Here is a 72089-nt window from a genome sequence, read left to right as displayed (position 1 = left end):
TCTCCAGCATGCTTCAACAGGGCCAACATATCGTCCTTCAATATAATCTTGAATTTTGTCGTGTTCGATTATCCCATTTGGATTTTCATTCTGTATGTTAATAGCAGCTGCATCATGACCTTTATATAAGTATTTGAACAAATATTTCATGGCTTGAATACTGGCAACTATTTCTACATTTATATGACAATCCAACATCTCTAACAGTTCTTTGTTGTAAGGCACTACGTGTCGATTATCTACTGAATAATTATTTGATTTAGAATACAATTTACCTGTATTTTTCCTTTGATAAGAAGGATAACCATTTTCATCCATTTTTGTTTTTTCAAGATAGGGTTTCGGATACTTTTTTGAACATCTATTATCTACCAAACACCAATCACCGCAAGGTCCATGTATCATGTTTTTCATTACAATTGTGTGTAATCTTGGATTCTCTTCTGGATTTGGTATTTCAGCTGAAACATACCTATTTACTCGTTCAGGGGTGTTAATTTTAGAATTACGATCCAATGTTATTAACAAATGTACATGTGGTAAACCACGCTTTTGGTATTCTATTACATACACGTAAGCTAATACTTTGCCAAAATGATTTTGCTTAACTATTATATCCATCAAGTGTTTAACCTTTAAATAAAATACCCTAGCTACGAGATTCGGTCAATCCGCAGCTGTTTGTCCCGGAAACAAATTTTCAGTTATTTCTCGCCACTGAGGATTGCATGTCATGGTTACAAACAAATCAGGTGTTCCATGAACCCGAACGATGTTCATGGCATTTTGATAATGTTGAACCATATTTCTTGGAGACCCAATAAAAGTAGACGGCAATATTATTATTTTACCTACTTTGCCATTTGTGTTAGCAGCGTTCGAATGTAAATGATCAATTAATCCTTGATATGATTCAGCTCTTAATTCTTTTTGATGATCTCGGTTCCAATTAATTCTGTCTTTTTCTATTTTTACGTAGCTATCTACTACCCATTGTTGAAAAAATCTCCTACCAAATAAAAAAACATTGAAATTATTGCGTATAGCCATGCGAAATTTGATGTTGGCATTTCGAGACACTCTCTTGTTTATTTTGTTCACGCAGGTAAGATTTCGATCCTAACCTCGAGTTCCATAAGGATAAAAAAATGGATAAATCCATGGTTCTACATTAGGGTCCATATTGCTAACATATGCTAATTGTTTTGTAGTTCTATTTCTAATCGTTACATATGATTCTGGAATTTGTCCATCAGCAGTGGTTGAAAAAATCGCTGCTACTTCGTTAACTCTTTGAAAATTGTACCGGCCTCGATCCATACCTTTCTTCAATTGAAATAATAATTGTAATTCAGGTTCTGAATCGTTGTTTCTGGATTTCTCTGTATTTATTTCGTCTTTCATCATTTCATAAGAATGTACGAATATGTTATGTTCTCTTATGATTGATTCGATGCTACTAACAACGTCGATATCTAATTTATTGTTTTGATCACACCTATATTGTGATGCTTCAGCAGCGTCGATTATAAATAATTGTCCATTTGTAGGACGGTCACCCGATTCAGGATATAGAGATTCATTAATTTGATAGTATACCTGTCCTTGAATTTTGAAACAAAACGGACCGGAACAGTTGTTACTAAACTTCACTAAGTTTGCCTTAAACGACGCAAACGAAAATGAACTATTATAGTACCGTATTCTATCGAAGAAATGATGGGATTTTTCGTGGGATCCATCAAAGAGATTTTTCAATACTGATGGAGTTTGCGGTAAATCGGCAAGTGCCACTTCACCATGACTGCAACAATCATTGAACGAATCTTTTTTGTTAGCCACTTGTTCTTTAGAAAAATGATGTGCACCACAATGACGACATATGGAATTCATAGGACCTAGATAATGCTCGTTGATGACATTTTCTTTTACAATTCATTCACGATTATAGGCACCGTCATCGATGGCAGCAATATACAAATGAATATCTACATTTTCATAAGATGTGGAGGGGTTATTTTCGATATCTGAAGCATCGAGTGTAATGGTTTCACAGCTATCCAAATCCATCATGCGAGTAGGATTTTGTTTTTTACAGTTATGTCTATTTAACCATCGAGTAGCTTTCTTTTATTGAGTTTAGTTCTATTAAATGCTTCTTCTTCAACAGGATCACGAATGATTTTTCTTTTCGGCATTTTTATATAGTAGTAGTAGTAGTAGTAGTAGTAGTAGTAGTAGTAGTAGTAGTAGTAGTATAATAATAATAATAATAATAATAATAATAATAATAATAATAATAATAATAATAATAAGGTTATCAATATGAATCGGAGCATGCACCCCAATTCATCAGTCGCCAGATTATACCTCTCCCGGTCCATCGGTGGGAGAGGTCTGCAGAGTTTGGAGCGGCTGCATGATCGTTTGGTCCTGGGCTTAACATTCGAGGTTGTCAATTTCACTGCAGACGAGGATGAATTCCTTATGCAAATCGTACATAAACATGAAAATGCGCATAAGGGGTCGTTCTTGTATAAGGCAGCTATATATGCAGCAAGAACCCTTGGTCTTGGAGAGATAAACGCTCTTATGGAACTCCGAAAGGAAGAATTTAAGAGCGTCATCAGGAACGCCGAGGAAAAACAACTCCTAGGCGAACTGATGGACAAGTCCATGCACAACGTGTACTTCAAACACGTGCGTGATCATGGCTTGTCCACCCAGCTGACCTTTTCCTTCTTAAAGTCAGCTGGCCTGATGTCCGAGACTGAAGGGTTCATATTTGCCTGCCAAGATGGTGTCATTAACACTCTAGAATACCGTAGCAAGGTGCTCCAGGTGCAGCTTCTGGACACGTCATGTAGGATGTGTAAACAACACCCGGAGACGCTCATACACCTTTTGTCGGCATGTCCTGTGCTGGCGAGAGGTACATATATCCAGCGTCACAACGCTGCTCTGAGAGTACTGTACTACTATCTTCGTCATTACTACGGTATTGATATGACACCAGTGCTGCCTTATCTACCAGGAGATATTCCCCAGGTTGTTGAGAATGACAGTTGCAAAATTTACTGGAACATGCCATTTGCAACAACCCGGCGGATCGAGTTGAGACAACGCATCGCACAACTTGGCGACAAAATTGACAGATCCCGGAAACATATCTCTCGCATTCAATGTGTGATTGAGTTCGAAACAACTCAACGAGCATACACGCCCCGAGTACGTCGCATTGCTGCTGAACTTCGGTGGCGTCATCACACATTGAATAAAAGTACCCTTCTTGTCATCAAGGAAGAGTCGCTTAATAAATTGCGAGCTCTAGTGACTGCCAAAAAGTCACTAGAGAAAAGGCTGAAACGGCTGGTCGACAATTCGTTGTTTCGATCTAGCCCTTCACGCTTTCTGACACCAAAGACTGTTGTTACCGAGAATTATCCAGCACCTGAGCGGGTGGAAGCCTTTTGGACTGAGTTGTACGGAGATCAACCAAACGTAAACGCCAACACTCCAGCTCTGCATGACTTCAAAGCATTCTGTCAGAAACACCGTCGACAGAATGCTGATGAAGAGAGCCCTGCAGTCAGTGTAAATGAAGTTCGTTTAGCTCTAGATGGCAGCAGAAATTGGGCTGCCCCGGGACCAGATGGCATTAATGTCTTCTGGTGGAAGAAGTTTACTTCTACCCACCTCCATTTGGCCCGTATATTAACATCCTACATTAGAGCTGACGAACCGATTCCAGACTGGCTCGTAGAAGGGCGATCCGTACTGATGCCCAAAAAAGGTGACTTGTCTGACCCAAAGAATTACAGGCCTATCACCTGCCTGAATGCGGTTTATAAAATTTTTACAAAAATTTTGAATAACCGTATCTTGCAGGAGATAGGACCTATATGGCAACAGATATATGAACAGCGTGGCAACAAAAGAGGCCTGTCAGGTTGCAAAGAGAACCTGATAGTTGATCGATGTGTCATACAAGATGCGATCTACTATCAACGCAACCTGTCAATGGCCTGAATTGACTATCGCAAGGCATTTGACTCAACTCCTCATGAGTTGATTTTATACCTCCTCAAGTGCCTGGGGGTCAATCCCGAAACAGTGGAATGCATTAGGCGTACAATGCAGCTCTGGAAAACGCGTTTCCATATAGGAAATGGAAACGCATTGCACGTAACCGGAGTTGTAGAGTACAAACGAGGGGTCTTCCAAGGCGATTCCTTGAGCCCTCTGTTGTTTTGCATCTCACTGCTGCCTATTTCTGTTGCTCTCCGTAAAACCCATGGGTACTCTGTGGGGCCTCCTGGTGATCGAAAATACTCGATCACCCATCTGCTTTACATGGATGATCTAAAGCTATATAGTGCTAATGAAGATCATCTACAGGCAGCCCTGAACATCGTAGCAGAGTACTCACGAGATGTCGAAATGTCTTTTGGGTTGGACAAGTGTGCGGTCATACATCTGGCGAGGGGTAAGTGCTCTGATACGGGTGATGATGTCGAGTTAGTAGATGGGAGCATCTTAAGACAATTAGGCGCCGGAGAGTTGTATAGATACCTAGGAATGGAAGAGCACCGCATGCATGCGGTCTCTAAAGTCCGAGCAACTCTCCGTAGTGAGTATGTTAGAAGACTCCGGAAAATTTGGTCCTCCGAACTTTCCGGCAAAAATAAAGTCTCCGCCACTAACATGCTCGCTGCCCCAGTCTTACTATACTCTTTCGGTGTCCTGAAATGGGCCCGAAAGGATTTACGAGATCTCGACATCAAAACCCGTAAGGTTATGAATATGAATCGGAGCATGCACCCCAATTCATCAGTCGCAAGATTATACCTCTCCCGGTCCATCGGTGGGAGAGGTCTGCAGAGATTGGAGCGGCTGCATGATCGTTTGGTCCTGGGCTTAACATTCGAGGTTGTCAATTTCACTGCAGACGAGGATGACTTCCTTATGCAAATCGTACATAAACATGAAAATGCGCATAAGGGGTCGTTCTTGTATAAGGCAGCTATATATGCAGCAAGAACCCTTGGTCTTGGAGAGATAAACGCTCTTATGGAACTCCGAAAGGAAGAATTTAAGAGCGTCATCAGGAACGCCGAGGAAAAACAACTCCTAGGCGAACTGATGGACAAGTCCATGCACAGCGTGTACTTCAAACACGTGCGTGATCATGGCTTGTCCACCCAGCTGACCTTTTCCTTCTTAAAGTCAGCTGGCCTGATGTCCGAGACTGAAGGGTTCATATTTACCTGCCAAGATGGTGTCATTAACACTCTAGAATACCGTAGTAAGGTGCTCCAGGTGCAGCTTCTGGACACGTCATGTAGGATGTGTAAACAACACCCGGAGACGCTCATGCACCTTTTGTCGGCATGTCCTGTGCTGGCGAGAGGTACATATATCCAGCGTCACAACGCTGCCCTGAGAGTACTGTACTACTATCTTTGTCATTACTACGGTATTGATATGACACCAGTGCTGCCTTATCTACCAGGAGATATTCCCCAGGTTGTTGAGAATGACAGTTGCAAAATTTACTGGAACATGCCATTTGCAACAACCCGGCGGATCGATCACAACAAACCTGATATTGTGCTCTTCGACAAAGCCACTCGTGACATTTATGTCATTGAGTTCTCGGCCCCGGCTGAACACAACATCTCAGCCAAAGAAGAGCACAAAAGAAAAATATATCAGGATCTCCTATTTAAAATTGGCAAACTTTACCCAGGTTACCGTGTCAAACTAGTCGTCCTAATCGTTGGCGTCCTTGGAGGGATGAAACAGTCTTTTGTATCCTCACTTGCCAAAGTTCCAGCTTGCACGTTAAAATCTGAGTTCTTGGCTGTCAGGATGCAGAAGGCTGTAATATTAGGTTCCCTCCGTCTACTTAGGGAAATGACTTTAGCCTGCTGTGGCCGCTAACCGCCTTGTTGTGCGGAGTGGTCCAGCAGTAATGGATGGAGCTCAGGCTGGGCCCTCGGAGAGTCGGACTTCGGGGACAACCCCCCTGAGCATTTAATAACATAATAATAATAATAATAATAATTATTATTATTATTATTATTATTATAATAATAATAATAATAATAATAATCAATAGTAATGATAATAAAAAAAAAGTAATTATGATCTCGGAAGAAATTTTCTTGTCACTAATTTATATTTCTTATTTTATTTCTGATGTCTTTCTTGTTCTTTATATTTAAAACCATAAATATATGTTATCTTTTTATAAATATCAGTAAATTTGTTTGTTGGGTAGGTTCTTATAGACTTATTATGTATTTATTTATTGGTATGTCTGAATAATGTCTCATGTATTTTTGATTAGTATTGCATTTATTTGTGCAATACGTTATAATAGTTTCTTAGGTATCTCGTTCTAGTTTCTGTAGATAATTCTATATTATAGATAATAAAATTAACTCAATTTTCTATTTTTCAAAAAAATTATTTATTTTACTAATCATATATCCTATGCAATGTTGATACAGTTAGATTATTACAGATTTTACTAATTATTATGATTCTTACGTCTAAGTTCTATTACTTAATTTCTCAATTAGTAATCTTTTTTTTTTTTTTTATTAATCCTTATTATAAATATCCGTTCTTTTTTTGTATTCTATGTCCTTCCTCCTCTCTGATCACCGAAAGGGAATTTGATGGACCTGGAAGAAATAAGACAAAATGATTAGGACGTTACATTATGGAAATCCATACACAACTAAATAAAAAAGTAAAGAGCAATTATCGAAAGAATGGCATCAAAATTTTATATATACCTATTGATTATTATTATTATTTCAAAAGAAAAATAATATTTGTATATATATATATATATATATATATATATATATATATATGCCAAATGAATTTATTCCATGATCCCATCGATCAAATAAGAATTTGTAATTTGAAATAATATTCATGACATTAAAGTTCACCGACATCAAAATTTTTTTAATTTATTTCATTGAAAAAATTATTACAAAAATTTTTTTATTCAATTTCATTTGTAAAAAAATTCATAAAACTGTAAGTGCAAATAGAAAAAATATTATTTAGGTTTAATGTTATAAATTAATAAAATAACAAAAAAAATGTCGATTAACCCAATTATTTATTATCGAACAATATTTGTCGATTGATAATAAAGTAAAATATCAACAGAATTAGAATATGAAACATTCATGATTTCGGAATTTATACATTTGTGTAACATAACTATTGATGTCATTATGTCTTCATAAAAAATGTATCACAATTCTTTGTGAAAAAAGTATATTATTAATAAGTTGAATAAAAAATGTTTTTTAACTCCAAAAGAAATGAACGTATACTTACATAGCACGAATAAAGTTATTATTTTCTAAATATATTGTTCAAATAACTGAACGTAATTCTAAGCGAATCAAGACTATAGTATAAATGTTTGTGCACTGCAGTATTATATTTGCAACAAAAATTAATTCACAAATAGATGACGATAACGAACTTCATCAGACACACGTGTTAAAAATCTTAGGTTATACATATATTTATTTTGCTCAATATTATATTATTAATAAATCATATGTATGACAACGCGTCGTATGAATCACCAATTATGGATAAAATCCATAAATATCACTAAGACGACACTGAGTAGAAGTGCAAACTTCTGTTAGTTTGATAAATCTCGGTTTATGATGATTTTTATGTCAGCTGTTATAGCATTCGAAACCAAGTATAGAGCCGTGACTTTAGCGTCACCGGCTTCAAATATTATCTGAAAGAATATGTTACTTGCAGTCAATAACCAACCCTGCAATCATAGGAATACAACAGTTATTGCTTGGCGCGTTATTCAAATTTCTATTTTTGATGTAAATAATGGAACGATTTCTGAAAGGATAACAAATTGGTAAAGTGAAGTTCAACATTGATTGGATTCTAAATATTAAAAAACCAACTACAAAAATAAACAATATAATTTAGCACACATTCAACATTATTTTATTAATGTCTCAAGTTAAATAATAAGCTTTACATAACAATAACATCCAAAATGGCATTCTATAACATAACATCGAACACATATGTTTGATTGTTTTAGTCTTTACAACATTCAATTGGTAATACTAATACTTATGAATAACGTTGCATATATTTTTTATATTTATATTATTTACTGTAGTCTTAATCTATTTATTTATTCCAATCGTATACAACTTAATTTAAATATCACTGTGATTAGATATAATCAACTAACTTATAAATTTAATAACATGTACGATTTATCTAGATAGCTATCAAATAATTATATTATGGTAAATGTAAGATTACAATCATAATTCCATAGTTTTTAATAATACTTTAAAATTATTATCAATAAATAATTGACATAATGTAGACATGGAATTATGACGGAGACAGTCTTAAGCATTCGCACTTGTTATTCCAACAACGGCAAGTTACTACATTATTATTATCTAGATATAAAATTTAAATCACATTCGGTTTCCCGAGAAAATAATATAAAATGATTATCGTAATTTTAAAGTACAATTGAAAGATATTTAGTGTAATGATTGCGAAAACTAAAAGCTATGTTCATTTTGAATTGTAATAAAATTGCGAATTATCAACTTTAAAAGTCGATATAAGCAGCTAGCAACTTCAATTGTTATGTAATATATCAAACGGAAATAAACGAAAATCTGTGAATAAAAATATAGTAGAATTAAATATCGTGAATATTGAAAATCAAACTCAAAAGAATATTAATTTAAGAATAATTAAGTATGTTGTTTAATGAGTAATAAATCCGATGAAATACCTTAACTATTATAATTGAACTTGAGAATGTAAAAGTGTCTATTTAATTTAAACTTTCGATTGTCCATAATTAGGTAGAAAAAATAATAAAAAATTTATACGTTCAAGTTAAATGCAACAAAAACTTACCATATTATGTATATGTATCATGCTCTTGAAAAAACAATTATATCAAAAATCAGCAACAAAAAGTATGTCATGTTTTAGAAAAATATATGAATAATAATGGATATTTTAATTAAGGTACTTCATCTGCGATTAAAAAATACTTAAATGTTATTAATAGTAAAAAAGCGATTTTAAAAACTCGCCTATAGATAAAATATTAAAAGAAGATACTTTAAAACGCAATAATTAACCTTCAAAAAACTGCCTAATCGATGCAAATAAAGTATGATATCGCAAAACGTTGAAACGTCATATTACGCAGCTTTAAAGGGCATCCATGTTATTTTGGTCGGTAGTTTTACCGTCCATCTCCTTTGTCTTGGGTGGTTCAATGCGAATCCTTTTGGGAGACGGATTAACCGGGGTTCGGAATCCCTTTCTGACATCAGCCGTACTCATCACTTTGTCATCGACGATTTTTACATCGGACATCGAGTTACATTGCACGTACGGAAATGCACCTGAAAAAAAATTTTAAAAGGCTATTTAATCAGATTTAATTAAAAAACATACCAGCAATTATAAACTATTTCATAAAAATAACCGTCGTAGGAAAAAAAATTTTTTTTTTCACGATACTCACTTGTTTTATCTCTATTGACTTGTCCTTTCACTTCAACATGTACGCCAAGTGTATATTTTTTTAATAAATCACGAACTCCCGAGAATGAGCGCACTTGGACTTTTATTCGATATTCACCGTCAGTGATTGATCCAGCACCGTATACGTTGTTGTTGAATGTAATATCTTCGAACAGGTCTCTTATGAATCCTTGGACGCCTTCGAAAAAAAAAAAAAAAAATTTATAAATTTCAGTAGAAAATAAAATTCAAAGATTTAAAATGAACAGATATCAACAATTACGATAAATACAAATTTTTTGAAACTTACATACAATACCGAATTCGTCATAAACTCTTGGAATGCTGATCGGCTCATAGACACGTGGTCCTTGAGACGCGTTCTCGTCAAAGTCCTTAATTGTACTTTCGGTAATCGTTAATTCTATCGGAGCAACGTCTTCGGTGGCTTGCGCGAAATTTGGATCAGCATCGAGACACTTCAAGCGTTCGAACTTTATCACCTAAAGAGAAATAGAAATCATTAATTATTTGATTTAATTTAATTTAAAATACGATAATTTTATTAATTAATTATCTATTTTATTTTAATAATTTTGCCAAATCAAATATCATGAATTGATAAATAAATTTAAGAAATTTTAATTTAAATATAAAAAATGTATACCGATTTTTCATGAAGTTTGCTCTGATATTCAGAAATTAACGGATCCCAAACCAAGATTCGGATTCTGCGACCGGTTCCATTTGTCATAACGAAAGATCCTCTTTTTGCTTTTCAACGATTTCAGGTCGTCGATCCATGCTACCGAGCCTGTGAAATGACTGTAACGTAAAAAAAAATTTGGTTGATTGGAAATAAATTAGCTGATTAATTATAAATTAGTATTTTAATCGTCAGAATGATATACTGATAATAAAACAAATAATTAATTGAAAATTACTTACACCATGGTATCCCGTGGGTGAACGAATCGACTTCTTCGTTTGTCGTAGGAGTAAAATCAATTTTGGTTTGGGTCATTTTGAGAATTATGTTTAACGAAATTATTTTTTATTAATAAGCAATTATGTAAATTTATTTAATATAAATAATATTACGCGTTCCAGCCAATCACGAGGTAAAAACTAATCACAAAATGTGGTATTTTTTGCGTGTAACTAAAGCACGACCGTCGCCTGTCGAAGTCACAGCGAAAAGAGTTTTCTCCTTCGTGTTTCACGCGTCGTCTTGCAACCGGAAACACCAAAATGTCAAGTACGCAATTAAAATAATATATGCTTGATTAAAAATTAAATATTATAATAAAAACAAATGGTAAAGATTCCATATTTGTATATCTTCAGTTTTCTATTTAATAATAATAATAATTAAATTAAAAAAATTATTCGATGTTATAATAATGATGTTTTTAATAAAACGAAACCGTATGATATATTCCAGAACTTTCTTACTATCGTTCATCTATTTAATCAATAAAGCCAACTTTCTGTACTGAAAACTATGGTTGGGAGCCCTGAATCCTGATAGAAATTATAACGCCGAACAGAATTTTTATTTATTCATTTTATAATAAATATAATAATAGGACAAGACACTGTAAAATAAACGGATCAATACTACAATATAAATATTGTTCATATCATTATCATTATCGTAAATAAGAAAAAAACGGTTATTTTCATTTTTTTAATTTAAAAATTATATTGATAATAAAAAAAATCTGTTAAACGACTATTGTTATTAGCATTGATTTTCGAAAGGCGCGTAGATTCAAATTTCACATGCATTCGTTGAAATAAATAATAATAATCTTGACAACTATTTATTGTTTATACTTCATTATTCAAGTAATTATTATTTAAGTTACAATCATTGAGTTATGTTATATCATCTTTTTTTTTACTTTAGAAAATTTGATATTTGTCTCTGTTCCTTGAGAGTTATGTTGATTGTACTATAGATGGTAAAATTCTATAGTAAAGCCCATACTTTCAAAATCCGCCTTTTTTGTCGGAGGCCGGCTTCAATAGCACGAGGTGTACGTATCGAGTAGACCGCGCTTTTATATTTTATTGTATTTTTTAATTTTAGTTACAACAATAGTAACATCTTTTGTTATTATTACTATTATTTTATAGATATTTTCTGACGTAAGTCTTTAGAAAAATAAATATTAAATTACTATTATTATTATTATTATCATGTGTTGCTGGTATTGTTTATATTATTGTTATTAGTCATGAATTCTATTAATAAATATTTTTATATTCATTATTCATTTAATTCAAATTCTAAAATATTATTATTATTATTATAATAAAATAAATAACGAATGAACACATTGATAAGGTTGTTCCACTTTTGATCAATTATTATCGACAAATTAATTTTATTAATTTTATTTTTATAGGATTTATTAAAATTTATTAATTAAAATTAAAATTAATTATCAATTATCAATTATTTTAAATAAAAATTTAATTTTCCTGTTCGATTTATATCGATATATTGATATGTTCACGTACCAGGAGATTGACCAATAGTAACTGAGGAGGGTTTATATTCTACCAATAAGGAATCAGGTCCCATTTTTTCGACTATTGACTAACTTCAAACTGTCATGTATTTTTATTGTAGGGATATTAAAAATCTTAGATGTTATGGGAATCACGATTGGCCCAGAAGCTAATGCTTTTACAGCGAAACGGGACGAAGCGCGTATCGAGCGCTCGGAACTCTGGACTTTAGAGGCGTCAAAGGAGGGTAGAACTTCACGTCTTCACAAGAGAACATCGGAAAATGAGCATTTTGAAGTAGAGGAAGGATTCTTATATAGAGCAGGAATCGCCGATTAAAAATATGTCAGTATTCTGTACTATTCTACAAGTAAAATTGTCGATAACTTGTCTCAAAACTTTGAACGCGTTTTTCTCGGAACTACTTTTTTCGAGCTGGCGGTAAGGATATCTCGAGTTCTAATAAACTGATTTACTTCAAATTTAAAGAGGATGTTCTCTATATGTCGCTTCATCTCGTGAACCCTGCCCAAAACTATAACTTCTCATTTAGTATTTTTAAAAAATTCGGAATTGTTAAAAAAATATGAAAAAAAAAATTTTTTTTTTTAAACTGCCGCCATTTTAAAAAAAAATTTTTTTTTAACTTATCTAAGGGTTATACGATAGCGGCATCTATAATAATTAAGAATCTGTCTGTTTTTTATGTTTCAGATCACCAGGAGGGTTGGAATAATGCACGCCAGGACACCCTCTTTTTTTTTGACCCCCCACTTTGACTGCTCATATCTTTGTCAATTTTAATTTTTTATTTTTAAAAATTTTTTTATGTTATAATAAAATATCAATAAACAAATGATAAAAAAATTGATTACAAAAATATTTTTTGTTTCCTTCGTACAGCGCTTCTAAAACCGGGCGAAATTCATGCCTCTACAGTAGAATACTCCCTTAAGGTATAATTAGTTACATCCTTAAAAATACAGAACTGGCATTCATGATCTCAGCTTCTAAATTCACATCTAAACTTTTGTTTAAATTATTTACAGCCAATTATTATTATCTATGACGATCAGACCTTACTTCATGTCGACTTATAATCAAAATATGAGTATTACTCTGTAAAAAGTGCAGAGTTGGCTTTATGATCTCTATTACTTAATTTATATTTACCCTTTTTAAAATTATTTATCGTTAATATTTATGAACTTTAACTTATAATTGAATTATGGGTATTACTCTGAAAAAATCTCCAGAGTTGACATGATGATCTTTCATTTTAAATTCACATCTGTCCTTTTTAAAATTTTATATAGCTATTTATTATTATCTATGTCGATCAGGCTTTACTTCATGTAATTTTATAATCACAACATTAATATTACTCGCTAAAAAAGACAGAGTTGCCTTTACGATCTCTATTGCTACATTTTCAATTTTATTCTTTAAAATTATTTACAACTAATAGTTGTTATTGTCACGATCGAATAGGTCGAGACAGCGGAGTTTTGTTAAAATGATAATTATTAAAGGTTTACTTAGATAAAGAGTTTATATTTCTGATTACCGGATGATTCTACACTTTCAAGTCTGTTTTTATCTCAAATTCCTAAGCTATGAAATAATTAATTGATCGTGTCTTTTCCGGTTGAATAATTGTTCTTTATCTATCCCGATGATATCGAGCGGCTTATATCATAGGGGAACCCTAGTTGCGACCCCGTGGCTAAGGTCAAGGGTAGTTAATGAACTGAAGGAAAAACAGGAGGCAGGTGGGTTTGGTGAATTATAGGTACTCGTGAATACCTCGTTTCTTACTGTAAGTTAGAAATCAGGTCTTATGAATGAGAAGAAAGAAAATGATTGGTTTCACACTTCAAATATATTCAATTTGTACTTACAAATTGTTTAAATAGATGATACAAATTTAAGGACAATTGATAAATGCTGTTGAATATAATCTTCAATAACTCTGGATAATGCACAAATATGATTATAATTATTAATACACTTAACAAACTAAACTTTGCACAACGTTTCATAGGAGCTCCTTAATTTGAGTCTTTATAAATATATTGGTTTGGGTATTGAAACCCTAAATTATAATTTTAATTGTAAAAGCACCAGCTCTCAGAGCACCTAAGCCTCTTTAACGAGAGTAAGCAACTTTCAAAGAAAAGATTAGGTTGGCCAGCAAGTAGTTGTACTCGTCTAAATTTCTATGTTAGATTCTTGGTAGAATTTAACTTGAAATTTAGAACTGACGAGTGCGAGAGCCTTCGACAGTCTGAGCACTGGTGAACATCTTCAAGGGGTTTTTATACGATTCCCGCGACATTGTGGTTCCATAAGGGTATTGATTGTTACCGGTTACTACGTGTTAAGATACAGAAGTCAGAAGTGATATATGACCACTTATATTACGTGACTAAAGAATCTGTTGGTTTCACTTGATAAACGATGGAGCCTGCTCTTATTGACACTACTATTAACTGTTATCGTTCCAATTATCAAAGTGGAGATTGAATTATATTTTGTGGTTAAATCGTAATACAATAAATAAAAGGAAAGCAGCCCCCGTCATTTATCTCACATAAAAGAAGAGGGTAGTGGCATAAACTTCGTTCGTCACACCTCCCTGCCTAGAATCGTCTTCGTCCTCGAAGACTCTTATTTAAGGTTAACTTATTTAAGCTTAAAACAGGTGAATGGTGATCGTTTGTGCCACTACCAGAAAGTGTAAATGTTTTGTGTTACAATTTTAATGCGTAATGTATGGCTTTTATAATTAGTTATAATTCGGAGGGATATTTGACGATTGACTAGACGTTGTATAGGTGTCCTGCCATTAACATTGAGTAACTGCATTCTCTGCAAGTCCACCCCTTGGTTTGATGTAGCTGATCAATTCAGGTAGTTAGAGATAGTTGGCAATTTCTTCGAACCTTTAAGAAATTAGAGATTCTTTTTGGCCATGATTGGTGTTCACGGTGCTTGTTGAGCATGATTGTGGTAAAAGGCATTTCAGCGTCGCCTTCTACAGAGCTTTGGAATTGTCTGTAGTGGCAATTGCTCTTGGTACCAATTTTATTGATAGTGAACTAACAAATAATCAGTGGGCACTTTGATTAATTGTTGAAGAAGGTGACATAGGCTCAGCTTCATGCAATTCCAGTTTGCCAAAAGGAGGACGTAAGTAGAGACAGCAAGGAGAAATTTGAAGTTGTTTAGCCCGTGCTTGAAGTCGTCCCAATTACTGATGAGGTCTTTAATTATAATGCCATACACGTGATGTAAGTAGCTTAGTGTAGTGTGTAATATTGTTAATTTATAAACTTGAAGCTTATTAAGAAAAGAATCGATTTTGATTAGGGAATTCTTACTCACTATGAAACATTGTTACTTATTTTACTGTTATGGATTATTTGTACTGATACTTATTTGGTATAAATTGTACATTGCTTCGATAATATGGTTCAATATAATTTCTTTGGATAATAATTGCTTAAGATATACAATATAATATATAAATAGATCAATTGTAAAAACATCGAGAAAATTCTTTATAAAATTTATATATTCATAACGAGTAATCCCTTTCTTTGCATAGGTCATGACCAGATCTGAAGATTCCTTATTTCATAGCATTGGAATTTTCAAATTTATTACGTTAAGAATCAATAAATAGTATATATGTATAAAATATAATTGAATAATTAACAGAGAATAAGTAATATGATTTTTAAGGTGACCAAATATACATTATTATTAATTCTTCTCTCTCTCTCTTTTTTTTTTTTTTTTTTTTAAATTGTTATTCATATTGATTCTTGACTTTTCTCAAGAATTCAGTCTTTTATTAATTAGGTACGTTCGTTATGTTAGAGGTACATATGTCATTTGAAAATTAATAATTTTTTTTTTTTTTTTACAGTCTTAGTAAGTCAGTCTCAATTGTTTGAAGTCAGTTGATAATTTTTATATTTAGGTATACTATACTACTGGTTGTTCCACACAGGCATTCTTAATCTAGAAAAATTATATTGAGAGATAGTATTATAATACGTATTTCATTATATATTTTTGGTTGATTATAATTCTTCTAGATTATGGTACGAACATATAACTAGATTACACATGCTAATAGCTGGATAAATATTCTTATTAAATAAATCTCCCTATTGGAGAATCACACAATTAATGATTTATTTGAAATCAGGGGCGTAGGGGTAGCAAGCTACAACCCAAGTGGTCCCCATGAATTTCTCAGTGAAGGTCCTTCTTGGCATGTTGTTTAATTTCTAACACAGATATACGTGTACAAAGGAAACATACAAAACACGACTAAGCATGCATATAAATATAATAAATATGTAGATTGTTCAAATCCTTTCCTCTCTCCTGGTAACTACCAAAAAAAAAAGAAATGATGAGTGTTTAAATATTAGGTTATAGGAAGGAAAAGAATAATGATGATTAAAGATAAAGCTCATCATAAGAAGAATAATCATAATCAAAATAATAATCATTATTCTTGTCGTTATCATTATCATTAGTATTCAGTTTACGATGAACAAATAAAGATATTATATTCAAAGCTGTTTTTACTTTATTCAAGGTACGATAACCAGTCATTAGATCTTCATCTTCATAATACTTATGAAGGATCATGCATGATAAACACGAGCCAAGGTCAGAAAGTTCAAAAAGCAATTCTTTACAATCATCACATTTAATATGTACTTCTTCATCTATTAGAGGATAGTGGATGCCAAAATCATAAGAATAAATATTTAAATCAATGCATTTAGTACAAAAGGAGGCATAACCTAATTCTACCGCTGGTAGAAGCTGTTTACAACAAGATAATCCGTATCTTTTGCAACTATCCTCAATTTCTTGGGGCAAATAAATGGGTAGTGTTATTGTACAATCTTGGTGGAAGGCTTTAGGATTTCTCTTTTGTCCACAGAATGGCCAATTTTGGAAATGCTTTACCGGGCGTCTATTTCTTGGTTTCTTCAATCGGCGGTTATTTAAAAAGAGTACTTCCAAATTAAGTAATTTGTAATAAGGTAGTCTAGGGGGTGAAGGAACTAGTTCATCATGAGGATTTTGAATATAATGCATTCGTCTAGAAAACCAATATAAGATTTCTTCTCTATAATTACGAGGACTATGCTTTGTTCGACCCGAGAGAAATGGCTGATAAAATAATTCCAAAGAGTTAGGAAGTTCAACAAAGAAATCCCAAGCTACTAACTCAGCTGAAGGAAGATTTCATCTGTAAACACTCCCTACAAATTCTTTAAGTATGTGTAATACATAATTATCATAGGGTGTTCTAATATGAACAGGAGTATCTTCATTAAATAATCTGGGTAATAATCTATTAGGAAAAAGGGGATCCTGGTAATATTGCTTTTTCCAACGTAGTTCCCTTTTATATTCTGGCATATATTGCTCAATCTTGTCTTTTACTATTGTTTTTACTTCTTCATTTACAGAAATAATATATGCTGCATGGTAACCCCTGTTACCATGAGTGTTGAAGGATGATTCAGGTAAATCTATTTCGGGTAGGTTCAAATCGTTACCGACTATTCGAACAATGAGATCAACAAAATCTTTAGTTATACCTCTAGTTTGTTTGAAAGGGTACATTTTAGGATTAGGAGAATAATAAGAAAGATGCTAGAATTTAAATTTCTTCAGGTATGGGTTGTAAAGTTAGGGTTCGTCGAATATCACGCATTTCTACGTAGATAGATTTAGATTCATCCTCGGGATTGGTTGGTGAGGTTGTTAATGATCTTACACTACTGGAAGGAATGTCATATATATGCGTTTCAGGTTCAATGAAAGTAGGTTCAGTCTGACTGTATGATTCAATAGGACTATTTCCAACTGGTTTCACTATAGGTAGCTTACAATCTTTGATGTCTACTAATGATAATGAGGTTATATTTATTAATGGAGTGCTGCAGTCGTAGGCTATAAATCCCATAACTGTTGGTATTACCCATAGAATCCAAGAGCAAGAATTAATCAAATTCATGACTTCCAATCCTAGTGAACATAGAACATACATATTAGTCTGAGGTATCACTATAAGATTTTCGTGTGTTACAAATTTTTAATTTATCAATATGTTTGAGTGAGCGTTTATTGTTTTTGTCTTTGATTATGGCAGTATTGTTGTCTAGTAGTTCTGTTATAGTATATGGACCTTTATAATGAGAATCGAATTTACCTTTACGGGGTTCTTTTATTGCATAAACCTGATCTCCAACTTTAAAGATACCAGGTTTTATATGTTCGTCATAATATCGTTTTGAGCGGTGTTTAGATTTATTTAATTGATGGGTTGCTAGATTTCGCATATCATCCATCCGATTTATTAAGTCATGCAGATATGATCCATAGGTTTGGGTTTTATCAGGAGGGGGAAATGCACTAGGTATACGAGCTCTTTTCCCATAAATTAATTCAAAAGGAGTAAAACTAGTTGATTCATGCATGGACGTGTTATATGAAAACATTGCGAAGGGTACAAGTTTATCCCAATCTTCGTATTTATTTACATAATGTTTGATAAATTCGGTAAGTACTATGTGGCTACGTTCTAAGGCTCCATTTGTTTGAGGATGATAACCAGAAGTAGTAACTTGTTTGATCCTAAATAATTTAGCTAAATGATGAAATATTTTTCCGACAAACGATCTACCCTGGTCACTCAGTATTACTCGAGGAGATCCGAATTGTATTATTACATTACGAGCTAAAGCATCGGCGATAGTTTCGGCCTTAATATTAGGAATAGGTACAGCTATACAATATTTGGTTAAATTATCTTGGACGGTTAAAATATGTTGATTTCCGGACGGAGTTAAGGGTAACGGTCCTACCGTATCGATTGAAATTTTATCAAAGGGTTCTGCGGGAGTATCAGTAATGATCATTGGTTCCTTATTTTTAATACGGACCAATTTTTGTTCTTGGCAACTTTTACAGGTTCGAATATATTCAGTAATATCATCACGCATATTAGGCCAATAAAATCGTTCGCGAATTCGGCGATATGTTTTAGTAATGCCCTTATGTCCACCGGTTAGACTTTCATGATATTCTGCAATTATGTCTGTTCGGATATCATCTTCGGGTATGGTAACATTACCATGGCAAATTGTTACTGAACAATCACAATTTCCTAAATATTCTTTAAGCAAACTGGTAATCAATGATTGATTTATTTCTTCAAGCATATCACCTGTTTTTTAAATTCGTAATGTCTTGATATTATACTGTTTGATAACGTCTTTAAAAGAATTTAGTAGAGTTTTAAAATTTTGAAGAGAGAATTCATCAAAATGATTTTTCTTAATTACTGCGCTGAATATTTTATATTTACCATTATTGGTTATTAATATTTGATTTAGTTTAGGCTTTTTCAATTTTAAATCTTGGGGATCTATTTTATCAGTATCTATTAATAATCTAGAGACTATAGTAGTGAGCTCACAATCTGCAGGAATAAAGTGTAAATAATTATCTCTAAAATACGTTAGATTTTCATTAGAAGTATGAATTGATAGGTTTAGGTCATCTGAGACATCAGATATCCCAGGATAGTATAATTCATTAGGAATAGTGTCGGCTATTGATTTTTCAGTATCGAAGGTTGGAGGTTCCACCAGCTCCTCTTTTTCGATATCTTGAAATGAAGAAAGGAGTTCGGATATAACTGGCAAACCAGCCCAACGTTTACTAGCTCTACCTTTTGTATAGGTTCCGTTAAGATCATCCGATTCTGTGTCGGTAGAACTACGAACACGAAAGGGTGTTGAACTACCTACTGGATCGCGAAAGGTAACCAGAGATTTACGTGGAGTGCGGAGTGAATCTATACCACGGGGATCCCAATAATAACTATCAGAAGTAGATGAATGACCTGAAGTCAATTCAATGACATTAGGTAGAAGAGGCATCCTTGGTGGCATTTCAGGGGAAGTATCACTAGTATCAGAATCATCGACATAAGTTATTTTAGTATAATCTTTAATAGATGACGGCTTGTCTGTTTCCTGATCCTTCAATGGAGGAATTTGATTAGGTACAAGGCTAGGGAACCCGCTATTCCTGCCCTGTGCAACCGGAGGAATAGGTTGGGATTCTTTTGTTTGAATAGGAGATCTTTGCACTGGTCCGATTTTCTTTAGAGCTGATTTAAGTTTAATTGGAGGTGGTGGTTTCATCATTGCGTGTCGCTGTTCAACCCTGTCACCTATACTACTAACATTAGATAGGCAGCTTCCTTTGCAGCTTTCATTCGCTCTGCATGTTGAGCGATAGAAGTGGATAATCGAGCAGAGATTTTTGCCTGCGACTGAGGTACAACTGGTAATACCACCGGATTGCGAGATAATGCATCAGCATTTATATTAAATCTACCGGGTTTGTAAATGAAGGTATATTCATATTCTCTTAATCTAATTCTCCAACGAATCAATCGCTGAACTGGCGGTTTGACTGAATCAATCCATTTTAAAGGTTCATGGTCACAGATTAATGTGAAATGCTGTCCATATAAATATGGTCGAAAATGTAATATTCCATAAACTACAGCGAGACATTCTTTTTCCATTGTGGTATAATTCATTTCAGGAGGGCTCAATAAGCGGGATAAATAAGCAATTGGTTTATCCTCACCTATTTTACCTTGACTCAATACTGCTCCAATAGCTATGTCAGAGGCGTCAGTAGTGAGAATAAATGGTTTTGTAAAATCGGGATATTGCAATACCGGTGTAGTGCATAAAGCTTTGCGCAAGTCATCAAAACTTGCTTGATGCTCATCTGCCCAATTAAAAGGAGTGTCCTTTCTAAGTAAATTACTAAGGGGTTTAGCACGAGCAGAGAAATTTTCTATAAATCTGCGATAATAACCAGCCAAGCCTAAAAACTGACGAACATTGGTTGCGTTTTTAGGAATTGGAAATTTTTCAATAGCTTCAGTTTTCTTAGGATCTGGACGTACACCACCGTTACCAATGATGTGTCCTAAATAAGCGACTTCCAAATTCAGAAATTCACACTTATCGGTTTGTAATACCAAATTTGCATTTTTCAACCGATTGAAAAGTCGTCGAACACGAACATTGTGTTCTTCCAAAGAACATGCAAAGACAACGATATCATCTAAATATACGAACAATTCCTGATCCTGTAAACCCAAAAGAACCTTATCCATAAGCCGTTGGAAAGTGGTAGGAGCATTTTTAAGACCGAATGGCATTCTGGTATATTCATAATGACCATTGGGAGTACTAAATGCAGTTTTAGGTTGGTCCTTTTTGATCCATGCGAATTTGGTGAAAACCACTTGCTAAGTCAAAATAGAAAAGTATTTTGCACCACCTAGTCTATCGAGTATTTCAATTATATTAGGTAGAGGATATGCATCACCTTTTGTCTTTTCATTTAATCGTCGATAATCAATGACCAAACGCCATCTTTTGTTTCCTTTGAATCTGGTTTCTTAGGTACAATCCACAATGGTGAATTATACGGAGAAACGGATTCAGTAATAGTACCGTTCTCTAATAATTTTTCTCAACCTGCTTGGCTATCTCTTCTTTGTGTACAGGGGGAAATCGATATTGTTTGACAGATACAGGGATTTCATCCACAGTTGGAATAGAATGAGTTATTTCAGTGGTAGCCGATAGAGGATCACCGGGTAAATGAAAGAGATATGGAAATTCTCTAATTATAGCGTAAACATGTTCTTTCTCAATTGAATTTAAATGATCAAGTCGAAGACTATCACAGATTCTTGCGAATCTGTCTTGATCATTTACTTGTTCACCAGGTTCATCTGAATCATCGAAGAAGTCTTCAGATTCTTCACCATGATCAAAAGGAATTAATTCCTGAGGAGGAATGTCTAAGTCAACATCTTCTTCATAGGCATTAATAGCAATTACATAACAGGTATTGTTACGATTGGTTACTATACAATTTCCGATGAAAATATTTTCATGTGTTTCAATACGAGGTAAAAATCCAGTTTTTAAACTAGAGGGTATAAGATTAATTGGTATCACAGTGCGAGTTCGAGCTTTTAATGATGTAAATACTGAAGGTTCAGGTTCAATTTCGGATGATTGGATTGAATTTTCAAATGGAATAGGCATAATTGGTTCTGAACTAGCAACTATGGTTTTATGATGAAAAGATATTTCTACCTTTTCTTTCTCTAAGAAATCAATGCCGATTATACCTTCTGTCTGAGTAGGTAAGGGGTCATTGAGAACATGAAATTTCTCGGGCCTATCAAAGAATGTTATCTCAGTGGTTCCTAGCGTGTTAATTTTATTGAGGGTGATTCCTTTAAGATAAACAGAATCACTAGTATTGATTATTGTACGAGGGGCTAAAGCATCTTTATGAATAATATTTATGTCGGCTCCGGTGTCGACTAAAAAGCGAGCACTACCATATAATATTTCAGGAGCATTTAAAGTAACGACCGGCCCTCTTCCACCTTGGTTCCTTGTCCACATTACATTTGTTCGATTGTTAAAAATCTGACCATTGATGGACGCTTTTCCGTTTGATTCGTCAAGGCGTCCTTCTGGCAAATCGGATCGGAGTTTAAATGATCCTTATTAGGTACCGGCGATTGAGAATTACCGTTGTTTCTATTACTATTATTGTAATTGTTATCGTAGCCGTTATTAGGTCTATTGTAATTATTAGTAGGATTATAGTTAGGGTTATAGGTTGGGTAACTATTATAATTAGGCGGATTGTTGTTTTGACCGTTGAAGAATGGTTGATACGGAAAATTATAATTTACAGGGGGTGAATACATTTCCCGTGGAGGATACTGATAAGGTATTGAAGGTAGATAAGGCATATGTGGGAAATATCCAGGCATTGTAAAATAGGGAACTGGTTGACGAGGGGATATACTCCTGGACCGTAAGGGTGAGCCAATGCGTCGTTCATAATTGGGGGAGGAGCTACGTATTGGTGACTTGTTACGAGGGGATGATGGTCTATACCCATCATCTCGGAAAAATCGAAATGGGATTGCATCTCGCCGATCTTCGTCTTCAAAATTAACCATACGTGTCTTACGGGATAAATCTGTATTATTGGGTTGAATTGCTGCATAGGCTAAGTAATTTGAATTTCGGTGAGAACTCCCTTTTAAATCTTCTTCAAGACGTAAAGCAATTTTATATGCATCATCAAGGGTTGCAGGATTTTGAACGCTAACACCATAAATTAAGTCGTCTGGTAACCCGCGTTTAAAAGATTCCAAGGCTAGTCCGTTTAACATTTTCTTCATACCCGATAATTCGTTTTCATTATTAAAACTTTCACGTAATGATGCCATTGCACTTGTGCATATTCGTTTAATACGCGTATAATAGCTAAGTAATGATTCATTTTGTTTTAATCTAACTGCCTGAATATCTGCGCAATATTGAGGATACGATTTCTTTTTAGAAAAATATTCTTTTAATGCGTCTTTTAAATTTTCTATTGTTACTATTTCTTTATCTTCTAATGCATCTCGTGCGGTATCTTTTAATTTTGTACGAACTTTAGTAATAAAAGCAGGTTTCTGTTCCTCAGTAACTAATTGTAATGCTTGTTCTACATCCTGCAAAAATGAACGTAATGGCATGTTTTGCCCGTCAAAATTGGGGACCATTGCTAATGCTTGTGTCATGGTAAGATTCTCTCCTAATGAGGTCATGGTTCGATCAGTAATCTCGAAATGACGAGACATTTCCTGAATTGCTTGCTCCATGTTTAGATTTTTAATATTCGATTATTTTTTTTTTTTTTTAAAACTTATTGTTTATCTGATTTTAACATGCGTTCTATTACAAGATAGAGTTCCTTAATATTGATTCGTAATAAAATAACGGATGCGAGCAAATCACGGAATTGTTCCTGATTATCCCTAATAGGTTGATTCAATTGCAAGGTTAAATTTCTGGTTTTGTCTGAATTAATGTCACTACTAGTACTTGAAACCTGATTATTAGAGTTTTTAGTTTCTGGAATATTCTTAACTCTTTTTGTTTGAGATCTTAAATAATATTGCTTTCCCGATTGTTTACGTTTCATTATGTGTAAAATGTGTTTTTATAAAATATTTTTGACTTAAAAATATTCAATTAATAATGTTTAATAAATATCTCTTTTATTTATTCTCGTTGAAACAACCAAAATAATTTAAATCGAATAATTCTATATAATCAAAATATTCAAATTTTATCAGTGGCTCTAATTCGTCTTCATGAAGTTCTAATAAGGAATCTATAAATTGAGATATAAAATCTGATGTGATATCTGGCCTTTCTTCTATTGGTGGATATATTAATTCTACTTTATTACTAATTTCTCCTGTACTTGTACTGCTTGATGATGATGATGGTGTGTTATCGATTTTTATAGTTGTATTGTTAGTTTGAGTATCTGTCTGTGTAGAGTCGCTATGTGATTCAATCTCCTTAGTAGAAGGATACAGTGTTTGACGCAATCGTTTGCTAAACAATATCTTTGATTTAGCTCTACGACCACGGATTTTCCTTATTTAAAAAAAAACATTAGAGAAAATCAATTTAAGTTCCAAATTTTTCCACTGAATGATTTAGGCACAGTGTAGGTTAATCATTCAACTAATCCAAACAATACAGGGAGCGCAACGCAACCTTTTAGGCGCCGTCGCAACTTTATTTTGCTTAGATTTTTAAATTTGGAAGAAATTGATTTCTTGAAATAAGTGCTAAATTTGAATCTAGTGTGTGATTATTTCGTTGAACGATTTAGGCTCTAAAAAGGTTAATCGTTCAACTAGTTAAACGAAATAGGGAGCGCAACGCAACTATAAAGCGCCGTCGCAGCTGTTTTTCGTTTAACTTACTAATCATTCATTATGTAAGTGTAAATTTTTTTTTTTTTTTCGTTGAACGATTTAGGCTCTAAACAGGTTAATCGTTCAACTAGTTAAACGAAATAGGGAGCGCAACGCAACTATAAAGCGCAGTCGCAACTATTTTTCGTTTAACTTACTAATCATCTATTAAATCCTCATCAAGAATCCAAAACGTTATTGCTATTTTGGACACCCAATGTACTCGACAGATCAACCAAAAATATTTTGTTTGATGGTCAATTGACAGATTTAACAGATAATGCAAGAAAGTGATGTAATACTCAATGTGTGGGCTTTGATTATATTTTGTTTATTTGATGTAAAATAATTTATTCTCAAAAACCGGCTGTTGTAATAGTGTTATGTAATAAGTGTTATGAAAATTGAGTTTAATTAAGAATAGATGACTTTACACAGAAAGAAACTCTTTCACCAGTGAATCCCACCGCTGTCACCAAATTTTCTACTGTCACGATCGAATAGGTCGAGACAGCGGAGTTTTGTTAAAATGATAATTATTAAAGGTTTACTTAGATAAAGAGTTTATATTTCTGATTACCGGATGATTCTACACTTTCAAGTCTGTTTTTATCTCAAATTCCTAAGCTATGAAATAATTAATTGATCGTGTCTTTTCCGGTTGAATAATTGTTCTTTATCTATCCCGATGATATCGAGCGGCTTATATCATAGGGGAACCCTAGTTGCGACCCCGTGGCTAAGGTCAAGGGTAGTTAATGAACTGAAGGAAAACAGGAGGCAGGTGGGTTTGGTGAATTATAGGTACTCGTGAATACCTCGTTTCTTACTGTAAGTTGGAAATCAGGTCTTATGAATGAGAAGAAAGAAAATGATTGGTTTCACACTTCAAATATATTCAATTTGTACTTACAAATTGTTTAAATAGATGATACAAATTTAAGGACAATTGATAAATGCTGTTGAATATAATCTTCAATAACTCTGGATAATGCACAAATATGATTATAATTATTAATACACTTAACAAACTAAACTTTGCACAACGTTTCATAGGAGCTCCTTAATTTGAGTCTTTATAAATATATTGGTTTGGGTATTGAAACCCTAAATTATAATTTTAATTGTAAAAGCACCAGCTCTCAGAGCACCTAAGCCTCTTTAACGAGAGTAAGCAACTTTCAAAGAAAAGATTAGGTTGGCCAGCAAGTAGTTGTACTCGTCTAAATTTCTATGTTAGATTCTTGGTAGAATTTAACTTGAAATTTAGAACTGACGAGTGCGAGAGCCTTCGACAGTCTGAGCACTGGTGAACATCTTCAAGGGGTTTTTATACGATTCCCGCGACATTGTGGTTCCATAAGGGTATTGATTGTTACCGGTTACTACGTGTTAAGATACAGAAGTCAGAAGTGATATATGACCACTTATATTACGTGACTAAAGAATCTGTTGGTTTCACTTGATAAACGATGGAGCCTGCTCTTATTGACACTACTATTAACTGTTATCGTTCCAATTATCAAAGTGGAGATTGAATTATATTTTGTGGTTAAATCGTAATACAATAAATAAAAGGAAAGCAGCCCCCGTCATTTATCTCACATAAAAGAAGAGGGTAGTGGCATAAACTTCGTTCGTCACATTATCTATGATGATCAGGCCTTACTCCATGTTAACTCATAATGAAAACATCAGTATTGCTCTGTAAAAAGTACAGAGTGGCACAATAATCTCTATTTCAAGTTGAACGACAATTTTTGAAAAATTTTCACTGATACTCAATGTTTTTAGTGATAAAGCATTCCATTCAGCGGACTTACGATAGTGTATTGTAATTTTCGATTCACTAACATCTTGCATTGAGGTCAGCTAGTTGATACACATCACTCAATGTTTTGTTTTATCGCATCCATTGGGTCTTGATGGCACACTGGTCAGTATAGCCTCGACTCTGCCTTGTCACCTGAAAAAATTTTAATTACATTAATCAAATATTTTATTTTCAATACCTATTGCCATTTCTTTATTATATAATCTCGGTTATTACCATTTTAGCTATATTATATATAAAAATTTTAACATTTTAATTGATTATGCTCATTAATTCTTCTGAACACTAATTAAATTCCGAAACTTACAATATTAACGTGACTCACCATTTGACAGATTATGAAAATCTTAGTAATTTTTTGTTGTTGTTGTTGTTGTATTCTTCTTCAACCAAATTATCTATATTCGTAGGCAAGAAACGCACCCGTTCCAGTGAACAAATTCTTTACCTTCTTTTGAAATATCTAACTGACGCTGCTAAATTCTATGTTCGTCTATTTTAAGTCCATGAACAATGTAACACGACTGCATAATGTCCTCAAATTCACATTCAATCTGGAGAAATAAATTTTTCAGTATAAACTCTCAGATATATAAAAACATAATTATGGTATCAACCTTAAATTTACCGATTCTTTAATCATTGCAATTCGATTTAGATTATACCCATTTAACTAAATTATTCATGACTATTATACAAATTTCAAATAAGACTGAAGAAAAAGTGTAAATTTAAAGCATCCTTTCAACAGTATTATATCAATCAAATTACTGTGTTGCTTGAAACTTGATAAGAGTTCTGTTTATAGAGATGAAAATTCTGTTCAACCTGTTGCTTTACGGAAAATAACAATCAATTTTTAGTTTTAAAAAAAAAAAAGTTGAATAAAAATTGCCTTACTTGTTGTATGATAACTGATTTTTTTATCAATCGTTCTCAATATCTGGTCTCAACCATACTGTCTCTTCTTGAGATGACTCTATAAAAGATTTATTTATTTATTGCAAGACTCACCAACAAATATTTGTTTCAGAAAGTTGGCTTTGCAATCTTCTACTTCTTACAATGAATATTTTTGATATTCTGTTCTAATTACATGATGTCTTCATTAATTTCTCTTCGCTTTACGATGAAGTGGTACATATCGAAGTGCTTTGTGAATAATAATTTCATTCCTCGGAATTTTTTGATACTCCTCCAGCTGTAAATTTCAAGTCTGTGATAACTATCTTTTTTTGCCTGCAACAAATTTTACTGTTAGTCAAATATGCTTCTTTACAAATTTCGTAAAAAATATATTTATATGTGTAAATACATTTAACAATGGATATTTTTTATCTTTTATATTTTCTTCGAAGCACATTGCACGGATAATATAAAAATGTTTAATCCTTTTTCAACGCTTATTTTATAATTTTTAGAACTTGAAAGTTACTGGATCACCTGCGATGGGATTCTTCATTTGTTTCCAAAAATTATTTTAGCAGTAAAATTAAATACTTTTTGTGAATGTAAGAAAAAAACGAGTTATCCGTGTAAATAAATTTGATTATAAACTTGTCTATTTTTTTTGGTTTATTTAGTAATAATACTTTGAACGTTTTTCGTGACGATTATTTAATCACAGCTTCGATTTGTGGAACTGTGACTTGAGATTCAAGATGTCCTTGGGCTCAGCTAAAGCACGCACGCAGCCACTCATCGAGAGAGGTGCCCGCGAAATGTAATTGCTATTAAGTTCTACTAGGTTATACTGTTTATTTAAGTATCAATCGTTAACTTGAATAAACCAGGTCTATTTATTATCTGCACTGAATTTGTTTTTTAATAGTTGACGATATTATTTACAGAGCTGTTTTAGATGTTGATTATTCACAATATTAATACATAACTCTATTTTTTGTTCACTATTTGCTAAAAGTCATAAATAATCTTTGACGGCTAATAATTATTTTCTATGAGAATCACGTCTCTCTCCACATCTACTGTCAATATATTACTAAGTCATTATGTTTGCAGAATTTCAGGACTAGATTAATGATTTGTGATATTACATTGACAATAACATTTATGAAAATTTTTCAGTGCTAATAAATATTTCCTTGGAGATCAGGCCGAACTCCATGGTAACTTGCATTAATAATACAAAATTGGCTTAAACGATCTCTACTTCTAAATTCACATCTAAACTTTTTTTAAATTATGTACAGACAATTATTTTTATCTATGACGATCAGAGCTTATTATATGTCGACTTATGATCAAAACATGAATATTGCTCTGTGAAATTTACAGAGTTGGCTTGATGATCTCTATTATTAAGTTTCTATTTACACTTTAAAATTAATTACAGGTAATAATTATTACTTGTCACGTTTAGGCTTTACTCCATGTAAATATAATTAAAACAAGAGTATTGTTCTGTATAAATTACAGAGTTGGCTTTATAATCTCTATTACTGAATTTATATTATAACTTTTTAAAATTATTCACAGCTAATGATTATTATCTATGACGATCCGGCCTTACTTCATGAAAATATAATCACAACATGAGTATAACTCTGTAAACAGTGCAGAGTTGGCTTTATGATCTCTATTACTAAATTAATACATCTATACGATCAGGCCTTACTTCACAAAAATATAATCACAACATGAGTATAACTCTGTGAAAAGTGCAGAGTTGGCTTTATGATCTCTCTTTTTGATTACATAATTATTTTTCAAAAATTTTTATTCACTAATACTTAACGTCGCTTATGATATAGTATTCCATACAGCAAACCTATGATTTCGTATTTTAATTTCCAAGCTTGCACAACGTCTTGATGGCAAACTGCCCGAGAAAAAATGAATTTGCCTAATCATATATATTTATATATGATTATTAGGGCCGAGAATTTAGTTTTTTTAAAAGAGAGAGACAGAAAATAGGTGTAGCCAAGCGTTCTGATTGGTCATAATAAATTAATTGTTTTTTGTTTTTCGCAATCAAGTGAAGACAGCAGCTTGAAGAAAAAATAAAAATTAGATTGCTAATCCAACATGAAAATATGAAAAATATGTCAAAAAAAAACAGGTTGGTTTTCAGATGTAAAGGTGCTTGTAAACAAATACAAGTCTGTACTGCTCAGATAAATAAAGAAGAGAATTTGAAGCACAGTGTTGGGACTAAAATGTTTGATAAAATTAATTTAAAGTGAACAGTGACAAGCTGGCAATTTTGCTGAAGATCGCGTAAAGGAATTGCTCCCGGTCTCACTGGTAATTTTGCTGGAGATTGCACTGACGTTCTTTTTAAAGGTCTCGCTAGAACTCTTGCTGACAGTCTCGCTGGAGATCACGCTGACGGTTATTCTAGAGGTCTCGCTGACGGTCTCACTGGAGGTCGTTTTGCTGGAGGTTGTGCTAATGGTATTGCTGCCGGTCTCGCTTGGTGATTTTGCTGGCGATCGCGCTGACGGTCTTTCTGGAGATCACGCTGACGATCTTGCTGGAGATCGCGCTGACGATCTCGCTGGAGATCACACTGACGATCTTTATGGAGGTCTCGCTGGTGATTTCCAGCGAGACTACCAGAAAGATCGTCAGCGTGATTCCAGCAAGATCGTCAGCGTTATCTCCAACGAGACTTCCAGAAAGACAGTCAGCGTGATCACCACCGAGACCTCTAGAAAGATCGTCAGCGTGATCTCCAGCGAGATGGTGAGCGTGATTTCCAGCGAGACTCCCAAAAAAACCGTCAGCGTGGTCACCAGCGAGACCTTCAGAAAAACCGTCAGCGTGATCTCCAGCGAGACCTCCAGAAAGATTGTCAGCGTGATCTCCAGCGATACCATCGCCGTGATCGCTAACAAAATTATCAGCGTGACCGGCAGCGTGATCTTCAGAAAGATCGTCAGCGTAATCACCAGCGTGACCTCCAGAAAGATCGTCAGCGTGATCTCCAGCGAGGCCATCAGCGAGACCGTCAGCAAGAGTTTTAGCGAGACCTTTAGAAAGACCGTTGGCGTGATCTCCATCGAGACCTCCAGAAAGACCGTCAGTGTGATCTCCAGAAAGACTGTCAGTGTGATCTCCAGAAAGACCGTCAGCGTGATCTCCAGCGAGACCGTCAGCGTGATCTCCAGCGATACCATCACCGTGATCACCATCAAAACTACCAGCGAAACTCCTAGCAATACCATCAGCTCGATCTCCAGCAAGATCTTTAGCGATACCGTCAGCGAGACCTCTAAAATGACCGTCAGCGTGATTTCCAGCAAGACCATCGGCAAGAGTTCTAGCGAGACCTCCAGTGAGGCCTTCAAAAAGACCGTCAGTGCGATCCCCAGCAAAATTACCAGTAAGGCCGGGACCAATTCTTTTACGCGATCTTGAGCTAAATCGCCAGCTTGTTTACTGTTCTCTTTAAATTAATTTCATTAAACGTGGTCACCAGCGAGACCTTTAGAAAAACCGTCAGCGTGATCTCCAGCGAGACCTCCAGAAAGATTGTCAGCGTGATCTCCAGCGAGACCGTCAGCGTGATCTCCAGCGTGACCGTCAGCGCGATCGCCAGCAAAATCACCAAGCGAGACCGGCAGCAATACCATTAGCACAACCTCCAGCAAAACGACCTCCAGTGAGACCGTCAGCGAGACCTCTAGAATAACCGTCAGCGTGATCTCCAGCGAGACTGTCAGCAAGAATTATAGCGAGACCTTTAAAAAGAACGTCAGTGCGATCTCCAGCAAAATTACCAGTGAGACCGGGAGCAATTCCTTTACGCGATCTTCAGCGAAATTGCCAGCTTGTCACTGTTCACTTTAAATTAATTTTATCAAACATTTTAGTCCCAACACTGTGCTTCAAATTCTCTTCTTTATTTATCTGAGCAGTACAGACTTGTATTTTTTTACAAGCACCTTTACATCTGAAAACCAACCTGTTTTTTTTTGACATATTTTTCATATTTTCATGTTGGATTAGCAATCTAATTTTTATTTTTTCTTCAAGCTGCTGTCTTCACTTGATTGCGAAAAACAAAAAACAATTAATTTATTATGACCAATCAGAACGCTTGGCTACACCTATCTTCTGTCTCTTTCTTTTAAAAAAACTAAATTCTCGGCCCTAATGATTATATATTGAATATATAGAACTATATATAATTATATATGATTATATCTAAATTTTCATATAAAATATATATAATCATATATAGACTAATATATTGTATGTATATTTTATATAAGTCTGTATATGATCAGATCTGAGTTATCTAGGTCTATAAAAAGTGTCCAGAAATAACGGACGCCATTGAAGCGTCTAATAAACAAAATAATTCTGAGACGAAAAGTTCTTAGCTATTTTTTAATCAGACGCATAAATAATTAATTATTAATTAAAATAACGTCCTTTTATGCGTCAGAGAGAGAGCACTAGTGTCCATTCAAGTGCGTTCCAAACGAAGTCGCTTGCACGTGTGAATGGGTAAGTAAATATGTGTGACTACGTTAGCTATAGAAGCTAGTTAGTAATACGGTTAGTTGTTTCTTTGTTTGGCACATACTTTACTGGACACTGGCGCTTTCTTTCTAACAAAAAAAGAGACGTTATTTTTAATTAATAATTAATTATCTATGCGGTTAATTAAAAAATGGCTAAGGACTATTCGTCTCAAAATTATTTTTTTCATCAGATATTACAATGGCGTCCGTGACTTTTGGAACACCCTATATATAATTATATATAATCTATATATAATTAGATCAAATTAGACCTGAGTTACCTAGGTCTATATATGATTATATATAAATCTATATATAATTAGATCTGATATATAAGTAGATCTGAGTTATCTAGCGCTATATATAATTATATATAAATCTATACATGTTTAGATCTGATTAGACCTGAGTTATCTAGGGCTATATATAATTATATATGTCGTAGACAGATCGTGAAATTAGACAGTTCGTAAACTGTCTAAGCATTTCTAGACAGTTCATGAACTGCAGCCAGATCGTGTGATGATCGATCAGTGACACAAAGTGACTAAAATTTTTAGAAAGTTCATGAAATGCAATTAGGCCTTAGACAGATCGTGTAATGTTCCAAAATTATATGATATGTCTATATTTTTTAGACAGTTCATGAAATGTCTAAGAGCTGTTTTGCCAATCGTGAAATATTCCAAAAATCTTGTTCCAGCTGGCTCTCAGTTTTTTGAACGTGATGACATAATCTTGGAAAAACTTCTTTCTCTTAGAAAAGCAGTGAAAAACTTCAGTGGAGGGCAAGGATTTTTTCAATGCTCATGCAGAGCTTCTGACGTGCAATGTACTACAAAAAGGTGCACATGCAAAAAAGCTAACGTTTTGTCTAATAGTGGATGTCACTCAAGTTTACCATGTGTAAATAAATAAAAAATAAAATTTTTTTCTCTAATTAAATAACATTGGCTGCTACAACTAATATCTTGTAACGTTTCTAATTTGAAACCCTTGCTGGATTGGACAATTGTTTGACCTTTTGACCACTCACAAGGCAGAATTTAGGTGACTTGAACAGCAATTGGGGCCAAAGAGGATATATGATATTTCAGAAAGAGAGAACGACTTATGAGCGCTCGTCTCCAGTCGAAATGAATAGCTGATGATGAATTTTTATCACCAACGAAGCCGTAATATTTAAAAAAAAAATAATTTTATCGATTAATTTTGACGAGAACGTTACAATCTTATCTTTTTAATGAATCATATATAATTATAAATGCATTTTGTGATTACTATGAAGCATTCTCTGTTTTCATCTCAGAGTCTGCTACTCCAATGATTAATAATCTTTTAAACTATAGTTTTTTTCTGGATGAAATAATGAAACTGTATTAATTAATTTAACTTATAAAAATCGATACTGTATTCGATTTGCATTAGTTGTAGGTATTTCAAGCTTTTCTCTTCCAGTGAGTCTCGTAGGTAAACAGGTAGCGTGTTAGTCTTTAAAGTGTCAGGTCCCCAGTTCGATCCCCGCTCACGGTAAATTTTGTTTATTTTTATATAAATAATTATATATAATTATATCTAATTATATATGATTACATATAATTAGAATTGGCCAATTTTCAGGTCTAATTATATATATATATATATATATATATATATATATATATATATATATATATATATGTGATTATATATAACTATATATGATTAGGCAAATTCATTTTTTTCCCGGGTGGTCAGTTATAGGCCGAGCTGCGACTATTTTCCTGAAAAGTTTTTAATTACATTAATAGGTTGCTCATTCAGTTTTGTTAACACACATATATACGTTAAAATCAGCCATACTCACAAATTATACATTGTCAATTATGATGTTTTCAATCATTTCCAATACTCGTTTTTAGTTGATTATATATCTTTTTCTGACACTTGTTTGTATTTCCACTTGCTGCTTGAAGTTGAGTCGGGCATCAAGCATCACTCCCAAATATCGGATATAAGGTTGTGATGTGATTTCTTGTTCGCCGACTTTCAGCTTAATGGTCTCTACCACTTTTCTGCTGGTAATAAGTACTGCCTCAGTCTTGTGTTGCGCCAGTTGCAGGTTCACTACGTCCATCCACCGGTTAACGTGCTCAAAAGTGAGATCGAACATATGATTTATCTCGTCAAGGTGTTTGGCAACGATCACTACGGCTACGTCATCTGCATTTGCTATGAGTTTGACGTTTCTTGGCAGAGTTAGTCTTAATAGACCGTCATACATAATGTTCCACAGGAGCGGGCCTAGAACTGAACCTTAGGGTACCCCTCCAGTAATATCATACTCCCTCGGACTGTTCTTCGTGTCATACTTCAGGACCCTGTTTTCAAAGTAGCTTGCTACGATCTTAAGCAGGTATTCTGGTACATTCTTCTCTTGGAGGGCCTGCATGATGCATTTCCTATTGGCGGAGTTGAAGGCGTTTCTGAAGTCTAGTGTCGCCACCAGGCAATACTTCTTCGTTCCACCTTTCCATCTGGTTCCTGCGATTGCTTCCTTGGCCGTATCAACAACCTGTTTGATTGCGTCCAGGGTTGATCGTCCTCTCCGGAATCCATACTGATTGTCTGCCAGGAGTGGGTCGACTACTGCTTCAATTCTCTGGTGAATTATGCGCTCAAATATCTTACCCGCCGTATCTAACATGCAAAGTGGTCGGTAAGATGACGGTTCTTGTGGTGGTTTCTTCCCTTTAGGTAACGGTACCAATCGTTGCTGTTTCCACTTACGAGGAAAAGTCCCCTCCTTGAGGCATGCATTATAAGCGTCGAGGAATAATGTTGGAGCTGCCTTTATGATGGTTTTCAAGGCTATATTAGGGATTCCGTCCAATCCCGGCGCTTTATTATTCCCTACACGGTTACAGGCCTCCAGTAGTTCTTCTTCAGTGACAGGTGGAATGTCGTCCAGTTCGCCTGGCGCCAACTGGTAATCGAAGTTGCGTTGCTGTGGGAACAGTGCAGTGATGATTTTCTGAAGAAGTTGAGGACACGTAGGTGATGGCATTTGTTGTTTTTTCAGGTGGGTCATAACCACCTTATAAGGCCTACCCCACACGTCTTTATCCACCTCGTATATAAGCTCTTTCCAGCATCTTCTTTTGCTCTCTTTGATGGCTTTATTCAGATCACGACGCGCCTTTTTGTACTCTGCGATCAGCTCCACTGAGTTGAGCCGTTGATAGCCGCGCTGGGAGATTCTTCTCTTTCTATGACACTCTTTACGGAGGACGCTGATGTGGTCGTTCCACCAATGCACCGAAGGTCTCGAATTTATGTCACGTTTACGAAGCATACTGGCATCACAAACATGTGTTACTCTTCTCATCAGGTCCTTAGTATGTCGTTCTGCACATCCAGTGTTGATCGGATCACCATCGAGGGCTATTAGCAATGCTGCTGGGTCAAATGATTTCACCTTCCAACCAACGATGTTAGACTGCTTGATTGGTTTCTTGAGGTTCTGGTCGTTTGATATTTCCCAGAATATCGCATGATGGTGGCTGGAAGTGTAGATGTCCAACACTTTCCAGTTGTAGTCACCTCTAGCAAGGCTATTACTGACAAAATTGAGGTCTACAATTGAGCTTGCGTCACCTTTGGTGTAGGTCGGCGTATCACCACTGCTGAGCGAAACTACATCTAGTGTAGTAAAGGCCTCTAGTAGTGCTTTCCCTCGTGCATTGGTATGTTTGCTGCCCCAGTCAACTGCCCAGGAGTTGAAGTCCCCGGCTATCGCTACTGGATGGTATTGCTTCGCATCTTCAGTTAGTCGATCCAAGAAATCAGTGAAGTCAACAATGGAGAAGCTAGGTGGTGCGTAGCAGCTATAGAAGCGGATGCCCTCTACTGATACTGCTACAAAGCCGGCATTGCTGTTGTCGACTGCATTTTGGAAAGGGAGCTTGCCACATGACCAGATGACAGCTTTGGATGTGCTATCAGCTTCCCAGGGTTGGGTACTCAGGTGTTTATATGGCTCTGCTATTAGTACCAAGTCAAGCTCTAATTCTCGCACGGATTGCATGAGCAGGTCATGCGCTGGTTCAAAATCGTTGAGATTGAGCTGTAGTATCCTCATGGTTATTTGTTCGTCAACTTCTGGAGCGCCTCCTGAAATACCGGGCACCTGTGGATGCCGGCATGGTGAGCCACGTCCTTTGCTCCTTGCTGCTCAGCACATATTGCACACTTGGCAGGATTTTTACAGTCAGAGATACGGTGCCCTTCTTGTCCACATCTGATGCAGAGTTTAGACCGGTCTACTTGGCTTTTACATTGGGACCCAACATGTCTGAAGTGCCAGCATTTAAAGCATTGGACTGGTCTTCTAGTTGCTATTATTCGGCAATTGACCCAGCCAATCCTTATTTTGCCGCTTCGTTCCAGTGGCCGTTGTGCTCCAGCTGCTGGTAGTGTCACTGTAGCCGTTTGCGTACCTCTGTAGGCCTTACGGATCTTGATAGCCTCTAGTGGTATTTTGCAAGTTTCTCCGGTTTCCGTTTTCAGGGCAGTCTGAATGTGCTCCTTCGTCGTGTCATCATCAATGTCTCGGATCTCGATGGTCTCCTGCGGTCCTTTGCAGATTACTTTGGCCTCCACCTTTAGGATGTCCGCGATCGTCTTTTGCAGACCTTGGCCTTTGTCAGTGCTCTTCCTCGAAATCGTAATCAACAAGTCCCCTTCTGGTCTTGTTGATCTTATTTACAATTGAACGAACCTGCTCATCTGGGACGTCCTGCTTTATACGACGCAGAATCTCGGCATACTTTGTTTTCTCGGCCGGGCGGATGATCAGTGCGTCGGGTCTGATCCATTTGCGTGGTTTTTTCCGCTTAGGCTCTGGCCTGGGCTCCTTCGGCGGCTGTTTTGAGAGTTGCTCTCTAGCTAGCCTTCTCTTCTTCTTCTTAGACTGTACTTTTTCCTAGTCAGTGGTCTTCTTGGGTTCGTCGCCCTGCCCTGCCAATCGTTGGGGAGGGCTTTTTTTCAAGTCCTTCATCTTTGTGACTTTGTCGGTTGGCTCTGGCTCTGAATCTCGGTCCTTTCTCTTTCCAGACCTTGTGTCAGTTTCACCTTTGTCCTCAGCAGCAGATTCACCGTCAACGATGTATGTATGTATGTATGTATGTATGTATGTATGTATGTATGTATGTATGTATGTATGTATGTATGTATGTATGTATGTATGTATGTATGTATGTATGTATGTATGTATGTATGTATGTATGTATGTATGTATGTATGTATGTATGTATGTATGTATGTATGTATGTATGTATGTATGTATGTATGTATGTATGTATGTATGTATGTATGTTTTGTAGGGGAATCCTTTTACGGATTCTAGGCATAGCTGTTTGGCCTGGATATGTGGCGACTCGACGCAGCGTCATACTAACTCGACACTAACGCCCCTACCCACTAAACCCTAAACCCCTTTTCCTTCTTTCCTCTAATCCCTCATGGAAACCGCCGTCAGGCATTACTTCGTGAAGGGAGGATCTAGCTACTGCTCTTCCTCCTGGTGGCTAAGGTGTTAACTATCTTCCTTCTATCTTCTGCTATTTGCTCTTTTTCTTTCGGTGGAACGCAAGTCTTTAAGGACTTCTGTTGCAAACGTGTTGGTAGCGTTCCAGGCAGCTTCTGATGACAACATTGCTTCTACTAGTGAATCTGGTAGCATTCTCTGGTTCAGGATCCTCTCCAGTTCTTCACGCTGTGGATCGAAACGAGGACATACAAAGAAGACGTGCTCCGCGTCTTCAGCAGCTCCTGGGCAGGACGGGCACTCCGAAGAGTCATCGTGCTTAAAGCGGTGTAGATACTCTCGAAAACACCCATGTCCCGACAACATCTGCGTAAGATAGTAATTGACCTCACCGTGATTCCGGTTAAGCCAAATGTCGACCCGAGGTATGAGACGGTGCGTCCACCTACCCTTCTCTGCAGCATCCCATTGTAGTTGCCATCGGCCTATGCTCTTCTGCCGTTCTTCAATTCTATGTTCTTCCGGGCTCAGTGCAGTTGACCTTTTTCGTTGGTAAAGGGCCCGTCTTTCCTCTGCTAGAACTCTAAGAGGTAGGGTTCCAGCAATGACGCACACTGCTTCTTCTGATATAGTGCGGAAGGCACTAGCTACTCGTAGGGCACTCAGTCGGTATATTGGTCCAGCTTTTCTCCATGATTCTTGGGTTTCCAGTGCATCAGCCCAAATGGATATTCCGTAAGTGAGCACTGATGTGACTACTGATGACAATAGTAGCCTCCTGCTCTGCATTGGGCCTCCGATGTTAGGCATCAGCCGTGCGAGACTAGCCCTCACTACTGACGCTTTGGCACTGACATGTTCCACCTGCTGTTTGAAGTTGAGTCGTGCATCCAGCATCATTCCCAGATAACGGATAAATGGTTGTGATGTGATTTCTCGGTCACCGACATTGATCTTAATTGTTTCAACTTCTTTTCGGCTGGTAATAAGCACTGCTTCGGTCTTCTGCTTGGCCAGTTGTAGGTTCACTGTATCCATCCACTGGTTGATCTTCTCAAAAGTGATGTCAAACAGATGTTGAATCTCGTCGAGGTGTTTGGCGACGATCACTGCGGCAACATCATCCGCATACGCTACCAGTTTGACACATCTTGGAAGCTTCAGTCTCAGGAGCCCGTCATACATGATATTCCACAGAAGTGGACCAAGAACAGAGCCCTGTGGCACACCACCGGTTATATCATACTCTTTTGGACCATTCTTTGTATCGTATTTCAGCACTCTATCTATAAAATAGCTAATCACTAGTCTGCGAAGATATGTTGGCACGTTCTTCTCGTCGAGAGCTTGCATGATGCAGTCCCAATTAGCGGAATTGAAAGCATTTTTGATGTCCAAAGCAGCCACCAGGCAGTACTTCTTCGTTCCACCCTTCCATCTAGTTCCTGCGATTGCCTCTTTGGCCGTATTAACAACCAGGTTGATCGCGTCCAGGGTTGATCGTCCTTTCCGGAATCCATACAGGTTGTCTGCCAAGAGTGGGTCGACTACTGCATCTATTCGCTGATGGATGATACGCTCAAATATCTTACCCGCCGTATCTAGCATGCAGAGTGGTCGGTAAGATGACGGTTCTTCTGGCGGTTTCTTTCCTTTAGGTAAAAGTACTAACCGTTGCTGTTTCCACTTACGAGGAAAAGTCCCCTCCTTGAGGCATGCGTTGTAAGCGTCTAGAAATAATGTTGGTGCTGCCTTTATGATGGTTTTCAAGGCTATATTAGGGATTCCGTCCAATCCCGGCGCTTTATTATTTCCTACCCGATTACAGGCCTCCAACAATTCTTCTTCAGTGACAGGTGGAATGTCGTCCAGTTCATCTTGCGTTGACTGATAATTGAGACTGTGTTGCTGTGGAAACAGCGCAGTGACGATTTTCTGAAGGAGTTGGCGACACGTAGGTGACGGCATTTGTTGTTTCTTCAGGTGCGTCATGACCACCTTATACGGCCGACCCCACACGTCTTTGTCGACCTCGTATATGAGCTCTTTCCAGCATCTTCTTTTGCTCTCTTTTATGGCCTTATTAAGTTCACGACGAGCTTTTTTGTACTCTGCGATCAGCACTGCAGAGTAAGGTCGTTGATAGCCACGCTGTGATATTCTTCTCTTTCGATGACACTCTTTACGGAGGTTGCTGATATGATCATTCCACCAGTGTACCGCAGGTCTTGAATTTCTAACACGTTTGCGAGGCATACTGGCATCACAAGCTTGTGTTACTCGCATCATCAGAGCCTTAGTATGTTCTTCTGCACATCCAGTCTCTATCGGATCACTATCGAGGGCTATTAGCAATACTTCTGGGTCAAGAGATTTCACCTTCCAACCGACGGTGTTAAATTGCTTGATAGGCCCCCGGAGGTTCTGGTCGTTTGACGTTTCCCAGAGTATCGCATGATGGTCACTGGCAGTGTAGATGTCCAGTACCTTCCAGTAAGTGTTACCTTTAGCAAGGCTGGTACTGACAAAAGTGACGTCTACAATCGAGCTTGCGTCACCTTTGGTGTAGGTCGGCGTGTCACCACTGTTGAGCAAGACTACATCTAGTGTAGAAAGAGCTTCTAGCAGCTCTCTTCCTCGTGCATTAGTCTGCTTACTGCCCCAGTCCACTGCCCAGGCGTTAAAGTCCCCGGCTATCACCACTGGATGATGTTGCTTCGCGTCCTCGGTCAGTCGATCCAAGAAGTCAGTAAACTCAGCAATTGAGAGGCTAGGTGGTGCGTAGCAGCTGTAAAAACGGATGCCATCTACTGATGCTGCTACAAAGCCAGCGCTGCCATTGGTAGTTACACTCTGGAAAGGGAGCTTACCACAAGCCCAGATCACAGCTTTCGTGGTGATATCCGTCTCCCAAGGTTGTCCAGCTAAATGTTTATAGGGCTCCGATAAAAGCACAACGTCGAGCTTTAATTCCCGTACTGTCTGCATAAGCAGGTCATGCGCAGCTTCGCAGTGATTGATGTTAAGCTGCAGTATCCTCATGTTCGTTTATTTGTCAGCTTCTGGAGTGCTTCTTGGAAGACTGGACATCGGCCAGAACCAGACCGGTGAGCAGTGTCCTGAGAGCCAGGTTTTTCCGCACATAACGCACATTTCACTTTATTTTGGCATTGAGCAGCTTGATGACCTGTTTGCCCACATTTGATGCAAAGCCCAGATCGGTCGACTTCGCTTTTACATTGAGCAGTAGTGTGCCCAAAGTGCCAGCACTTATAGCATCGTAATGGTGTCTTAATTGCTCTGACACGGCAATTTACCCAGCCAATCCTTATTTTGCCTGTCTTTCCAAGTATCTTCTGCACTATTGCTGCTGGCAATCGTACCGAAGCAGTTTGAGTACCTCTGTAGGCCGGACGAATTTTAATGACATCTTCAGGTATTTCGTAGTCATTTCCAGCTGCCTCTTGTAAGGCCTTCCGGACATCGTCTTTAGTTGTTTCGTCGTCAATGTCCCGGATTTCAAGCTGTTCCTCTGGGCCTTTACAGATGACTTGCGCTTCTTCTTTAAGGATGCTCTTGATGGTCTTCAGCAAAGCTTGTCCTTTGTCTGCGGTCTTTCTGGAAAGCGTAATGAGCATATTCCCATCATTCGTCTTTTGAACCTTGTCAACGACGTCACGGGTCTGATCTGGTGGGACATCTTTTTTAATCCGACGCAGTATCTCGGCATATTTTGCCTTCTCAACGGGTCAAATAATTAAGGCATCTGGTTTGGTGAATTTTCGCGGTTTTTCCCGCTTAGGCTCCGGCCGAGATTTGTTCTCCGGTTGTTTTGGTAACCGCTCTCTCGCTTGCTCCTTCTTCTCCTTCTTGGATTGGACCTTCTGCCATTCAGTCACCTCTTTTTTCCGGCGTTCTGCACTGCCGTGTTTTTCGGAGGGCTTGGTTTCAGGTCCTTTTTCTTCACAACTTGGCAGATCGTTGGGTCGGGAGAAGATCGATCTTTTCTCTTAGTTGACTTGCTGCTAGTTCTGATTCTGTCTTCCGCGACTGATTCACCGTCACCTTCGGCTCCAGTGTCCATTGCTTCTTCATTGACGATAGTTGCTTGAATGCTTCTCTCCGGTGTAGTGCAAGAAGTGCGTCGTACTGTTAAACACCATTCTTCATCAAGTTTCTTGAATCTCTGGAGGGCATTGGCTACGCTGATCGTCTTGGTCTTAATCTCCTTGTGGATATTGACCTTAGATTGGATGAAGTCATTTAGCTCACTGGTCAGCTTTTCAAGGCGTTCAAACGCTTGCGACCGCTTCATTTCAGCGCTTGCTTCAATCGCTGCTTGTTGGGCATGAGGCCCGTTTTCACTATTGTTGTTTTCCTGAATTTTACTCATACTTTTAAATTCACCAGCGCATCGTACGGAGTGGAGCGGGTTGTCATAACTAGGAACGGGTGTACCCTCGGAGATAGTACTCCTACCCCAGTTCCCTGAGGCCTAGCCGACACTTAGCCAGCCCCGGAATACACGGACGGACTAGACTCGCTCGGAGCGGTGAAGATTCCGATCTCTAACACTCACTGCGTACTTCCTGATCAAGGCCCGAAGTGGCTGGCTCCTGATCCACTGCTGCAACTTACACCTCGGCAGAGCAAGCTCACATCAGCCGTGGCCCCCCGCATCGTCGGAAATAATCGACACGGGTTCCAGACACTCCCAGTGAGTTACAGCAGGGAACGATCGTCTTGTTAGGTCAGTTAGTGCGACCAACCCATTAAAGGGGAGTTTTGTCCACGGGAGCGTATTTTGTTTGGTTATTTTGCTTGGCTCCTACCCGCTGTACCTCATCAACTAAGAGATTAAGTGTCATCCAAGGACAGCGAGCGTTCTCCCATCCGCTCGGGGAGACGCGCCCTGTAGCAGTATCTCTTCTGCCCCGAGTGTATGTATGTATGTATGTATGTAGGTATGTATGTAAGTATCAAGTTTATCAAAAAATTTTGTCAACTTCTACAAATTTTTTGTAATCTATTTTTTTTTTTTTTTGTTTAAAAGATCCTTTTATTTAACTGTCAAATTTCTTATACTGTCGTTTCTTAATTTTCCTATAAATTTAAATTAATTTTATTTTCAATTAAAAATTATTCTCATCTATTATTTAATTGATTTTATAAGTTCATAATTTTATATATTTCAAATTCATGCAATTAATTTTATTACTTTAATTAAAATATACTGATTTAATTTTTTATTTATCGAAGCTAGTTTCACAGTTAAAATCATCGAAGCGCAAAACAGAGAAAACATCGGTTGTACTATTTGTTTTTAATTAACCACACTACTATTCATACCATCAAAAAAGCTTCAAGGACGCCCCCTCCCTTAGTATCTGACCACCTCGCACTACAACGCTCATTATTCCGCGACTTGATGCTTTAACCAAACTTTTTTGATTTGGTTAATAATAACCCATTGTTTAATTGATAACTGTGAGTGATGCGGTGTTCTCACCTCCGAATTCGGACTTTGATTGTTGCTATAGTTTATCATTGTTTTTCGTGAATATTTTTGGCTTGTATTTTAAATTTATTTTTTTGCAATTAATTAATTCATATCTTAGAATTTCTTTTTTATAGGTTATTTGTACAATTATTTGATGAACGATGTTCATTATTCTTTGAATTATTTCGTAACTGAGTCCTTTCTTAAATGGACAAAATCGATTATAAAAAATGGATAAAGAAATGTATTCAATTGGTTTTCCAATAACTGGTATTGTTGGACGTAAACTTCCTACGTTTAAGGAAGTTTTAGCTTTATTTTTCTATAATCATAAAGTACAAAAGTGTGGTGTTATACAAAGTGCTTTATTAACTGTGACCGAGGTTCAAGAATAATGGAAAAAGGCTCGGATTCCTACTTGTGAGACTTTAAATGCCATCAATATGTTATTGAGAATGTTCAAAAAGTGGCAAAGTTTGCAGTGTAGTTATAAACGGAGACAATCATTCACGCAAATCAAAAATGAAACCGTTTTTAAGAATAAGTTGAAGGAGTTATTTGATATTACTCACACGAAAGCAGCCAAAACCTTAAGTAATGAGGGAAATGAATTTTCGCTATCCCAGAGATCATCAGGTCGGCGTGAATTTATTGATAATTTTCCGCAAAAACCTCTAACATATGAAGAACTGATGGAGGTAGATGAAGAAAGTATTTATTAATTTAAGTTTTTCACAAATATTTTATGTTAGTTGCTGATTGATTAATTTATTGACTTTAAAATGATAGAAACAGAATTGTAAAATATAGAGATTTTTTACTTTTCACATTAAGTAGACAAGCAAGCACACAAAATCTTTATATTATTTTTACTTCATTAATTTTCGCAAAAAGTGTGATTTTCAGTAAAGTTTGGTTAAAAGTTCTTAGATGCTGCGGTCTAAAAGCGGTACACTAACAACATCACAATCAACGATAAGTCATGTTTCAAATTTCGAAGATGAATTATCTCTGCCAAAAGTGACTTCAAAAATGTCTATAACGACACCTAAACTTGTTGCTGCATTACATCGCGGATATGTAAGCAGTAGAAATGCTACTTATATCATAGCTGCAACTTTAAAGATTGTTGGATATGATTTTAATGATGTTAATTTAAGCTACAGTACTATTGGACGGGCACGTATATCTCTAAGAGAAGGTATAGCTAGATAACTAAAGAAATAATTGAAATTGGATAATCATTACGTTGTTCATTGAGACGGGAAACTTTTAAGTGATATAGTTGGGTCTGATACCGTTGATAGGCTGCCTATTGTTTTATCATCATCTGGTGAAGAACAATTATACGGAGTTCCAAAAATAAATTCTGGGACTGGAATAGAACAAGCAACAGCTGTACATTCGATTCTAGATCAATGGGGTGTTAGAAGATATGTTAAAGCAGTGTGCTTTGATACTGCAGTTACTAAGACAGGTAACATTACAAAATTTTTCTCATGACGTTGAAATAAATTTGTAAGATTTACACAATTTCGCTTAAAATACTTTAAGATCATTAACATAAAACTGAAAATTTTTTTTGATTCTTAAGTTTTTGTGAGCAACAACAAGTATGAAACACAATTTGCATTATTCCAATATCTCACTTGAATTTCATTTTTTAGGTATTTATCACGGCGCAGGTGTTGAATTAGAGAAAGCTTTAGGTCGGGAACTTATTTGGTTACCATGTCGTCACCACATGTTTGAAATTATTTTAAAAAGCATTTTTGAAATATATTGGCCTAAACAAACAGGCCCGAGCGTGCCAATCTTCAATCGATTCAAAGGTTTTTGGAACAAAATTGATAAATCAAAATTCAAAGCGGGTATAGAAGATACCGCTGTTGATCAAGCTATGTCAGACATCACTGATGAAATTTTACGATCCATTGGAGAATATTTGCAGGTAAGATCTGTGTGAAGTGTTTGAGTTTTGTTGCATATCTTAAAAAATCGTTGAGAAGAAATGAAGCTTATCAACTTTACCGGTTCAAAAATTATTTGTATTTTGGTTCAAATTCATTCATTATTTCTTTTCTTTTCGGCGAATGGAAAATAATAGTTTATGAATCAATGTTTTGAATTTTAACTTCTTTGCAGGAATATCATCCAAGAAGTGACTACAGAGAATTTTTGGAGCTGTCATCAGTTTTCTTAGGAGTTGTTCCAAAAGAAAATTTTTCGTTTAAAAGTTCAGGAGCTATGAGTCATGCTCGTTGGATGTCCAAAGCAATATATTGTTTAAAAATATTCATTAAATCAGATGCAGTTCGATTTGGCGAATTCATACCGAAATTACTAAGTGGTAAGTTGGCAATGACAATGCAAAGATCCTCAATAGCAATCAATGCTTCATTGTACATTTTGTCGCTGAATGTTATGGTTAGATCGTGGCACCGTATACGATGTTGATGCAATATATCATTAGTCATTGAATCTTTGTGATTTTCCCATAATATCTGTGCTCGGGCTGGGAAACATGTAGTCAACACTATAGCGAATAGTAGACGAATTTGTATTGCTGTACAGTTCAATGCAGCTTCAGCAAGCATGCGTTCCCACTGGTTGTCGTCTTCCAGCAAGCCGAGTGCAAGGCATGCATCTTTATATGTTGGATATTGTTGCCCATTTATTTTACATATATCTTGAAATGATAATGGGCCAGTTACATTAACCAACAGCAGTCGAAGATAAAAGCACTCCATGTGTCTTGGATTGACTGTAAATAATCGCACCAAGGCGTTTGATTTGAATAAATTGAGACATGCAGCAACTGGTGAGCCTTGCTTGCGGGGCATCCATGTTTTTGTTCGAGTCTATGTGAAATAGCGTGGTACTTGTGAATAGAGTGATGTTCGTGCAAAGGCACCAAAATCATCCGCACGATTAAACAATTCAAAAAATGCAGTGAGTGTAGTTTTAGGTGGATTTATTGCACGATCAATCGCTGTCTCGTTCGTGAAAAATACACGCTGACCGTTTTCAAGATGGATGGCTAACTGAACAACTGCTGGATCCCGTTCATGAATTGGAAAACCAAAGATACGCCAAGCAGCTTCATTGGAGCTGATGTATAGACCAATTTGGTAGAGCGTTATTTCATCGTTTTTATTCACTGGAGGAGCATTCACATTAGTATTTTCCACTCTAAACACAGCCATATCACTGCCTTTATGGACATACTTGCAAATGTATTTGATGCTCTTCACAGAACTGCAGAACTCAACATTAATATGAGCATTATATGTCTTGCTCAACAGAGGCGAATATGGCACCACCCAACGATTGTCAATATCAATGTCTGTGTTGATGATATTTTTAATAAATGATTTCCGCCATTTTCAGGATTTCTTCGACGATATATTGGGTATCCGTCGACATTTTTGACCGTATCATTGGTTAAATCTTTAGGGAAATTTTTAGTACATTTTCCATCAGCCATGCAAGGCGATGAACTATTAAGAGTACCACATGGACCATGAATCATGTTTGTTGTAACAATATCAAACAGCAGTTGGTCATCAATGGTTTCCCGAACGAGTAATTCAGCCTCCTCTACGCTGTCTACTATGATCGTAGCCGCGACGTCGTCTGCAAAGCCCGTTAGCTCCACTTGCTTTGGCAACGGGATTTCCAGAAGCTCGTCGTAGTCCGCGTTCCATAGATCGGGCCCCATTATTGAGCCTTGCGGCACGCCAGCCGTTATGGCGTATTCTTGTGGACCTTCCATGGTTTCTGCTATCAGCTTTCTCTCGTCAAGGTAGTTGTCGACTAGTGCCAGATTCTCCGGCTCCACGTCAAATCTGTGCTCCAGGGCGTCCAAAATATCTCTCCAATTTGCGCTGTTAAAGGCATTTCTAATGTCTAGCGTGAGGACAAGACACACCTTGCGGGCTTTAAGGCTACCAGTCCATGCTTCTCTCGCTGTCGCTACGACTTTTTGGATCGTGCCGACTGTTAAACGTCCTTTCCGGAAGCCGTGTTGGTTTGCGGCAAAACCTCCAGCACGGTCTATGTCGTTGCAAAGTCTCCCTTGTATGAGCTTCTCGAGCAGTTTTCCAGCAATGTCCAGCATACAGAGTGGTCTAAACGACGAAGGTGTTATGGGGGTTCCCTTACCTTTGTCTAAGAGAACCAATCTCTGCCGTTTCCAGACCACGGGAAACGTGCCAGTTGCCAAGCATGCGTTGTAGGTGTTCAGGAGTATGTCTGGGTATTCCAGGGCTACAGTTTTGATCACCAATGCCGGGATGCCATCAGGTCCAGGTGCCCTTCCTGTTTTGAGTGACTTGGCCGCGTCTTGTAATTCCTTAGTTGTGAAGGGTGTTACTTCGCTGTTCTTAGTGTAGTGCTTCTTCTCCCGCGGTGGGTGTTTGGGGAAAAGCTCCGTTACAATGCTCTCCATCAAGGCAGGAGACTTCGGCGCCTCTGGTGAAGCCTTTCCAAGTCATTTGGCGACAATTTGGTAGGCTTCACCCCAGAGGTCATTGTCGAGATCGTTGCAGATCTCTTTCCACAGTTTCGCTTTACTTGCTTTAATGGCTCGGTTTAGCGTCTTTTTGGCCTGCTTGTACTCTTTTGAATACAAGTCCTGGCATGGGGAGCGTTTCGTAGCTCTCGTTGCTCGGCGACGTAGCTGATGGCATATTTTGCGAAGTTCTGCTATGTCTGCTGACCACCAGTACGCCGGCCTGTGGAAGCTCTGGTTTTTCAGCCGCGGCATAGAGGCGTCACATGCGGCAGTAATTTCCTTCATCGTGTTTAGCACTGCCTTTTCCGTCTCGCTGCAGGTATCCGGTTTCGGGTTGTTCTGGAGGATAGACCAGCTTCGTGCGAGTGAAGCTTTCAATGCCTCTAGATCAAGCCTTTTGGCATTCCACTTCCGCTTAGAAACGTCGCGTTGTGAAACTGGAGCAAATGCCAAGCCATTGCTGAATCTCACAAACTGGTGATCACTGCCACTGTATTTATCGGATACTATCCAGTCTTCAATCATGTTGGCAGTCTTTGGAGTCGCCAATGAGATGTCGAGGATGGATTCTTGGTACCCTGTTCTTCTAAAGGTCGTGGTGCTCCCGGTGTTCAGTACTATGAGGTCGAGTCTAGCCACGACGTGAGCGACTTCGTTTCCTCTGGTGTCGGAGAAAGCAGCGCCCCACTCAGTCGATTTAGCGTTGAAGTCTCCGGCTACGATAACTTCGCCGTCGAACTTTGTGACCGCATCTTCTACATTTGCGAGTTTCTGTCGGAACACACTAATCCCTTCGTTAAGTGAGAGATAGACGCTCATGAAGTAGGTTGTGGGGGTTTGAATCCAGACAAAACCTGCTCCAACTCCGCTGCGTTGACGGTAACGTTCTTTGTGTTCACAATCCAAATTGCTGCCGTGCCCGTTTCTTCTGTGAACCATGTTTTACCTTCGATGTTTAGATATTGCTCGCAGATAAAGCAGACGTCAATTTTATCTTCGAAAACACGCTGGCGCAGCAGGTTTTGCGCCAAGGCGCACCTATTCAGGTTGCTTTGTAGTATGCGTGTCATTTCTGACCTTTCGTGGCTTCTGCAAGTGCTTTGCGAAATGCCTTACACGCTCCAGTGCCAGAAATATGGCATAGACTATCCTGGGCATCTTTGTCCGAAGCACAAAGGAAGCATTTTAACTTCTCCGTGCAGTTTACGGCCTTGTGGTTCTCTCCGCCACATTTGTAGCAGCACCTGCTTCTGTCTGGTCCCGCACACTGACGTGTTTGGTGTCCATAACCAAGACATTTAAAACAACGTGTTACTTTTACTACTGGGTGTATACGACAGTTCACCAAACCGATCCGTATACGGGCCTTGTAAAAGGCCTTAATCGCACTGGGCTCGTCTAGTTCGCAGAAGGCTGCCCGATTACCTCGTGGTGTGGGTTTTGTCAAATTTACCCGTTTGACCTCCAGGTTGTCAGTGAATTCACGTTTGAGTGCTTCACGGACTTCGCTCTCGGTAGAGATTTCATCTAAGTCGAAGATCTCGATCGTTGTTGTTGGTGTTAGCGTCTTGACTGTGCCGATGTTTGCAGTGGCTGCCCTTACTGCATCGGTGAATGCCTTGCTGTCTTCGGTCTTCCGAGCCATTTCAAGGAGAACGCCTCCGTGTTTCGTCTTTTTAATAGACCTTATGTCTACGCCCGTCTCGACAGGGCTTACTTTGGCCTTGATTTCCTTCAGGAGATCGGCGTATTTTCGCCCTTCAGCTGGTTGGACTTGGACAGCTTTAATTCTTGTCTTCTTCCTCCTTGGTTTCTTGGAGCCACCGCTGTTTGGCTGGTCTAGGGCTGTAGCAGCTTGAGTCACTGGCTCCTGTTCTTTCTTTTTCTTGTTTTGCCGAGTCACTTTGGTCCAGGTATCATCCCGGGCTGTCTTTTTCTGTGCTGGCTTGTCAATATCTGAGGAAGGGCTGGGCGTGGACAGCGGCCTCTCCTTGTTCCCATCTCCTTGCTGTGGTAATTTCTTAAGAGTGGTCAGAGGTGGCTGTGATTTTTTGTTCAGACTCGGAGATGTTTGAGTCATTGACGCCGACTTCGTTGGTGATTTGTTGGCCAGCCTATATGCTGTACTAATAGACGAAACCAATTTTTTGATCTCATGGTGGAGATTTTTCTTGTCTTTTATGAAGTCGGCTAACTCATCAATCTTGTTGCCGAGCCTCTCCATTGGTGACTGTTGGCCGGTGACGGTCGGTAGAGAGTTCATTCTTCCTCGGTGGGTTTGATTAGTGGCAGGAGCAAAAAGTCCTCCACTTTTTGAAGTAATGTTGCTCAGCTGTCCGTTCTCTGCCATTTGGGCTGATTTCGTACTCTCTGTAACCTTGCTAGCATTGCTAGACAGCAGAGCCATGGGGTCTACTCCACTGTTCAAACGGTCGCTTGATAACGACGAGTTTAGGCCCGTTTGCACGCCTTCCCTTGCCGGCACTGAGGTATCCATCCTCTGTACTGTAAACGATGTTTGAAAATCTTCTGACATCTTTTGCTAGGTTTTGGTCCACCCCGAGTATTCTATTTCCTCGGTACCCAACGCATCTGACGTGCAGATATGCCGGGCATTCCCCTATCCGCCACCTGAGGAGGCGCCCGATGCGGGACCCAGCAAGCCCGACACAAGGTGTGTGTGTGTGTGTGTGTGTGTGTGTGTGTGTGTGTGTGTTTGTGTGTGTGTGTGTGTGTGTGTGTGTGTGTGTGTGTGTGTGTGTGTGTGTGTGTGTGTGTGTGTGTGTGTGTGTGTGTGTGTGTGTGTGTGTGTGTGTGTGTGTGCATGTATGTATGTATGTATGTAAATCATTTGTATCTTTTAAACAGCTTCTCCAATTCAGTCGATACAAGCGGCATTCCAGAGAGTTCATTGCGCTTAGATTTTTGATACTAGTTCAGAAAATACGAGTGGATCACTTTTGAAAAATCTTAATATTTTAATTTCCAAAAATTCGTTTTTTTGAAATAACTTTGAAACCGCTACACTGATCAATTCTTAAAACTACTTGGCTCTTAACCTCAAAAAACCACGTTGATTGTTACTGGTCCAGTCAAAATCGGTTGATCCGTTCGTGAAATATCGTTGTCGAAAAATATTGGAAAAAAATTTTGTTTCAGAATTTATATGAAATCTCTGGTCTGACCAGTTCGTGCTTTGAAAGTTCTCAGAAAGCTCAAAAAACTGCGTTATATGCCACAAACCGCGAAAAAAATCGATTGATTCATTCAAAAGTTATTACGGTTTAAAAATTCAAAAAATAGTGTTATATGAAACTTCCATCAGACTTTTGAGTTTGAAGAGCTCAAAAGCATAGAGCAGTCATCTCTCTAGGCTTGAAGAGCTCAAAATCAATCAAAAATGATATTTTTGAGCTCAAAAACAAAATGACTAAAATGTTGAGCGCTTAAGTATAGAGTTAGTGGGAAGTTTCAGGGATGGCCTTTAAGGTCAACCGTTTTCCTAATTTCTCAAATAACTTTCAAGTAGCTGTACCGATCAATTCCAAAAACTTATTAGCTCTTAACGGTAAAAAATCACGTTGATCGGCTTTATGAACGTCGAAATCAGTTTATTGGTTCGAGAGAAATCATTGACAAAAAATTTGGAAAAAAATATTTTTTTCACATAACTTTGACATTACTTTTTGAAACGTTCTTAATGTTTTATAATAATTATTAGAGACTCAAAAACTACGTCGATCACCGCCAAGAATGTGAAAATCGATTGATTAGTTCGATAAAATATCGTTGCTGAAAAATTTAGGAATAAGTGTTTTTTATTAAATAACTCTATTTCTTTACGGATTATTTTTTGTATTCAAAAAACTGCGTCGAATGCCATCAAACAAGTCAAAGTCAAAAAACGCGTTTAAAAATGATAGTTTTTCATTCAAAATTTTTTTGAGCTCTTCGAATTTAACAAATGAATAGATTTTCAAGCGTTACGCTCGAAAATAAGTGGGAAGTTCCAGGAATGGCCTGCAGGGTCGACCGTTTTCAGATTTTTTACTTACCACTTAGGAAATTGAAAATTTTCAAAAATCGGAAAGTTATTGGTTCTATCCCGTTTTTCAAAAATCGCGTTTTTATCAGATCTCGACGTATTAAGGTCCTAGGAGGCTTCCCTGATTATTCCCGTGATGGTTTCGATGTGTCTGTATGTATGTATGTATGTATAATAGGGTGCTTTTTTTTTCAACTATTTTTTTTTCAGTCCCATCGTGAAATTTTGCTGCAATTACTCAAAAAAAAATACCCTGAGAGTTTGGGCCCTTAATAATAATAATAAGACCTCGACCCAGACGTTCGAAGATTTCCCCTTGAAAAAACACAGAAACTCTGATTTTTTTATGCTTAAATTTCTATAGCTCAGTGGCATTTCTTAGCATCGCTTCGACTATGAAAGGGTTTTTTTTCAGAATTGAACGCTCTACAAAAGTCTTTATTGCGGCCAAGCCGTAACTTAAACCGGCCAGGTAGTACAGGCGTCTAAACTTGATTTGTCCATGAAATTCGCGTTTTTTTGCATTTATCTCGTGAATGACATGAGCTAGAGAAAAAATGTAAACAAAAAACTTCTAGGAAATTCAATTTTCTACAAAAAAGATCCAGGGTACCAAGTCGCTAAAATCAATATTTTCGGAGACGTTTAATGATATTTTTGAAAGATATATTTTATAATTTGACGCAATTTGCTATAAACATTTGAAATCACTAAAAATTCATTATTAAGTATTTTCGAAAATATTGAAATTAGAGCCATTTTGACGTCTCCTACTTGTTAATAGAATGCCTTTATTGGAATTACTGGTTGTATTATGTAGTAATGTACCCTTATTTCGAATAGCTGCAATTTTATCTGACCGCAGACAACTTTTAGTCGGAAGTTTTAAAAATTCTTGAACAGCACTTTCATTATTGTGTACATTTTTTAGATGTCTAGGAAGTTTATTTACGAGTTGCTTGCAGTATATACAAAAATATTGTTTTGATTTAATTTTAGGTTGTTGGCTTAAGTCATCTTGAGGTAAGAATTTGGAAGCTGGTACAGTTAAATTATCAACGTTGAAAGAAATGTCGGCTTCAAAGATTGATAATTTTTTAGTTTTTTAATTATCAGTACAACTAGTTTTATTGCTGTTCTTACAATTTTCTTTCAAACTATGTGAATTCGAACCAGAATCTGGACCATGAATATTTTGTGTGGTGATTAATGTTTTAGTTTGATAAGGTTTAGCTTCATGGTCATCTGAAGACCGTAAATTTATTTTTTTTGAAGCAATTTGTACTTTCATTTCTTTTTAAATAGTCGGTCAAATTTTTTTTATTAAATTTTCGTTTTTTAGTATGGATGTTTTTTGTATAGCTGAGGCAAGCAGATACATTTGAACTTACATCAGCCTCATAAACAGTGTCGTTTACACTCCGATTAGCATCAAGGAACTCTTCGTCAGAACTTTTTGAAAATTCACCGTCACGTGAATTAGATAATATTGGATGGCTTGGAGTTGACACATTAGTAGAACAACTGTCCCATATTTTTAGAAGCTCTGAAGGAATGCTAGGTGCAGATAAACTGTCAGAATTTGTTTATTCGGTTATTGAACATGTTAATTTACAAACATCTGAAAACCGTACTGGCGTTCGACAATTTTGTAAATTTATTGGTGTGGATGTATGAAAAGTAAGTTTTTGAAACGATAGATCTGTAGAATCATCAGATGTTCCATTATTATAATGTCCTTCATCAACGACTTTTGTTTTCCATTCTTCTAAGGTAATTTTTTTGTCTGAAAAAATCAAATAGTTAGCAACAAAAAAAAAATACAAAAATATTTGATTGTCGAATTATTTCAATCATAATAAGTATAAAAAAATCACTCGCGATAGAAGTCTTGAAAAATTTTAGGTTAAGTAGAAAGTTGTTTATTTTTAAATCTTTATTTATTATTTAACATGGATTCTACCTGAGTTCAATGTTATACTCAGAATACATGCGATACATTATAATATTAATAAAAACTACAAATAATATTTTGTGAATTAATTACCTGAAGTCTTGATAAGATTGACAATGCTTTTAGATCCAGAATTTGGTCCATATAAATATTTAGATTTCGAATTCTCCAATAATTTTAATTTCCAAGAAGCAACAATTAATTATTTTGATTTACCTGTAAATTTTATCAAAGAGAACATTTTTCTGAAGTATGTAGTTAAACTGAAAAAAAAAAGTTATTAAGTAAAATAAATTATCACAATATTAATGATAAGCAGCTATATAAAATTAACTTACTTGTCATTGATAAATCGTAAGTTTGATTAAATATCCAAGGTTGGATCGACCGATTTCGACCGGGCTGGCAGCAATCGACGTGGTTTTTTGATGTTAAGAGCTTTTTATTTATTAAAATTGGTAGAGCTGTTGAAAAGTTATAAAAAAAAAACCAAAATTTCTCAAAATCTACCGGTTAGAATCAGTACAATGTATATTTATAATTTAATTCAGGTCAAGCCCTTTCGAATGGCGCCAACCGCGATGAAATCAGTCAAGCCGTTCAAAAATTGTAAGAGGGTGACACACACACAAACACACACACACACACACACACACACACACACACACACACACACACACACACACACAAACACACACATATAGATACATACATACGGACATCATCGTAAAAACATTCGGGGAAGCTTCCTCGGACCCTAAAAGGTCAACATTCGTTGAAAACTCGATTTATGCAAAACGGGGTGAAACCAATAATTTTCCGATTTTTCGAAAATCGTTTTTTTTAGCAAGGAGTTAAAAATAATCTGACCAATAACAGTTTCACTGTAAAAAAATTGCGCCAAGTCCACGTTCATAAGACTATTTAGAAAAAAAAATTTGTTTTTTTCTTTACAAAAAGATATAAAATAAAAAAATTAAAAAATCGAAGTAACCGATATAATTGTTTATGATTTTCGGAAGTTAAAAAAAATTTTTTTGTAAATTTAAAAATTAAAAAAAAATTTTGTAACGTAATTAGTGTGCGTGGTTGCCAAATATTTTACTTTTAATGAAATTCGTAAAATTTATTTACTAGACTTTAAAAAAATTGAAATACACAATGACGCACACCAAGTACGTTCCATAAATTTTTTTTAATTTTTAAATTTACAACAAAATTTTTATTAATTTCCGAAAATCATTAACAATTATATCGGTTACTTGGATTTTTTAATTTTTTTATTTTATTTCTTTTTGTAAAGAAAAAAACAAATTTTTTTTTCTTAATAGTCTTATGAACGTGGACTTGGCGCGATTTTTTTACAGTGACACTGTTTTTGGTCAGATTTTAGTATTTTTTGTAAATATAATAAAAATTTACAATTGGTACAAACTTAAGTCTCGCGTTGACTGCATTTTTTATAGCAAACTATCCTCTTGAAGCTACAGTTTATGTAAAAATAATTCCAGCGCACCCTGGCGGGTGTAGATGCAAGCTGTGAAATATCTTTTTTTAACTGTAGTTTCCCATATAATGAAGGATTACTATGCATTCTCGAATTTGAAACGGGTTTTTTATGACTGTTCATTGGCCCCTTTATTAATCTAAATAAAAGCAATATAATAAATAAATGATTTTAAATTAACAAGGGTGCCACCAGGATTTTGTATCTCGGTTCCTGGAACCGGAAACCAGACTTGAGCTTATTATCTACATGGAGAGAGAGTGGAGGAAGGTGATCTGAAAGAAATAAATTTTTATTTAACAATATATCGATATTTATTAACCATGTAAAATAAAAATTGGTGATTACTAACGCACTCACACTACAATTAACAACTTAAGACTACAGCCTAACTAACGGCTGACCAGGACTTCTTAAAAATAACAAAAATTCTTAATCCTACAGTACCCTCATATGGAGCGTCTATACTGCAGTTTCTAACTAAGTCGCGCTGTCCAACGGACCCTCACGCTCTATCAAATTTCTTAATCCTGACGGTACCCTCTTATGAAGCGTCTATACCGCAGTTTCTAACTAAGTCGCGCTGTCCACCGGACCCTCACGCTCTATCGAAATTCTTAATCCTGACGGTACCCTCTTATGGAGCGTCTATACCGCAGTTTCTAACGAAGTCGCGCTGTCCACCGGACCCTCACGCTATATAAATGCCTCACACTACCCGCACGATCTTCACACACATAACCCGCTCACACACACACACACTGGCTCTACTTTACTTTTACTTCTGACTTATAAAATTAAACTTCAAAAATTACAACATTAATTTTTTTTATTAAAATTTTCAGTCATTAGCTCGCAATTAAATCGTAACCCATTTTCACAACTAATAATTTGATTCTCAAAAAAATCTACACTAAAAACTGACGCTTGAATTTATTCCAAATTATCCACGAGTTTAATACTCAACATTATATGAAATTCTAGGAACAATATTGACGCGAAATTTTACTCCAATTTCAACTCGTAATTTTATTTCTTAAATTTTGATTACATTTTTAAGAATAATTCTTTGTAAAATTCTGACTAAATTTTCTCGGACGTAATCCACACTGATAAATAGTTTTACAAATTCCAATAAAATAATCATTTTAATTTTCAATAGTTCAATATATAAAATTACCACGTGGAATTTTTCGATTTATAAATAATTAATAAAACAATTTGTCTCAATATAAAATAAATTCACAAAAAATTATCTACGGGTAATTCGATCTCAATTGCGTCGAAGTTCAGTAGCCAATTTTCAATTAATTATGTTAAATCAATAATACTTTCTTGTAACAAATAATATTAATAAATGATAATTCAATTGTTATAATCTATAATAATAGTCCAGTTGTTAATATTGTAAATTGTTGCGTAGTAAAATTCACAAAGGAATTTGCGCGCTCAAAATGGACGCTGTTGTTCGTAGCTGCGTAGCACGTTTTGGACCTCGGGTACCGAATACTATGTCGTGTCGATTGGAACCTTCTCGATGTTCAGAATTTAATTAATAAAATAAATTTATTTAAACCAATCTAAGATGTTAACAATTATCAATTGGCCAAAATAACAAATCAATTTCTCACGACTTCCAAACCCAAGAGGTCTAGAACATTCTTCGGGTATAAGATCCCCAGGAAGAATGCTCACAATGCTAACGAATAAGATTTAATTACAATTAATGAATTATTTGATTATTATTAGACAAAATATTATAAACAATTGAATTATCAAAATTTTGATTTAATACTGAGAAGTAGTAAAATTGATGAGCCAGGTATACAGCCCCCTTGGCTCATCAAAAATGTGAAAGTCTCAATACCTGGTTAAATTTGTGCTGAGGAAGCTCTTTATTTAAAAATGGCTTTCTTCTTGGACTTTTTGGCTGCTGATGTTGTTGAACTGAGCACTGCACTCCTTATGACTTGTTGCCTCTACTCAACTGACCAAGAAACCCAAAATTTCCCCCACTTAATGCTAATGGGTCCCGAAGACCGAGACGCGCCAGTGCTGCGTCGAATAATTATCATGCGTGATCGGTTTTACCGATACAGGGTAAATTACCCTGTTACACTCTTTCCCGCCAGACCAGCACTAGGGAGTTTCGATCTTCAGTTCCCCGCCAGGTGTACATGGAATAGAATATGACACAAAATTATTAAAATTACAAAAGATAAATTTTATTATGCAGCTACAAGTCTTCGCCATGATCTAGTTGAAGAACGTCATTGTCGCTCTCATCAAGGTCGTTGAAGATCCTCTCATCCTCCATCCCCGAGTCTTCGGAAACTGGCTTTCCACTGCCTCCGAACTCCATAGCGGCCCAATTAGGGCCTCTCAACTCGCCCTTTATCCTCTTCTTTTTCTTCTTTCCCGTCTTGCGACGGACCGGAACGTTGGTGGGTTCTGGCCACGACAGCTTCTCGGCACGTGGAGTGCCGGTTTCCAAGACTCCAGTTCTCGTAGCTCGTTCCAGTGCCTCCTTATATTGGCTCGCCCTGTAGGCAGTGAAGGCTGGTGACAGGTGTGATAGACACTCAGGAAGCTTAAACGTAGATGTTGAGGCTACCTGAGTGTCAGCAGCACGTTAGTTCCTAGTGGGGAGCGCTGCAGCCTTCTCCTCCTCCAGGGGCGTGGGCTCGGCCGTTGTCACAGGTGGTGTGCGGGCAGGAGCGGGTACCGGAGAAACAGAGCGTCTCCTGGGTGTTGCCGCTGGTGGTTGGGATTTCGTGAAGACCCTGGTCTTCACGTAAATGGACGAACTTGCAGGCTTATTCGTCGTGGTCGGTGGTCGACGAGTTATGGCCTCCTTGGACACCTTAGTACATGTCCGGGTATAACGCTTTGACATCCTGTCGACTCTGTAGACTTAAAAGAAAAAATTTTAGACTTCTAGGTGATGCTGGTACAGGCCACGGTGGACTTGGACTTGGTTTTGGCTCAGACATGGGCTCAATTGATGACTCAGCGTTGGTTGATGTCTCCCTGACTTAAAAGACGTCTCCGACCCCGCCTTCGTTCAAACAGTACGGACACTTCAGGTCATCAGCTTCGTGAGCTCGAGATAGCATCTCAGCCTCCCCCTCACCAAACTTCAGCTAGGTGCTCCTACTGTAGTTGTAAATCTAGTTTTTATACCACGGAGCTGACAATTGAGACAATAATCAAATGCTCCTTGTCTTTTCCGGGTTCTTGATAAACTAGATGACACGAGACTAGTACCTCGTACATCTTCATTTCACCTCGAAGTCTATCCCCAGGACCAAGGAATAACCTAGGTCGGGTAAAATACACAATTATGGTTCTCCAGCGGTCTGACTTGAATTACGAAAGCTGCTCCACTCTTACTTTACCAGTAAAGCGATTAGCAAGAAGCAATCCTTCCTTGGTCTGATCTTCTTGTAGATCACCAACAACTACACGGGAAAAAATTTCTGGGAAAATTTACGATACAACTATTGTAAAGCTGGACTATACTTTGATTACTATTAATTTTCAAATATTTTAGAAGAAAAAATACTATTTATTCACGAAAAAATACGATATTACTATTGAAAAAAGTAAGAGATGAAAATTTCCAGTGCTGCCTCTGTATCTTTCCAATAGAACTATAGAAAATTTTACAATAGTTGAATTGGAATGTTTCTCAATTAGTGTGAGTGATGGCCGTGCACAGCGCTAGACTCCGAGTTTATGTAAATGTTAAAGGATATGTGTCTTAGTTTACCTCAGGTAGCGTAGAGGGAGAGCCTCCGGCTGCCAACACAGAGTTCTGGGTTCGATTCCCAGATAGCACGAAAATGTCGGTTTCTTTTTTCGATTACTGTACAGGTACCAATTAGTCCACTTTTCTATCTCTCTCCCTCCCTAATATTTCTTTTAAAAAAACCAACTGTGAATTTTTACAATAGTTGAATTGTAAAGTTCACAAACACATATTGTATAATTTGCTCTATAGTATTCGACTTTTTAAGACTCTTGCTTGTCTTATTTGTTGGATAAAATTTACAATAGTAGATCGTAAAAATTACTAAATAAGAAGTGTAGTCCACCGTTACTCTTTTATTTAGTAAAAATTACAATAGAAAATTAGTAAAAACTCCTTCAATTTTATTTCCGTGTAGATGTTTAAATATCTTCATACACCCTTCCATTTGACATAAGATCTCTCTCTATCTCTATCTAATGTCTCTTGGAGCATTAATAGTATCATGATGTTTGTAAAGACGTGTTGATAGTTGGTGAGACTACTCGTTGACTAACTGCTGGGTTGCACTGGTTTTCAACGTCTCATTCTCACTCAGGAACAGATGCTTGTTCTGTTTCTGAGTTTTCCTCCAAATTTTTGTTCCGTGAAAAATATACAAGATTCCAATATAGTAACTGAAGGACCCAGTGATGGGTTTTCCAGTAAAATACTCACTTTTATTACCTCCTCTGTATAGAGTGGTTCAACAAATCGCTGTGCGATGATCATCTTTATTTTTTTTTTTTTTTACAACGTATATTTTCATCAGTAACAAAATTAACTATCGATAATCATTCACCGAATCTGGCCCACGAGAAAAGATTGGTATAAATCCCGCATCTCTTTTCGGGGATAAACCCAGATTGGTATTCGGATGTTTCTCTATGATGCAAATCTTTTTCCTGAGTCTTCAGTTCATTTTGGTAAGGCACGTGGGAAACTACAAGCTACCACTGACTATTTTTTTATGTAGTTAAATTGACCCAGGGTTTACTAACTATGATTGAGGTTACAAATTTGCCAGAGCAGCTAAAGGACAAGTCTGTCTCATATGTCCTACTTTATAGCAGATATTACAAACTAGCCTCCTAGGACCTGGACAAACTTCAAATGTATGACCAATTACGCCACAGTTGAAACATGGTCTAGGTCCACGTAAATAGCTCAAACTATAGAATTGGCCCACATTCTGTATTGGTACATTCAAAGGATATGCTGCTGTTTGTTGATGCTACTGAGGAGCAGCAAATTGTCTTGGTGGTATAGTATTAGAAGTTCCAGGTTGTGTATTTTGTGCAGGTGTTTGTTGGGTACCAGGTTGAGTAGCAGGCTGTTGTCTCGGGTAAAACCCTCTACGGACATATTGTCTATTCGTTGGAAACTGGTTGTTAGCACGTCTGAATACTCCATAGCGATTATCGTACTCCCCTGAGTTTAATTGCATGGCATTAAATTCAGAAAGTTCGAAGTAATTTTCCAAAATTTCTATCTCTTCATTTGGCTGTTGAATCACCCCAAAGCGAAGTTTCTCCGGGTTCTTAGGTTGATTCACGGCCTGTGTTTTGCTGCTCGTATTCTTTGTACACCTGGTTGCCTCATGTAGCACATTTAGAAGGTCCTCATACGTTGAGACTTGTCTCGCAAATACCATAATTCTCAGCTCGTCTGTTAGGTTGTTTCTAATGCAGTTCACCTGTTCTTGGATTGGTGGAGGGATTTCCATTGCTCGATACTTCTGCTGGACATTGCGTACGAATTATGTGGGACTATCCTCAGGTTTCATCCTCATCTGACTAATGTCCAGAATCATTTGATGGTCAGTCGTAGAACTTCCAAAATTTTTTCGAAATTCCCTCTTGAACTGGGCAAAATTTACCCATCTACTGTAATTTGCATCAACCCAACGAGCTGGTGTACCTTTTAGTGTGAAAGTGATCACCTCCAATAGCTCTGTCTCGTTCCATTTTTCTCGTCTGGATCTTGCCTCCCACGAATTAACAAAATCGTTAGCCGTGACTCCTGGTTGAGGGAAACAGATGCCTGACATCTGAATACTGTCCTCAATTTCCCTCCAACGGTTGTAGGCAACTTGACTTGAACGATTTATGGTGTTCATTCTCGTATAGGTCCCTCCAGGCGCTCTTTATTGGTAATTATCCTGAAAATTACCTGGATAATTTGCCTGTGGTACATTTATGTAAGTGTTACTGGGTATAAACCCCCGGTAACGCTCCTGTTGGTCAAAATCTTGGAAATCATTTCCTTGGTTGGTGAAAGTATTCGTCTGTGGACGTGGTGTCGTGTCCACAGGACGAGTATTCTGGTTATATCCATCTTGTAGAATTGGAGAACTGGAATTTATTCCAGTGTAGCCTGCTCCTGTATATACTTCACGTGCTAGTTGTTCACGTTCATGTAACTGGCGAATTTCCTGCTCTTGTTGTTGTTGTACTCGTTCAAGACGTTCTCGTTGGGTTTGTTCACGTCACAGCTCATCACGTAGCTCTTATTCACGTGCTTCTTTTTGTACTAGTGCTTCTTCGACACCAAGAAGTTCTGCAGGAGGTCTCGGAGTTGCTTCAGGGTCACCTCGAAGTCTGTGTTGTTGCCAAGACATATTTTGGTCCATATCTTCTATGATACCGTTCATTCGGTCTGCGACTTCTCCATAATGCAAAGAAGAATCCGAGGAACCAGCTGGAGTTGGTATAAATGTGTTCCTCGTGAATGTATCACTGAACCTAGCTGTGCGAGTATTAACAGGAGGAGATGCCGTACCACTAGTACCAGGAGTTGTGCCGACAGATAATCGTTGGTTGTTTCGGACCGCTTGTGTGTTTACCGCGGATCTTTGTTGATTAAGACCCGGGTTTAACTGTGTTGACTCCCCCATAGGTGCAGGCACTACGTTTGACCTGGGTATTTGAGTCGTTTTCGCGGACCTCTGTTGAGTAAGACCCGGGTATAATTGAGTCAACTCCCTCATAGGTGCAGGCGCTACGCTTGACCTGGGTATTTGAGTTCGCTCCCCCAAGGGTCTTTGTCCAACATTGGTTCCGGTGTTAACTGTGGTAGATGGTGATATTCTACCTCGGCCTCTCCCTAAAGAAACTCGACGAGAGTCACTTACTAGCTCTTCAACTAGTCCTTGAGACCTAGTTCTCGGTCCAGTCGGTGGTAACATTGTAAAGTATTATTTGTTTCATCCGTATAAAGTTTTTTTGAACCTTGGTAATATAATTTAATTTAGTAAAAGTGAATTAAAATAATCATCCAAAAAAATATGCCAATTGACAATAAGTTATTTGAATTTGAAAATAGTAAATTTTGAGAAAAATAAATTTGCTGAATAAAACAGATTTCAAAATAAAAATAATTTTTGAAAGAGAAAAAAAATAAATTTTAATTTGAGTACCTGGGAATTAGATTTTCAAAATAATAATTCGGTAAAAGTTCCAAAATATAATCTAGACTATATTCCAAAAGAATTTCAAAATAATTTACAGAATAAATCAATAAAAATAAATTTTACAAAAATAAATTTTCAAAAAAAATAAAATTTCTGAATAAATTTCAAATACAATTTTCTTAAAATAAATAAAATTTTCAAACAGAATTCAAAAAATAAATTTCAAAAATTAAATTTCTAATAAATTTCAATGATAGATTTCCAAATTAAACGAAAAATAAATAAATTACAAAATATTCTATTTCTTTAATATTGTTATGTAAAGAAATTTTTCTTTACATATTTATTAACTATAAAAATCAAGTATAATATTTATTAATTAAAAAAAAAAATCGAGTATGATTTTATTTAAATTTTAACGATTGTAAAAGATAATTCGAGTGCGATCATTAAGTGTCTCGTTCGATTTTTACAAAAGGCTCAGGGAAATTTCCGTAATTAGTCTGGAGCCCAGGTATATTTAAGAGATTAAATAGATGAATGGGAGTTTTGCTATACGTAAGCTAACTCACTTAAACTCAAAATAAGAAATACTTAAAGATAAAGAACATTAGATAAAAAGATTTATTTTAAACCAAAAGATTTTAGAATAATTTAATTACAAAATTTTAGTGTTGAGACAAATATCGAAATAAATTTTAATAATGCAATTTCCAAAATAATTTTTAGTCAACAAAAATTAAATATGAAATGAGAAACAAATAAAAAAAATAGAACTTGAAAGTTAAATAATTTAAAATAAACAAATTTTAAACAATTGAATTCTAAAATAATACAACAAATTTATAAAACGATAAAACAGAAATATTTCTACAAATAAATAATTAAATTCAAAGAAACGTAAGAAATGTTAGATTCGAGTACATATTTATTCATATAATTTTAATAAATAAATTAATGTAGATAGTACAAATGTATGTCTTTGTCTATGCGTAAATGCGCTTACGTATACACAAACATAAAAAAATCATATGATCATGATTCTCAAATAGAAAACCGATTTTTAACAGAGAAAAGAAAATTATTTTTTTTTTTTTCAGCCTTTTTGAAATATGTCACTCACCAAAATTCGTCAGAAAATGTCTTTTATACTCCTCTATACTCAGGAATTTTTTTGAATTTTTAGAAATGGTAGAACAATTCAAAAATAAATAAAAACTCATTTTTTTTTCAAAATCTTGCGTTTTAACAAACTTACATTTTTTTTAGTACACATAAATACGTAGAAAATTTTATTTTTGTTTAAGATTCACAATTACATTACTTCTCAATCTTTATACTAGACAACGATAACGTTATAACTATGTTTTTCAAAATTTTGGCCAAGTTGGCACATTATAACGCCATCTATCGGGATTTTCTGTATCCATTTATTATTTCTTCTAAGGTTCCGCTTGTTTGGATAACCTAAAAACAAAGAAGCTTCTATGGTTGATGTCATTGTCTGAATAGCAGTTAACGCATTAATTAATTCAGTACTTATATTGACAATATTTTTTCGTTCCACCATAAAATTATACTGGAGTATCATTTTTGTTATATTATCTTGTCTCATCTTTATGAGATACTATTTTTTGTCTTTAAATAGTGTCACAGTCGATTACAAAGACTCAAGTAAGTGAAGTTTTATATTTAATCAGTTTATATATGTCCAAATTCCTAATATATAATTTTAATATTGATGTTAGAATGGATTTTGATAAAAAATGTATCAATTGTAACATATATTTGCGTAAAGCAGTTGGTTATAAAAAAGTTGTTATGACAATTGATGAAGCTAATATTGCGACAGAAAAAATTGGAAAGAGAGTTCTTGTTAATGATGCCTTTTGTAGTAAGTGTCGAGTTATTTTAACAAGACCACCTATACTTAAGAACACTCAGGATTCATCTGCAGATCAAGTTAGTATCAAAAGTCAGCCAATTTTTTCTCAGTCTTCATCCACTACTGTTTCATCCGTATCATCATCTGAAGATCCTTCATATGTTATTGAAGAAAAAATGGAAGAAGAGTTAGAAATTGTGGAGTTGGGTTTTCCCCGAATCATATCGACACATAAATACTGTTGCCTTTGTGGATTATCAGCAAATATCACAATTGTTCCATTTGAAGCACGCAAACAAGTATTTTCGACAAGACGACTCTTTATTCCTGAAGGAAATCGGTGTTGTAAAGATCACATTATAAAAAAGCGGTTTTATGATGAAGAAATTAACAATTTTCGGATTTATTCGAATACCAGTGTATTTGAAGTTCGTGATTTGGAAAAATTACTTGGGCAGCTGGCTATTGGCACTGATTCGTCTATAATTGATAAAATTGGAGATCACTCGTTTTCAGAAAAACAGTTGGAGGTATTGACGAGCCTTACCTGGGAAAAATTGATAAAACTTCGTGAAATTTTAACGTCGATGAGAAAATCAGTGAATCGTAATGTCATTCAAGCTTTCGTTATTTTTTTATTCAAATTACGAACAGGAAATTCAAATGCAGTGATATCTTCCATTTTTGGTTTAGCTCGGGAACAAATGGTATCCGACTACTGTGATGAAGTAATATCTTCATTTGAAAAAGATGTTTTACCTCAGTATTTCAGAATCGATGCTATTAGTAGGGAGACATTACTCGCCAATACCTTTAATACTGCTAAAGTGCTGTATCAAGTGAAAGATGACCAGTTGATATTCATTTGCGATGGAACATATATTCGTCATCAAAAAAGTGCAAATAACGAATACCAGAGGAAATCATATTCTGGTCAAAAGAAAGTTCCTCTGTGCAAACCATTCACGATATGTACTACAAATGGTTTCGTTATAGATATGCTCGGGCCATATACAGCTAATATGAACGATGCTGAGATTATGAGAATCATCTTAAGTGATCCCAATGGTCTGATCAAGTTGCTGAAAAAAGGTGACATTATTGTAGTTGATCGTGGCTTCCGGGATGTGATAGTATATTTAGAAGAATTGGGGTCTAAAGTGCTAATGCCTGCTCTCAAAGGAAAACGCAATCAACTGACCACAGATGAATCAAATGAATCCCGTTTTGTTACCAAAATCCGTTGGGTTGTTGAAGCAGTACATGGAGATATTAAGCAGAAGTTTAGGATTTTAGATCATAAACTAGACAATAAATTGCTTCCAAAAACTGGTGTTTTTTGTCGAATCGCTTGTTTTCTGCACAATGAATTTGGTAAAAGACTTGATTCTGATCTCGATCTTTCTGAAAAAATTATTGCCGCCATGAACTCAGAAAAGTATCAAGATAATACCTTAGCCTCAGAAGTAGAGACTAATCGTTGGGCAAGAAGAAAAGTTCCTTTTGCAACAATAACTTCAGATATGTTAACTGATTTTCCTGAATTAACGGAACAAGAACTCAAAATTCTATTCACGGGATCATATCAAATGTCTCAAGCTGTATCGTATTTAGCTGAAATGATGGATGAAAACGGAACGATAATACTTTATTATTTAAAAATTACACCTAATATTATAAAATTCAAAGTCAGATCTCGACATATTCATTCGAAGACATATCATTGTTTTGTTGAATATCAATCAGATAAGAACGATATCTCTGGAATAACTCGATATTGTTGTGATTGTGCAAATGGTAGACGTACTGTTGGATGTTGCTCACACATTGCTGCTATTATATACTATTTATCTCACGCCCGATACTTAGCGAAAATCGTAAAACCAGCTGAGACGACTTAGTCGTCTGTTTATTGATGAAAAAATCAGTGTCGTCGTGAATGAAGACAGTGATGAAGACTAGCCTAATTGTTATTTTGATTAAAATTTTTATTTTTTCTGTATCAAAATTCAAAATATTTTCCAATAGTATGAAAAAATATATAAGTATTAACTTTAAGTGTCTTTTGAATCAATAATAACCCTTCTAATCACTTTAACCTACTGAATCTTTCTGTTTATCTTTTGAAAAGATATTTTTTGATAAAAATAAAATTTTCTACGTATTTATGTGTACTAAAAAAAAAGTAAGTTTGTTAAAACGCAAGATTTTGAAAAAAAAATGAGTTTTTAATTTTTTTTGAATTGTTCCACCATTTCTAAAAATTCAAAAAAATTCCTGAGTATAGAGGAGTATAAAAGACATTTTCTGACGAATTTTGGTGAGTGACATATTTCAAAAAGGCTGAAAAAAAAAAAAAAATAATTTTCTTTTCTCTGTTAAAAATCGGTTTTCTATCTGAGAATCATGATCATATGATTTTTTCATGTTTTGGACTCGTAAGAATTAGAAAAAAAATCATCATTAATCAATTCCGAATTTTACTATAAAAATAAAAATAATTTTGAAAAAACAGGTTTTTTTGAAATTCTCGAATACCGTTTGAGTTAAAGAGCTAAAAATTGGTGTGAATTATTTTCATTCGATACCAAATCGACCCCCTAAGTATGAGTCAAAAAAGCCATGGGGGCAGAATTCCCATATTAATCCGGCTATGCCCTTTCAAAATAAAAATTTCCAAAAATAAATCTCGAGAAAAAAATTAATGTTATCCAGGAGAAATTTAAGTTTATAATAATCATTTCAATATTCAAATTTAACTATTGCAATTGTATTTAGATAATAACCAGAAAATTTAATTTTAATTTACCGAAATACTCAAAAGATTAAAATAAGGAAAATTATTGTATTATTTTATTTTAAAAGAAAGAAAAATTTTAGTAAGCGGATTGAATTTTATAATATGTGAAGAATACTTCACTAACGCGTTGTTACCAAGCACGCGAAGACAATGCCAAAAAAAATAAAAATTTTTCCGAACTACACAAAGGCACTGACGTCACTTACCTCGGTAGCGTCGTGTAAAATTTTGTTCAAGTAACTTTTTGACTTTACTGCGTAGAAAAATTTCTATTGCAAGGTGTTAATTTATACCGAGTTTAAATTGATAACTATTGTTATTATCGATAATCCCCTGAGTACCTGTGACTCGTAGAAAAATCTACCACAAGCTACTGGGTATGCTTTCTTTGTTGTAGATAATTTTAATCCCCTGAATAGCTGTGACTCATAGTTAATACTACCACAGCTATTGGGTATGTTGTCTTTGTTAATGTAAATTTTTAATGCCCTGAATAGCTGTGACACGTAGTAGTACTACCACATGCTATTGGGTATCGATGACACTTCCGGTTTAATTATAAAATTTCAATTTCTCAATTTTGTAAAATTAAGAAAAAAAAATAAATACATAAAAAAAATAAAATTTAATAAATTTAAGTTTCACTCTTCTCAAAACTCAAGTAACTCTTTTTTTTTTTTTTTTTTTCAACTAAAATTTTCCTAACGGCTAATGACTTGTAACAGGGAAAATCGAACTTCCCGGGGTCATTATCGACCCCGATAATTGACGCACGGTAGGTAAGGGTTTTTCCCTTACTTTTCGATTTTTGACAAGAGTTTCGACTTGTCACCGGGCGTGCTAATCAAGAGTCCCCACTACTGTTCCCGGAAAATGAAGCGGGGCGTAACAATAGGAAAGTTCGAGAGCCTGAGCTGAGGGTTATAAAAGAGCGAGCACGAAAAACATCGAGGCTTTTTCCTTTCTGGAAGCCAGTTGCCTTTTGCCTTTTGTGAATCAGTGACCTTGTTGAGATTAGATAAGTCAAGAGAGTGCAGTTTTGAACGCCGACGATAGAAAGCAACTACTGAGGAGTTTATTACGGTATTTGGAACTGGACAAGCCCTGACCGGAAGCTAACATAGTGGTTTGAGACGACAAGACGCCAAGCGGCGGAGCCAGCCAAGTTGGACCGGAGTATCAGTCGTCGTTGGATAAAACAATAATTGAGTCTCCAGGTATTTTCGATTTTTTTAGGCCAAAATTGATTATTAATTTAATTAAGAGGCTGAAATAATTAAAATTAATTTCTCGAGCCGTCATTTTTATATTAGCAAGTTTTGTACTTTAGAAATTCATGCGCCAAGGTCATTTAGCTAGTTTTTGTTATTGGATATTTATTTTAAAAGAATGAGATTAATAGTTTATTTGTGAATTTACTGTAGAGAATTTATAAGTAATTTATTATAGGCCTGTTGGCTATGATAAATTAATTTTCGTTAAGAATTTTCGAGATATGAAGAAAAGTAAATTTGAATAAGAAATGAAAATGCGTAATTAAGTCAGTGAAGGTTATTCTAGAATGTATGTAGTTAAGAGTTGTATTGAGACGCTTAGGATTCGAATAGTTGATGTTTAGAACTTTGTTCAGGAAGATTAAATTTAGTAAATCCTGTAATGAGTTCAGTAGAATTTATTAATTGAAAATATTAGTAGAAAATTTAGTAAGTGAACTAGTACAGAAATTTAGTGATTATGTAATGTAGTAAAATTTATTTGCAGTAAACAAGTGTTGGCGTAAAATTTAGTAGATTATGATAGTATTGTAAAGTTTTGGAAAATTAAATTTAGGCCGGTGGATAAATGTAATTGAATTGTTTAAGTTAGAAAAGTGCTAAATCAATTATCAAATAATTGATTGAATATAAGGATAATTTATTAGATAAATTCGATAAGAAAATTTGGTGAATTTGGTAAATTTAGTTGATCTGGAGATTAAATTTATTTCAGGAAAATTGGTTAAAATTTTATTTAAGAAAATTTGAGAAATGAAGTTAACGTCCGTTGGATGATTTTATGTGGAATTAAGTAAGATTATATGGTATTCCGTCAGGTAGACGAGGTTGTTTATGTGAAATTAGTTCAGATAATTGAATAATTAAGAAGTTTTTATTGGGAAAAATATGTTGTTTGTTATTCCGTCAGTTGGACGAGGGCTTAAGAAATTAAGAATCTAGATGCGTAATGGTCTATGATTAAATTTAGAAATTAGGAATCTAGATGCGTAATGGTCTATGATTGAATTAGGAAATTAAGGATAGATGCGTAACGGTCTATGATTGATTTAGGAAATTAAGGATAGATGCGTAATGGTCTATGTAGAGTTAAGAAATTAAGAAGATAGATGCGTAATGATCTATAGTTGAAAGAATTTAAGGATATTTAGTTGTAAGTTTTGGCAAGTGCCTGCGTAGGTGAGAGGTCCTCACAATTAAGTAATTGATAGGTTAATTTTAAGGGAAATATTATTAAAAAATTTTGTTAAAATTAAATTGTTTATATTAAATAAATAATTGAATTGTTAATTGTTAATAATTGTTTCTCAGTATTAATTTTTCAGCCTTTCTCAACTTCTCACGACCCGATCCTTCCTTCTCATGCTCCCCGGTTTCTGGGACACCGAGTACAAAATCCTAGTGGCGCCCTTTTCAAAGAGGAAAGGGGTGACCAATTGGACAGGGCTAACCACCCCGTTACAGACTAAAATTTATTTAATTTTTAAATTTTAAATAATTGAATAAAAATTTATTTATTTCCAGGCCTTCCTTCTCTCTCATGGGGTTTTTCAATATTGGGCGCCAGTAAAACGGGTTTTTTATGACTGTTCATTGGCCCCTTTATTAATCTAAATAAAAGCAATATAATAAATAAATGATTTTAAATTAACAAGGGTGCCACCAGGATTTTGTATCTCGGTTCCTGGAACCGGAAACCAGAGCTGAGCTTATTATCTACATGGAGAGAGAGTGGAGGAAGGTGATCTGAAAGAAATAAATTTTTATTTAACAATATATCGATATTTATTAACCATGTAAAATAACAATTGGTGATTACTCACGCACTCACACTACAATTAACAACTTAAGACTACAGCCTAACTAACGGCTGACCAGGACTTCTTGAAACGAACAAAAATTCTTAATCCTACAGTACCCTCATATGGAGCGTCTATACTGCAGTTTCTAACTAAGTCGTGCTGTCCACCGGACCCTCACGCTCTATCAAAATTCTTAATCCTGACGGTACCCTCTTATAGAGCGTCTATACCGCAGTTTCTAACTAAGTCGCGCTGTCCACCGGACCCTCACGCTCTATCAAAATTCTTAATTCTGACGGTTCCCTCTTATGGAGCGTCTATACCGCAGTTTCTAACGAAGTCGCGCTGTCCACCGGACCCTCACGCTATATAAATGCCTCACACTACCCGCACGATCTTCACACACATAACCCGCTCACACACACACACACTGGCTCTACTTTACTTTTACTTCTGACTTATAAAATTAAACTTCAAAAATTACAACATTAATTTTTTTTATTAAAATTTTCAGTCATTAGCTCGCAATTAAATCGTAACCCATTTTCACAACTAATAATTTAATTCTCAAAAAAATCTACACTAAAAACCGACGCTTGAATTTATTCCAAATTATCCACGAGTTTAATACTCAACATTAAATGAAATTCTAGGAACAATATTGACGCAAAATTTTACTCCAATTTCAACTCGTAATTTTATTTCTTAAATTTTGATTACATTTTTAAGAATAATTCTTTGTAAAATTCTGACTAAATTTTCTCGGACGTAATCCACACTGATAAATAGTTTTACAAATACTTCCAATAAAATAACCATTTTAATTTTCAATAGTTCAATATATAAAATAACCACGTGGAATTTTTCGATTTATAAATAATTAATAAAACAATTTGTCTCAATATAAAATAAATTCACGAAAAATTATCTACGGGTAATTCGATCTCAATTGCGTCGAAGTTCAGTAGCCAATTTTCAATTAATTATATTAAATCAATAATACTTTCTTGTAACAAATAATATTAATAAATGATAATTCAATTGTTATAATCTATAATAATAGTCCAGTTGTTAATATTGTCAATCGTTGCGTAGTAAAATTCACAAAGGAATTTGCGCGCTCAAAATGGACGCTGTTGTTCGTAGCTGCGTAGCACGTTTTGGACCTCGGGTACCGAATACTATGTCGTGTCGATTGAAGCCTTCTCGATGTTCAGAATTTAATTAATAAAATAAATTTATTTAAACCAATCTAAGATGTTAACAATTATCAATTGGCCAAATTAACAAATCAATTTCTCACGACTTCCAAACCCAAGAGGTCTAGAACATTCTTCGGGTATAAGATCCCCAGGAAGAATGCTCACAATGCTAACGAATAAGATTTAATTACAATTAATGAATTATTTGATTATTATTAGACGAAATATTATAAACAATTGAACTATCAAAATTTTGATTTAATAATGAGAAGTAGTAAAATTGATGAGCCAGGTATACGGCCCCCTTGGCTCATCAAAAATGTGAAAGTCTCAATACCTGGTTAAATTTGTGCTGAGGAAGCTCTTTGTTCAAAACTGGCTTCCTTCTTGGATTTTTTGGCTGCTGATGTTGTTGAACTGAGCACTGCACTATTTCTGACTTGTTGCCTCTACTCAACTGACCAAGAAACCCAAAATTTCCTCCACTTAATGCTA

General features: G+C 36.0%; 4 protein-coding genes and 1 long non-coding RNA gene across 6 annotated transcripts in view; 2 read left to right on the top strand and 3 right to left on the bottom strand.

The window, feature by feature from the left end:
• Window positions 1-318, bottom strand: part of LOC123270096 — a 585-nt gene extending 267 nt beyond the window's left edge. Inside the window, exon 1 of the mRNA XM_044736030.1 lies at window positions 1-318. This exon is cut by the window's left edge and continues 267 nt beyond it. Coding sequence (XP_044591965.1) covers window positions 1-318 — 318 coding nt within the window.
• An 8848-nt stretch (window positions 319-9166) lies between these two features.
• Window positions 9167-10864, bottom strand: LOC123270403. Of its 2 annotated transcripts, none has more exons than XM_044736437.1 (5): window positions 10540-10864; window positions 10259-10416; window positions 9902-10094; window positions 9593-9790; window positions 9167-9470 (listed from the first exon to the last, which is right to left on the bottom strand). In XM_044736437.1, exons 2-5 carry the CDS (start codon window positions 10343-10345, stop codon window positions 9274-9276), a joined length of 675 nt encoding a protein of 224 aa, XP_044592372.1. In that variant the 5' UTR covers window positions 10346-10416; window positions 10540-10864; the 3' UTR covers window positions 9167-9273. The 2 variants fall into 2 exon arrangements, with proteins under 2 accessions (XP_044592372.1, XP_044592373.1); XM_044736438.1 differs by having other exon boundaries at window positions 9911-10094.
• Window positions 10865-22675: 11811 nt separating this feature from the next.
• Window positions 22676-23938, bottom strand: LOC123270095 (probable ubiquitin thioesterase DG1039). The gene is made up of 2 exons (XM_044736029.1): window positions 23675-23938; window positions 22676-23623 (listed from the first exon to the last, which is right to left on the bottom strand). Exons 1-2 carry the CDS (start codon window positions 23936-23938, stop codon window positions 22676-22678), a joined length of 1212 nt encoding a protein of 403 aa, XP_044591964.1.
• A 2379-nt stretch (window positions 23939-26317) lies between these two features.
• On the top strand, window positions 26318-42055 carry LOC123270275. The gene is made up of 3 exons (XR_006510556.1): window positions 26318-26642; window positions 36634-36640; window positions 42045-42055. It is a non-coding gene; the product is annotated as an uncharacterized LOC123270275 (long non-coding RNA).
• Window positions 42056-64380: 22325 nt separating this feature from the next.
• Window positions 64381-66417, top strand: LOC123270094. Its single transcript, XM_044736028.1, has one exon. It carries the CDS (start codon window positions 64381-64383, stop codon window positions 66415-66417), a length of 2037 nt encoding a protein of 678 aa, XP_044591963.1.
• Window positions 66418-72089: the final 5672 nt, after the last annotated feature.

Source organism: Cotesia glomerata, linkage group LG8 (genome assembly GCF_020080835.1).
Source record: "Cotesia glomerata isolate CgM1 linkage group LG8, MPM_Cglom_v2.3, whole genome shotgun sequence".
In the NCBI taxonomy this organism is placed as follows: Eukaryota; Metazoa; Arthropoda; class Insecta; order Hymenoptera; family Braconidae; genus Cotesia; species Cotesia glomerata.
The sequence above is the reverse complement of the archived record's forward strand: the minus strand, read 5'-3'. Positions and strand labels throughout refer to the sequence as shown.

Bases quoted from the DNA above. Each gene is read 5' to 3' on its own strand.
- LOC123270403 (XM_044736437.1), bottom strand. From the start codon at position 10,345: ATGACAAATGGAACCGGTCGCAGAATCCGAATCTTGGTTTGGGATCCG. The intron at 10,095-10,258 runs GTATACATTTTT...ATTTCTCTTTAG, and splicing joins GCAAACTTCATGAAAAATCG to GTGATAAAGTTCGAACGCTT. The intron at 9,471-9,592 runs GTGAGTATCGTG...ATTTTTTTTCAG, and splicing joins AGTCAATAGAGATAAAACAA to GTGCATTTCCGTACGTGCAA.
- LOC123270095 (XM_044736029.1), bottom strand. From the start codon at position 23,938: ATGGAGCAAGCAATTCAGGAAATGTCTCGTCATTTCGAGATTACTGAT. The intron at 23,624-23,674 runs GTAACAATAGAA...TTTTCTAAAAAG, and splicing joins CATTAGAAGATAAAGAAATA to AAATCGTATCCTCAATATTG.
- LOC123270094 (XM_044736028.1), top strand. From the start codon at position 64,381: ATGGATTTTGATAAAAAATGTATCAATTGTAACATATATTTGCGTAAA.